The following is a 72,089-nucleotide window of genomic DNA, read 5'->3' on the forward strand; positions in this document are numbered from 1 at the left end:
CAAAAGAGCAGAATAAGCTAATGACTGCTGAGAGGGCTGAAGAGTTTGCTGAAGCAATCTAGGTAAAATATGCTCTAAAAATGCATCCTAAGTGACAGCAGTGAAAAAGCCTGCAACCGTCCTCAGTCTAATAGGCAGTGCAGGAAAATAGGAGCTCCCTTGAATAGTGAGGGCCTGGCCTCATTTTTTACAATGCTTTTTAACTAGACAAAAGAAAAAAAAAAGGAAATAAATCTCGTAACTGGTAAACAAAAAATCTTATTTTGAAACGGGTCAGACTAAATGTGATCATTTAAGTCAATAAGAACTAGGGATGCCAACACATTCCAAGTTGTCTCATGTGTCTTTTAGTTCATTAACTTTTTCAAGGGTTACTGACTTTTAAAGCAGAGATAAACCTCGAAGACTATCTTGCAAACTACTTATTTTTAAAGTGAAAAATACACAGGCATAGAGAGTGGTGGAATGCATATCACTCACTGGATTTTAACAAAAGACTTGGGTGTGGTCTTAACTCTAACCCGATGACCTTTGTTACCTTAAGGAAGTTGCTCACCTTCTCCAGAGCTCTGTCCCCTTCTCTGTAAAGTGAACACTTCAAAATACAATCCGTCCCTGAACTCCCTGACATATTGATACTGTTGTGGATTATTTCTCTTAGGGAAATAGAACATTTTTTGAGCCACAAACAAATAATCACACCCTTCTATTTTATATATGGGCTAACTGACGCCTAGGAGCATTGAACTACTTGTCTGAACTCTGGTAGCAAGAATTTGCATGAAGAGGTTTAGTTCATTTTTTAAATGTTACACATGCTCATTTTTTAAACTAAAATGTAGGAAAAAAAATATTACAAAAAAATCACCAGAAATCTTATCACCTAGGAAAAATACAATAGAAATTTGGGTGAAAAAAACACTGTCTTTCTCCCTCACTCTGTCTGCAACACGCCTTCTCTCCCTTTGGATGACATAGGTGTCAAGCAAAGCTTTAGTTACAATTTTTTCTTTGCCAAACATACTACTAGTACCCAGAGTTTGAACACTGCTGAGATATGCAAAGAACAAATGCTATAAATAGAGCTTCCTGGAGGGGAAATTTCAAAGCTCAACACTTTTTAAGATTGAAAGATAGAAAGATAGAGAAACATTGGGTTGATACAGTCTGGCCAGCAAGACCACTGTAAAGAAATCCCTGCAAGGATAGAGAAAAACAAGACCAGCGGGTGCTTACAGGCACCAGGGATTGAGCCAGAAACTGGTGGACACTGGAACCCACCAAACTTGACTTGCTCCCCAAGTGGCTGTGGGGGCCCAGGTTGAGGAGGTATCCAGAGCTGAGTCAGTGGGAATATTCCTCCTTCACTCACCAGAGGTTCACTTGTGCTTTCTTGAAGGAATCTGCTCTAGGGCCAGGAGCAGTGACCAAAACTAGAGATTTAGTCTTGATCACAACAGACTGAAAGGAATTATGATGTATTCCAGCTGTGTATCTGACAATGTCAACCATCCAGAAAAAAGCTACAGACCTCAAGTCTTTGGCTTGGTAACTGATGGCCCTCTCCAAAGGAATCAGTATTTAGTGGTATTTGTGGTCTCCAGCCTCAAGGGAACATGGCTGTGAGCCAGAAGTAGTCTGAACTGATCCTATGGGTGAGAAAAGCTCACCTGCTGAGGCCATCATGGGAGAGGGAATGAGCCCCAGCAAGGGGAAAAGACCTCCTGGTTAGAGGTCAACTGGAGACTTGGGCATTTTAATTTGAGAATTTATAAGGAAATGTGACATCTTATTTTGAACCACAAGCTCATAAAATGGGTCATATTGGTTACATACATATGTCATACTTTTAAATAAATGGTACCATATTATACATGTCATTGGGCATGCAACTTTGTCATTCAATGCTATATTATGGCTGCCATTCTATGTTATTTAATGTAGGCTGACATCCTTATTAATAGCTGCGTACTACTCTAATATAAACATATGAGGTACATCTAATTTGTTTCTTTATTCACGGACATTGAACTTGAAACTTCTTATTTTTTTGAATAATATTACAAGCATTGCTATAATGATCATTATTAAACATTTATCTTTTAACATTTGGCTCATTATTTTCTTAGGACCATTCCCTAGGAGAATTACTGTTTCAAAAAGGATTCAAGTTTTCTCTTTTTGTTGCCTTCTGACAAACAGCCCTTGAGAAATAGTGTAGTAATTTGTACTCTACTAACAGTGCATGAGAATGTCCATTTCCCTGTATTCTATTTACTTGTTGTGTTATCAATCTTTTTTATATGCAAATCTAACACATGGTGGGGAGAGCTGTTGTTTTTATAGAATATTGAATATATTTTCTAATATTTATTGGCCATTTTTGTCTATCCTGGTGTGAATTACCTGTTTATGTCCTTTGTATATTTTTTTCTAGGAGGATAGTAATTTATTTCTTAACTGCTTTATAAGAATTGTGGGTTTTTTAATATTTTATAAAAATTAATCCTGATCCACATTAAAAATACTTTCCCCACTTCTTCATTCTTCAAACTTTCTTTCATGACATTTTTTCCATATGAGAGTTTATCATCTAAGTAGTCAAATCTATCATCTTTGTCTTTTGTGGTTTATACTTTAAAAGCCTTTCTTCAACCTCAAAATAACCAACATATCCATATTTTCATCTAGTATTTATATGGTGTAATTTTTACATTTAAGTTATTGATTCATCTAGAACTATTTTAGGGCCTCAGCTTTTTTCAATGCCTAGCCACTTATTTCAACATAAATTATTGAATAATTAGTTGCTGAATAATCCATCTTTTCTCTACTCAAAATGCTAAATTCTCAAATATTCTTGGAACCTTTTCTAGATTCTGTGTTTTGTTTCGCTTACCTATCAGTTCATTACTTTTCCATACCACATGGTTTGGTTACCAATAGTATAAATATGATTTAATGTAGATGAATCCTTTAGAAATATTCAAGAGATTTTAACAAATCCTATGAGACTCAGGGGTATGAAATGAAAGTGGAATACTATTGACATGAATTGATGTAGAGAACACCCAACTGAAATCACAGTTCCAAATGACCATGTAAACAAAGCCATTCAGAGATAATTTCTTACTCAGTGAATTTGTAGGGGGTGGGAGGATCTTAAAGAATGTTTGGGTGTCAATAAATGCAGCTGGTGTAAACCCATTCGTGGGATGATAAATCTTTCCTACGATTTATATCAGATCCCTTTTATTTCCTTCATTCTTCACGAGAATTTGTGTCTCTGCCTTATATAACAGAGTTGCTAGAACTTCTAAGAACCCAGACATTCAATATTTTAGGGCACTCAAACCCACATGCTCAATACTGAATAAGAAACATCAGTTTTAAAAGCTACCAAGTGTCTCAGGTGTGGAAACACATGTGAAGGAGATTTCTGGAAATAAATGAAAGTAATTTGAGCCTTGGGCAAAGAGTAGGAAAGAGGTCCTAGGAAGATAGTCTCGACCTTGAATATATGAAAGAAAGAACAGACAGATATCTCAGTGCCTAAGTTCCTAAGTTATAGATACAAACAAGAAAAATGTAATAAGCTAGGGGAGGTGTGTCTGCATGTAGGATGGGGCTATACGTAAGGAGGGGCTGCACCCAACGTGGTGCAGGGACAGAATCTTGGCCATAATTTTCATCCTATCAGTCTGCCAAATAATGTGGGACAATAAACCCTGAATCCAACAGGTGATCATAAGGCCCAATGTGAAGCTTCAAAATCAAAACATATCAGGGGCCCCCTGTTCACAGGATAATTGCTGCCAGGGACAAACCATAACATATTGAGAAGAATTCTTAGTTTATCATTTCATTAAAAACAAACAAATGTTACTGATTTTAACACCGCAAGTTTTCACATCACCTTTTTTTATTTTATAGTTGGCCACTCTAAATTGGATAAAAATGTTTCCCAGTTAAGCATTCAGATCAACATATTGGAGAAGAGTATTCTCTAGTGACATGAGTTACAAATGAGTTGCACTGTACTCAGGTAGAGAAAAAAATCCTCAAGTTTCTAGGAAAAATTTTAGGGCTATTCATTCATTCATTCATTCATTCATTAAAAGATACGCATTGAGAACACAGAGTCCCAGGCACTATTCTAGGAACTGAGGATAGATTAGTGGATAAGAGGGGTAAGGCCTTGCTTTTGCAGAGCCTACAGGTAATGAGAAGTTGGACAATAAATAAATGAATTAATCAAATATCAGATACTAAAAAGTTCTACAAAGAAATATGTTAAGATAGTGTGTGTCAAGGAGATCTCTGAGAGGAGATGGGACTTGAACTGAGAACACAGGGAAAGGAGGGAGCATGAGCATGACCTTCCAAGGTCTAGAACAGGAGCATTCCAGGTAGAGGTAGCAAGGAGGCCAGAAGGGTTGGAGAGAATGCACTAGACAGTGGTAGGGGTCAAGGTGAGGGGGGTAGCAGGGCCAGATCAGGCAGGGCCTGTTAGGATAATAAGGGGTTGGATTTAATTTTTTTGAGTAATAAGAAGCCACTGGGAAGTCTGAAAAGAGGAATCAAAGGATTGGATTTACATCTTTATTTGATCACTTTGGATGCTGAATTGAGAAATGGTTCTAGAAGAACAGTAACTGAGATTATTTCTTACAGTGACTTTAGGAGAGAGAGAATGGTGGTTTGGGTTAGATTAATAGAAGTCAAGTTGCAAACAAGTGGATAGACTGAGGAAACAAATTCAACAGACAAGCTGATGGATTAGATTTCTAGGTCATTAAGGTCTGGATTCTGGTACAGATTTTAGGTGATTCTTTAATCTAACGGGACCACAATTGGATCTTTTGTTTTCAGTCTGTAGAATAAAAATTATATAATAATTTGCTTTATATTAAATTGCAAAATTTATTTATTTATTTTTAAGATTTTTATTTATTTGACAGAGAGAGACACAGAGAGAGAGGGAACACAGCGAGAGAAGGAGGGGGAGAGGGAGAAGCAGGCTTCCAGCTGAGCAGGGAGCCTGATGTGGGGCTCAATCCCAGGACTCTGGGATCATGACCTGAGCCGAAGGCAGATGCTTAATGACTGAGCCACCCAGGCGCCCCCAAAATTTAATATATCCTTTGGCAAGAATATTTTTGCTCAGTTTTTCAGAATCCACCAAGTTCTTTTCTTTCTTCAAGTATACATTTTTTTTCCTAAGTACTCAAAATAATCTTTTCAGATAACTGATTTCAGAGATAATTCTCATTCCATGCATATTGGCCAGTATACACAAATCCTCGGTTTAAAAAAAAAAATGGATAGGGGCGCCTGGGTGGCTCAGATGGTTAAGCATCTGCCTTTGGCTCAGGTCATGATCCCAGGGTCCTGGGATCGAGCCCCACATCGGGCTCCTGGCTCAGCAGGAAGCCTGCTTCTCCCTCTCCCTCTGCCTCTCTCCCTGCTCATGCTCTCTCTCTCTGTATCTCTGTGTCTCAAATGAATAAATAAAATCTTTTTAAAAAATGGATAAAATATCAAGAGCCTTCTTTTGAAGCCATATTTGCAACATATATAGATGTAATTTTAATAACCAAATCATCTGCTGTTATCACTGATGTAACAAATATAAAAAACATGTAAAATCTATGCCTCTGCCAGGATGTCTCCAGGGAATGTCATGAGCATCAGGCAAGTCAACTGAATAGGAGAGGTCTATCAAAAGATGATGGGTATTTTTGAATTTTTAGTTCTATCATAAAGCTTTCCCACTTATACACACACACACACACACACACACAAACTAGTGATAAATTCTATAAACAATTGCTGTAAACTAATGGACTTTATCAGATATACTGTGACATTATGGAGTATGCCACCCATTTGCAAATTCAGATTTGACATTATTTTATTGACTTTAGTGAAAATGATGGCCTATCTAAAGGGAAAATAGGCCATTTTCCATCTCCAAAGATATCAAGCACTGAAATTAGCAGTCTGTGATTTATCTTTGGGCCCTATATACCTCACACCAATGAGGAAGATCCATTATTATCTTTGTTCAGAAGCTCCTGCACTAGGCAATAAAGCAGTATCATTTCATTGAGAAAGCACATTCTCCAGGCAGCTGTTGCTTATTTGTGTTTCCTGCCTTAAATGAGCCAGGGGACAAGGAAGAGCACAAAAGCAGGGTCACTGAGAGCCAAGTCAGAGTAAACTTAATTGTACCTCAACCCCGTGATACGCAAAACGCAATATTCTCTGAAGATGAAAATTCTTGACTAACCTCATGTTTAAAAAAAAAATTACCCTAATAAATTTATGCCATCATAAAATCATCTGAGCTCAGCTAAAATGGTTTTATGGATATAGTTAGAGGGCATTATTTTAAAGTTATGCTGGAGGCAAGATGACAGCGGCGAAGGCCGCGCATACAAAAAATTATGTCCTGATCTCTTCATGCTGATACTGGTTCTAGTATCTTTATTTTCTTGATGATCACATTCAGATACTAAATCCATTTTCAATTATTTCATTAAGAAAAGAACAAAATCCCATTTCATGTATATTTTTTCCTTTGAGTGTTTTACCCCCCAGAAGGCAATAATATTGTAAAATATTTATTCCATTAGTTTTAGGTAATTGAAATGCCAAGAGCTAAGCATTTAATCTCTGCCGGCAGGGAGAACTGCCTGCTGTCACTTTTTATTAAGTCTTTTTCTGCAGCTTTTTGCATAGTCAATAGCAGTGTCTGAACCCAAGAAAAGATATAGAGTAACATTTAAACAGCAGTCTATAATAAGGTAATGTTTACATTCAGGATAATATGAAAATGTCCACCCTAGAGTGGCAAAGACTTTTCTCCAGGTTAACTAATTAGAATGTTTACTCGCTGCATTCATTATTCTGACAAGCTCAGGAATTTCTAAACATTACTAACTTCTTAAGCACCATATTCCCTAAAGAGCTTGTGTCTGCTGGAATCTGGACAGGTGGATTTCAGAGGCACTTGGTATTTATCTTCCCACACCTACAATAGTACAAAAGCAGAATACAGAGTATTCATCCTTAGTATCTTCAGGGCATGGAGAGGGCCTTCAGTAACTTCCCTCATCATATTTACGGCACCCTTCACAACTCTAGCTGGTTAATGTACATCCTTCCCAGCTGGACTCGGATCAGTGACTTACCGTAGTAAATGGACAGCAAACAAATCTGTCCTTAGGGCCCTAGCTGGGGCGGGAAGGGTGTATTTCTGCCACAAGGGGTGGTAAGCACACAAGCAGGGCTTACAGCCTTCTTATTACCTGAGACACCACGTGGCAAGAGGTGAACCCCTAGGAAATTTGGATCCTGAGTCATAAAACCTGACGATCCTGGACCTCTGATTTGAACTGCTGTTTAGCTTCTGTTTTCAGCCACAGAGGAGTGTTTATTATTCTCAACAGCATCATATCCTGAGGCTAAAATGTATAACCATACTAATTTTCAAAGCCTCCCACCAATACTCCATGGGGAAAAGGGCATGGACTTTAGAGTCAAAGTTATCTGAGTTAAGACCTGACTTGCCCATTTATCAGCTGTGTGCCCCAAGTCAGATTCTTGACCCCTCTAGGATTCAACTTTCTCATCTATAAAGTAAGGGCAATACCTGTCTCACAGAGTTATCATTGTCAGGATTGAGAGAGATGGGAGGCAGTGTAGACAAGTGGTTCAACCATGGATTCAAAAATCAAACATGACTTTGATTCTTGATGCTACTATTTACTAAGTGCATGGCCTTATACAAAGTACATGAACTACCTAAACCTCTATTTTCTCATGTGTAACATACACATAATCACAGTATTCACTGTGTCACATGAGACACTTACTCAGGCAACTTTCCAGTGATTCCTATGATCTAGGAACTAGGGATAGGGCAGGAAATCAAAAAGACAATAATGACTGCCCTCATTGAGCTTACACTCTAGTAGGGGAGGACCAACAACAAACAAAATAAATGAAAAACCTTTTACAGTATTACTTGAGAAAGCAATAAATTCGATGGAGAAAACTAAAACAGGAAAGGAGAAATTAAATGTAAAGAGTTTAGCTCATTGCCTGGCACTTGGTAAGCACCAAATATAGGCTGTTGTTTCTCAGTCTCTAGTAAAGACCTTCCAAAATGCTGTAATGTATTCTTTTTTTCATTCCTATATCTGAGTTCCCCTAAATTTCTCATGTTTCAAGAAGAAGTTGAAGCCAAAAATTACATCAACAGAGAATGAGTCTTTTCAGGGTTTTCTGGCAAGCAGCTATACCCATGGGCTACTTACAAACATAACAACAAGAAATGGTCTCTCATTTCAGTTCATGATGAGGATTAATACAAATGCCTTGTTGAGATAATATCCGTAGTGAGAGTGAGTTGCTGTAGAAGTTTTAAACAAATCAACACACTTAAGCCTCATTAGTTGTTTCCTATTTTGAAAGTAGGATGACAAGAGAAGTTAACTATAAAAGAGTATCTCATCCAAACCTAAAGAGTAAGTCTTTTTAGAAACTGGTGGGCTGTGAGCTCTCCAGGTCTATATGACAAGTACAGCATGTGTCCATTAGGGATTTGGTTGAGGGGAGCAGAGTAGAAGTAACAGAAGAGGAAAGTCCATGGGGAGCTTTCATAAAAGACAGGTAGCTTCTGGAAGTAAAAGAATAGCTTTCATTAAAAAAACAAACAAAAAAACAAACAAAACCTCTAGGAAACCTACAAAAGAAAGGCTTCCTCAGGGCCAAGAAGACAAAGTTCAGGGCAAGCATTGCACTTATCCTGTGGAGAACCCAGCACTGTGGGGCACTCATGGATGGCACCCTTGGCCCAGGTCTTGGGATCTGCACAGAGGAATTCAGCCACAGATCCACAGTAAAGGAGGCAGAAATATACCAGGCTTCCATCAAAAACCAGAGATAACTGGGGAAGATATTTCAGGGGAAAGCTGTGTTTTGAGAAATGAAACTGATTTGGGATAAAAGGATAAACCTACCATGACTACTTTTGTAAGTAGAAGTTCATGTACTTTTTTCCAAAATCAATCTCAGTATCCTAAAGCTAAGCCTTATTTAAAACAAAAACAAAAACAAAAACAAAACTCCTTAAAAATTATGGAGGTCCCTCTGTGTGACAATGACTTACAAAGATGTCAGCTGAATTCAGATAAAATTCTCTGCAGTTGTCTTCTACAAACTTTGACTAACTTCACATGTTTCTTAAAGGACAATCCCTCTCCCTCAACACACATGAGTTTTTATTTCATGAGATACATAAAGACAAGTGTGAGGTTCCCCCATGTCCATGGAAATGGAAAATAGGACTGCCCACTCAATGCTAATGGGTTAAGTTAGCATTGGTGGGGAGAATACAGCTTCCCCCACTACTCCCATGTAGTAGCAGCTGCATTATCGTCCTTTCCTGCTCTCTCTTCAACCCTTCACCCATTCTTCATTCCCCCAGGTGATAAGTGATTAGCAAGTTTGGGGGAAATGGCAGAAACACACATAGCTGGAGCTCTTTCTGTCTCACTGTCTCCTTGGTGTAAGATGCATTCCTCTCTGCTCTGTCTGACCGATTGCTCAGGTGAAAATCTGCCTAATTCTAGGGTTTGGTTTTAGAAGTCCATTTGATTTACACACCAACCTTTCCTCTCCCTCTCTTTCTTTCTTAGGAGCCTGCCTACCCATGCAGAGCATGTGCTCACAATTATTCTCCTCCAGGTAATAAATCAGAAGACCACGCCTTGTCTGTCTAGGCTTGCAACAGGAGAGGAGTTCAAACTCTAGCTTCTGGGACGTTGAGCGGGAGTCTGGGAAATGAACAAAAAAGACCAAAGACAAGAAGATTCTAAAATTATGTAGGAAAACAAAGGATCTAGAAGAGTCTAAACTCTTTTGAAGGAGATGGACAAATTTAAAGAACTCATACTACTTGATTTCAATATTTACTATAAAGCTACAGTAGTCGCAAGAGTGAGGTGTTGGCCTAAGGATGGATATATAGATCAATGTAACAGAGTAGCATGCCCAGAAGTAGAACCACGCATATATTGATTTTGACAAAAGTACAAAGTAAATCAATAAGGAAAAAATGGTCTTTTTAACAAATGGTGCTGGAATAACTGAACATCCAAAAGCAAGTAAGAAAAGAAAAGAAGAGAAAAAAGAAAAATCTAGGAGAAAATACAGAAGTGTTTGTTACCTTGGTTTAGGCAAAGTTTTATTAGGCCACAAAAACCATGAACTATACACACAAAAATACATTCACCACAATTAAAAATGCCTGCTGTTCAAATAACTCTCTTAAGAAAATGGAAAAAACACAAAACAAAACAAAAACATCAAACAAACAAACAAGCTATAGGCCAGGAGAAAGTATTTGCAAAACATATGTCTGAAAAAAGAACTTGTATCCAAAATATATAATGAACTCTCAAAATTCAATAATAAGAGAACAAACAATCCAATAAAAAATAAGCAAATGATTTGAACAAAGATTTCAACAGAGATATGGACGACAAATAAACCTATGAAAAGTTGCCTAAGATTTACAAACATTAGAGAAGTGTAACCTTTCAATCTTGTGGTAAACCTAAAACTCCTCTCAAAAATTATCTTTAAAAAACTGGAAAGAACACTTCAGGGGAAAGAAAAAGGACCCCAGTTGTTGGTTATACCACCATGGTAAATTTCTAAGCTGAATAAAGTGAGAGGACACAGAGTAAAGAGGTAGATTTCTTCCCTTGAATATGATAGCAGAATATCACCCAAGTTAAGCTCCTGCTTCAAGACTTTTCTCCCAATTGAGCTTAATTAACAGGTGGTAGATTCCAGAAAACTGGCATAAACTGAGTGACTTCCAGATAAAGTTAAAATCTAGATTTCCTTCATCAATAGGATGGCTGTATAATTTATTTTCCAAAGAGGGTGATGTGAGAATAGAAGTGTTCTGTTGATCATGACTTTGGCAAAATGGGGTCTGCCAGGGAAATTGGGACATACGGTTGTCCTTCTCAGCAACCACTGAGTCTCTGCCATGGACTTGGATAGCACCAATGATTGTGCTCTAGAAACAAAGCTTTGCCTGTAATCACTGCCTCACTTTCTAAATATGGTGAGATGAGACAAGTGCTAATAATCATCAGTGTCTTAGTAGCAGCCTGGAGTCTTTAAAAAAGGTGAGGTTCATCACAAATTTGGCATTGTACTAATTCATCTTCTGAGCTCCTGAAGAGATCATAATCATTCTAGTGAAATCTGATGAAAGAACCTCAATGCTACCCAAAAGACCATCTTTGGCTAAAAGTGAACAAAATAAGAAATGGAGAAGAACTTTGATTTCATTAAGGCTTTTAATTCACAAGGGCAAGCAAATTTGATTTCTGACTTTAATTCCTTTGCACTTGAACTTGCAAAGCAGTTTAATTTTTAGACTAATTTCTCCCCAGGAATTTGACAGTGGGAGAGTGTGTTTATATTCAGTTTGGGGCATTTCTATGTTCTTGACATTTTATTATTGGGAATATCTTAATGTTGTCATTTAATTTTATAGTACTATCTCTGGTGGGCCATATTGGAAAATATGGCTAGATATAATTTGGAATGGGAAATAGAACTGGGAATCAATGAATATTCAGCCTTAAGCACTGAGTGGGCTCAGAGTTCATTTAATTAATATACTCTTCTGCCTCCTTTCAGAGTCTTCTAGGGGCATAATCTGCACTGCTCAGCAGGGATCCCAGGAAAATACCCAAAAGAATAGCGGTTAGAAGGGGCGGAATGACTTTGAAGCCAGAAGCAGACTTTCTTTTAGGCAACCACCATCTCCCTGGGGAGTGTGTCCACACCCCTGGTCTTTTGCTTCCACAGGAAGCACAAACAAACAAAAAATGTTAGCATCACATACCCCGTTTCTCTCCACCCCGTCCCTCGCTCTTATTCGGGAGAGACAGAACATGTCACGTAAAGGGAATTTTTCATCTGTGGATCTCAACTGAGAGGAACTACTGCACAGTCCTGCACATGCGCGATCTGGACTCTCCTTTCCTCCACCCAGACAGTGGGAGGCAGTGAGCTGAGAATGCATGCTTGCTCTTCGGGTTCCAGCTACCCTCAGCTCAGCTGTCCGTGGCTAAGAAGTTAGCAAACACGTTTTGTTTCTCCATCTGCTCTCTCTCTTTTGTTTTATTTCTCAGTTGGTTCAGAAACCTCGTGGAGAAAGAGCGGCGTTATTTAACAGATCCCTCTAGAACATCCAGCAAACAGCTCATACCAAGCATCTAGCAGAAAACCTGGATGCTCAGTCAATATTTGTTAAATAAATGAATGATGAGAGCTGAGATGTACAAGTCACATCAAAGAGACGTTGGTTCCCAAGTCAGAGCAATTCTTGACTAAAGATATTGACATATGTAAAGAAATGTGTCAATCATAGAGAGATGGGGTTTAATTCACCAAAGAATGTAGATTAAAAAAAAAAAAAAAAAACACCCACACAGAAAAAGACTGACAAGTAAGTTCTTACCTAAGCGCTGTCAGGAGAGAGGGAGTAGGCCTGTAGGATTTGACAAAGGATTGTGGTGTGCAAGAGAAGCCCTCAAGCAATCTGTTTCTTCCTAATATCAGGAATTAATGTTTGTTATAGAATTATGAGAAAACCCAGATAATAAAAACAAAAAATCAAGAGCTTGAAACCTGAAGATCCATAGAGAATTATTACTGATATTTTAGTATATATCTTTGTACTTTCTATTTTACACTTAAATACATATGATTATATACAGAATTTTTACCAAAATAAGAGCATAAATTCTGTATTTGTCCTTTCACAAGATGTATCGTGACAATCTTCATATTATCATGGATGTACTACCATATCATATTTTTAAATGAATGTAAATATTACATGATTTAGATGTAAAATAATATATTTCATTGATCCTCTATTTTTGATGTATAGTTGTTTCTAGGTCTTCTCTATTAAGGCAAAAGCACAAAGAACATACTTATGCATACCCCTTTTGCATACGTATTTGTGCAGTTGATAAGCTTTGCCAGTATAGTTCTGGAATTTTCTCAATAATAATCTATGTGCCAGCATTCTATTGAGCATATTTGGGTGCATTGTCTCATTTGACCTTCATAAAACCCCCGTGAGATATTCTACCGGTTTTACACAAGAGGATGCAATTGGGGCCAGTTAACTGGTCACATCACGAGTAAGGGGAAGAACTAAAGTTGGACCTGATCTTTTTCCAAAGCTGGACACAACCACATAGTAGAATTCCACTTTGGCTTCAGGACATATTAAACTTTTTCTCAGATAATTTGTTAAATTTTTGATGCTACTATAAATGAGATTTGCTTTCCAATTTATTTTCTAGTTAATGATTGTTGTTATATAGTAAAACAATTATTTAAAAAAAAACACAATTATTGAAATCTTTTGAACTCATTACTTCCAATACCTGGTTTCAGTGGATTGTATTAGTTTTTCAGTCAGATCTCATTATATTTCCCATAAATAATGACTTCCTCCTTTCCAATTCTCATACTTATTTTATTTGCTGTTATTTTCATTTCTATTTACATAAACAAGCATTTCCAAAACTATGCTAAATAGGAAGAATGACATTAGGTATTGTTTTACTTGACCCGACTCCATCTAATCCAGTGTGTCTTTGGTAAACTGGGGACTAGTATTTGCTGGAGATCAACCCCCCAACCTCTTTCATGTTCAAGATACATACATCTATTCCTAAAGTCTAAGATTTTGTTTTTTTAAATCATAATGTTAAATTTCATCAAATGCAGATTTGACAACTATGAAAACAATGTTTTCTCCTTTACCTACTAATATCACGAATTATATTAATAGATTTCCTAATGTTGTACCATACTTACTTTCCTAGAATAAATTCTACTTAGTCATGGTGAATTATTCATTGAATATACTGCTGGATTTGTATTTCTAATATATTATTTAAGATCTTTGCTTTATGCATAAAATAGAATTCAGTTTTTTGTTTGTTTTTATCCTGTGCCATCTCTTTCAAGTTTTGCCTATTAGGCTTACACTATCCATATAAAAATAAATAAAATTACTGCAAGGGTCTTCTTGCTCCTGTGTTCTGTAGAGTTTAAATAATATCAGCATCATTTATCTCTTAAAGGACCATAAAACACTGGTGAAACCATTCAGGCTGACATCTTTCCCGGGGCTCATTCTTCAGACAATCTCTTGATTTAGAGTTACTGTTATTGATACATTCTATCTTCTTATGTGCCAATTTGGTAATTTGTCACAAAATTGTATATTTTAATGAGACTTGAAGTTTAATAGCCTAGTATCTTACAAAGTATTTTTGTATAATTGGTTTAATTTGCTTATACTTGTCATTGCTAAATTTGCACATGTTTTTTATCTAATTAGATTACATAATCTTTTGTCTATACTCTTGTTTTTTGCAAAATAAGCTCTCAGAATTTAAAGTATACTCTGTTTTTTTTTTTTTTACGATCAGGGTATCTTTTTTTTTTAGATTTTATTTACTTATTTATTGGAGGGAGGGACACAGGCAAAAGGTTAGAGACAAGCAGACTCCACACTGAGTGCAGAACCTGAGGTGGGGCTCAATCCCATGACCCTGAGAATGTCAGACATTCAACCTACAGAGCCACCCAGGCTCCCCTACTCTGTTTTCTAACTTATAAAATTGTCTTTTAATCTTTGTTAGTTGTTCTTATTCCTTTGTATTTGTTTTGCTGTTCTTTTCCATTTATCCTGACTAGTTCATTTATTTTCTTCCTTCTCAAAGAATTTTTGTTTGTTTGTTTTTAAATGTGCATAAGTACGATAGGCTTGAATTCTTGCATGCTTTCAAATGAATGACAACTTGGTGAGAGATAGAATTGGGGGGCATAACTTTTCCATGGAACTGCTCTAATCATTGCTTCGTTATCTTCTGACATCTAACATTACAAAGAAATCTGAGAGCCATTCAGATTTTCCTTTTCCTTTTTAAATACCTGTTTTAATTATTGGTTAGTTGATTGTTATTGTTTTGATGCCATGATATAATTAGAATTTTTTCTTGATTCTTGAAATTCGACACTTTCATTTTTAATTAAGTTTCCCTTGTACCCATGAATCCTTTCCACAAAAAGTCCATTAATCATTATCTACCAGGTTGGTTCTTGTTATTCTACCCACTTCTCGTGTGGAGACAAAGGCTGCCTTCTGAGCCTGTGGAAGGCTGGAAGTTAGATCATAAGCACTGGTGAAGTCCCCTGAATAAATGTCATTCTGTAGATAACCTGACTCACCAGCCAGCCAGCCAGGATCACATTTTAAGGACAAATTTGCCATAACAATTCTAAAAGTATAACAGTTAATTACATCCACACATCAGTCCTTCTAAAAAAACTGAAATAAGAAAGGAAACAAGAGGAAGACAATTGTGAGATAATTCTAGACTCAGCTTCATGGTTGATCTTTACCCAGATTCTGAGTACCAGAGAGGCACTGACAGCATTTTTGTTTCCTTTATTCATGTTCACATCATCATCATCATCAGGGTAGGGGATTGGTTTTAGGAAACCAACTTCATGATTTCTTGTCCTTCTAGCTGAGTTTCAATTTCATTCATGGCACTTGACTTTTATTTTCTTCTTCTACATTTTTGGGGGAGATCAGAGGATAGAGCCTTTATGTGTACATACATGTGTGTGCCAGTACAAAGAGTGCGTGGAGAAAGAAAGCATTTTCCATGGAGAAAAAAAAAAGAGTACCCCTTGAATAAAGGAAATAAATACATCATTTCTAAACATCTAGTTGTCCATGCCTTAATCACAGAAAAGAACTAAAGGCAACAGGACTCAGGAAATTGAGAAGAGAAACAACATGGAAGCAATCTTGGGGGTGCAGGGGCAGTGGGGCATGGGTGGGGGGGAGAGAGCCAATTTGATCTGACTGTAACCAAATCAACATCGAGAAATAAGAAAAAACAGTTAAGTCTGATAGCATCAACATTTTTCAGGGACTAGGTATGCAATACCAAAAAAAACAGTAATGAGGATTGGTGGTACCATGCAGAGAAACTACCATCTTTAGGAGTTAATTAATTAACATTCACTTTGCTCCTACTAGGAATTGCTTTAAATACTCCAATGAATAAACACTCACTGTTTTGCCCTTTTGATAACAACCTCCATTAATACCATTTGCTTCCCAGGAAAGGGATTCTGGATAACTTCAAGGGCATATAATTTAGGTGGGGATTAAGGGGATCAGTGGTTCTCTGAAATTATTTTGTATTGCTGCATAACATCTGAGAAACAGGAAAAGTTCTAGTAGGGGTAAAAAGCTATGATAAGTATCTGGAGACTGAAAAACGAGACTAATCTTGGTTGAGTCATTACCTGTGCAGGCTGGTACATTTCACACACACTGATATTCACATGATAGCTCATTGAAACTCCTTATCAATCCCATGAGTGCATGCCATTATCTCAATATTACAGAGGTAGAAATTGGGACTCAGAAAAATTATATATAGCCACAGAATAAATAGCAGAGATCTTCTCTTCAAAATATGTTGAAATAAACAAAGAGATCATAATCTCAGACTCAAGGGATTAACTGCCAGAATTATTGGGATTCAAATTATAAAATTAAGCTGTATGACTCACAAATCTATTTCTAGATTACATGTTGGCAATATATCCATTCAATAACTTTAAAAAAAATCTTTAAAAACCAAAACATCACTCTATTTTATAATCCCAACAAAGATTACACACACACACACACATTCCTATTTTATGTGAATTTAATCTGTTTAAAATTATAACACATGGGGGCACCTGGGTGATTCAGTCAGTTAAGCATCTGACTCTTGGTTTTGGCTCAGGTCCTGATCTCAGGGTCCTGGGATTGAGCCCCGCATTGGTCTTTGTGCTCAGTGCAGGATCTCCTTGGGATTCTCTCTCTCCCTCTCCCTCTGCCCGTGTGCTCGATCTCTCTCTCCCTCTCTTCCCCCCTCCTCCCTCTCTCTCTCTCTCTTTCAAATAAATAAACAAATCTTTTTAAAAAATAAAGTACAACATATGATTTAAAGTTTTGTAAAGAAATGGGCCGAGGCTTTCTGATACTCACTAGTGACTCTAAGTTCTGGTCTTACATATCCAATGAGCAGGCTTCATGCACAGTTTGTGCTTTGACGTCTGAGACCACCACCATCTGAAGTTTTTGGAAATTAGATGAAACTAAGACATTACGACAACCATGTGATTAAGCCGGAAAGTGAATCCTGCAGCCTGTCGTGCCTTCAGATGACCACAGCCCCAGCAAACATGCTGACAGCAACAGTATGAGAGCCTGAGCTACCATCATACAGCCAAGTCTCTTCCAGATCCAGCCCTATGTGCTAAAGAATATTTTGTTATTATTTAAGCCACCTCGTTTTGAAGGAAATTGGTTGCACAGCAATAGATGTCTAGTAATGTTGGTTGAAAACTGGGCTTTGCAGATAATACACTGTAACAGCTCTGGATTTGGCCATGTTCTTCTGAAAATTATTGGATTTCTATTGTTAGGAAGTTATTTTGCCTAGAATGATACTGCATACATCATCTTCTCCCACTATATTCAGCTGTTTATATCTACTTCCTGTTCTTATGTCCTCCCACTGCTGCTTTTTGAGCCTGAATCCCATGGGTAGCCCCTTGCCTATGAAATTTGACAGTCAGACAAGGATTTGAATAGAAATAGAGTTCACCCTTCTGTAGTTCCCTTGCTTCTAAGGATTCCCTGCATTTCTAGCTGCTTTGTCAGCCTTTGGCTCTGTATTCTGACCTTTTAATATGTCTGCCTCTCAAGCTGTGCATGGTTGGGAAATGTAGTCAGTTAAGAAAATCAAGGAACTCACAGATCTGGCTTCACATAGGTTTATCTTTCAAGGGTAGATTTCTCTCTACTTTCTGCCTGCTTTTCTGCCATGTTTCCTGGAAGTCTCCCCCCAAGGCATGTTTAGTTAACTGCCAGCCACAGATTTAGGCATTTTATGCTCTAAATCTGGGCCTCATTTCTTCAGCATTCTTGTGCTGCCAGGATTTCTCCTTAAAATTCCCAGTTTTATTCCTTTCGTGTTTAAGTATAACTCAGGAGGCTATGGAGGAAACCCACCACCGTTTTCCACAGCCACAGTCATGGGGGATGATGGGTTGTGCTCTTGGTCGATAAAGTCATGAACTCAATTCTCAGCCCTTCCTATCCTTTCTGTCACACAACTTTTGTTTTCTTCTTTTTTGAGACCAAATTCTGCTCCAGTTGTCTCTGCTTTGGATGACTCTCAGCATTTCCTTTTTATTTTATTCAGTTGTAATCACTGTTACCCATCAGGGGTTTGCACAAACACTTTGATATTCCATTATTAACAGATATGATCCCAAAAGCCCATTTTTAAAGACTTCCTTTTTATTTTGAATGTGGCACCTTTAGACATTGCAAGAGATTTTATGCTGAGTGATTGGAGATATCTCAGGAAGACAGCAATCAGTAATTTTCCCTGCAAAATGGTAAGGAATATATTGCAACCCTTCAATAACTAAGAGCAGAGATCAGATGAATAATAATTTTGATATAGATGTTATATCTGTAAGAATTTATGCTGCTAAGAATCTGCTTCACTGGGCTGAACATTAAAGTAACTACTTTTATTAGTTATCTATTGCTGCTTAACAAGTTATCACAAAATGAGCAACTTAAAACAGCACCTGTTTAGGAGGGTTCCCCTTTCTCCACATCCTCACCAACATTTGTTGTTTCCTGCCTTGTTAATTTTTGCCATTCTAATGGTGTAAGGTGGTATCTCAGTGTGGTTTTGATTGGAATCTCCCTGATGGCTAATGATGTTGAACATTTTTTCAAGTGTCTGTTAGCCATTTGTATGTCTCCTTTGGAGAAGTGTCTGTTCATGTCTTCTGCCCATATGCTGGTGCAGCCACTTTGGAAAACAGTATGGAGGGTCCTCAAAAAGTTAAAAATAGAGCTACCCTATGACCCAGCAATTGCGCTCCTGGGTATTTACCCCAAAGATATAGATGTAGTGAAAAGAAGGGGCACGTGCACCCCAGTGTTCATAGCAGCAATGTCCACAATAGCCAAACTGTGGAAGGAGATGAGATGCCCTTCAACAGATGAATGGATAAAGAAGATGTGGTCCATATATACAATGGAATATTACTCAGCCTTCAGAAAGGATGAATACCTACCATTTGCATCAACATGGATGGGACTGAAAGAGATTATCCTAAGTGAAATAAGTCAAGCAGAGAAAGACAATTATCCTATGGTTTCACTCAGATGTGGAACATAAGGAATAGCACGGAGCAAATTAGGGGAAGGAAGGGAAGACTGAAGCGGGGGAAATCAGAGGGGGAGACAAACCATGAGAGACTGTGGACTCCAGGAAACAATCTGAGGGTTTCAGAGGGGAGGGGATGGGGGGATGGAGTAGCCCAATGATGGGTATCAAGGAGGGCATGTGTTGTAATGAGTACTGGGTGTTATACGCAAACAATGAATCATGGAACACTACATCAAAAACTAATGATGTACTGTATGGTGACTAACATAACAATAAAAAACAGCATCTGTTTACTTGCTTACAGTTCTAAGGGTCACAAATGCAGCATTGCATGACTGGGGGTCTCTGTTCAACATATCATAGGCTGAAATCATGTCGTTGGCCTGGCTAGGCCTTCATCTAGAGGTTCTGGAGAAAAATTGCTTCCAAGCTCATTCAAAGTATTGGCCTAATTCAATTCCTTGCAGTTGTAGGATTAAGTTCCCTATCTCCTTGCTGGCTATCAGTCAGAGGACTTTCCTTCTCACATGACCCCTCCATTTTTAAGCCAGTACCAACACATCAAATGCACCTTGTGCCTCAAATCTTTCTGATTTCCTCTTCTGCCACCAACCAGAGAAAATTTTTGCTGATACTAGGTCAGGTCCACCTGGCTAATCTCCCTGTCTCAAAGTCAGCTGTATCATGTAACATATCATAATCTTGGTAGTAATAACTCATTATATTTACAGGTTCTAGAGATTAAACTATGGAATCTTAGAATCCATTTTCAGAATTATGCCTACTATCATCTCATCATAAAAACATCTCTTTTTCTGCCCCTAGATGCACCCACGCACTTGGGGGTCACCAGGAAAACACAGAACATTTTCACAAATTATCCACTTTGGCCCTTACCTGTCAAATCTTATTATTAATCAATAGCCAGTGTGCCCTATATTAAAATCAGCAAACCAAGAGAATACAATGAGACCACCTCCTTCCATCAAAATATATATATATATATATATAGTGTATATATATGTGTGTATATATATACACACACATAGAGAGAGAGAGAGAAATTTGCCTATGTTTTAACACTTATAGGAATGGCATAGTATTCATGGGTGGCTACTCATACATACATTGCATTTTGGAACCTGGAGGATTAATTTGCATTCCAAACTGTAAAAAGAAGTAACCAATTTATACATGGAAAGTGATTCATATACCATGTTCACTGCAGCTTCATTTATAATAATGAAAAAAGTGTTTAACAATAGAGTGCAAAGTAAATTATAGCACATCCACAAGATACAGTCATTTATTTATTCTTTCAGCCTTTCACCAAATATTTATTGTTTCTCTGCCAAGTGCCTGGTACTGTTAGGTTCTAAGGATACAACAATGATGCAAAAGAGACCTGGTTCCTATTTTTGTGGAATTTATACTCCAGCTGGGAAGGAGAGACATTAATCAAATAATCACAGAAACTCATGTAAAATTGCAACCTCTGAAGGGTACAGCCATTTAAAATGATGGTTTTAATTTAAAAGTTGTCAAAAAAGGAGAGAATTGCCTATGATCTAATGTTAAGATAAATAAGAAGAATATGTAATTGTATACATGGAAAGATACTAATAATATAACATAAACTTTTCAAGGAGAAAAGACTGGAAGGAAACAAACCAAATGTTAATATCATTTGTCTTCTTTATATTTATATGTAGCCCCCAAATTATACAATTTGCATATATTACTTTTATAAATAGAAAAATTAAACTCTGTTACAAAAATAAAATCATTTCATTCTATCTACCCCTGTAATCAATGCTTAAACTTTACATGGTCCGGGCCAGATTTTCACATCCTCTTTGTTTGAATTTTGTGGTTTAGGCTGAACTAATTGAAAACATAAAAATAAATGTAAAACTACCCAGTTATCACTTGGCAAATTCCCACTCTTTACATAGACTTGCAGATGTTGCTCAATATTCCAAGTGCCTTTGAAAATTTTTTCAGCAATGATTAAGCCCATAACATATCAGCATTACTGCTCCTCCACTCTTTCCCCCTCCCTTACCTCCTTGGCCAAGACCAGCATCTTCCCTTCCTATCATAATATCACTGCTTATAGAGGACTCACTCTATTAGATCTTTACAAGCATTGCCTCAAATCTCTACAGTATGACTACAGTATGACTACAGTATGACAGCACTGATATCTTCCTGTGACAGGTGAGGTATCAGAATGTTAGTATTACTTAATAGATAATAAACACCAAGGTTAGGATATGAACCCAGGACCGTCTGACTCCCAGGATCATGCTCTTTTCACTATGGTAAGCAGAATTCTAAGCCAGCCCCCAAGAGTCTGCTGGTTCCTCTCCCTCTGTTCCTCCCCCAGCCCTCACTCTTTCTCTCTGTTTCTCTCTCCCAAATAAATAAATAAATAAAATCTTTAAAAAAATCTACATCAAATTAAGGATTTCTCTTCCTAATCCTCCCTGCCTTCCTTTGTACCCTTTTTTATTTTTTTTTATTTTTTTATTATTTTTTTTAATTTAATTTTATTTATTTATTTGAGAGAGAGAATGAGAGACAGAGAGCATGAGAGGGGGGAGGGTCAGAGGGAGAAGCAGACTCCCTGCCGAGCAGGGAGCCCGATGCAGGACTCGATCCCGGGACTCCAGGATCATGACCTGAGCCGAAGGCAGTCGCTTAACTAACTGAGCCACCCAGGCACCCTGTACCTTTTTTAAAAAGATTTATTTATTTGAGAGAGAGAGAGAGCATGTGAGTGGGGGGAGAGGTAGAGGGAGAGAATCTTCAAGCAGACTCCCCGCTGAGTGTGGAGCACTTCACAGGGCTTGATCTCACAACCTATGAGATCATGACCTGAGCAGAAACCAACAGTTGGGCACCCAACCCACTGAGCTGCCCAGGTACCCCTCCTTTCCACCATTTTTAATGTCCCTAATCTGAGGGATCCAAGTATGGGCCAGCAGGAAGGACACCCAGTCCCTCCACCCCAGCATGGACTCCTATGAGATCAAGCTGGGTTCAAACATAAACACCAGGTTCCAATGTTGGGGACCTCTCCCGATTTCAGTTCCAACCATTGGGCATGGTGAGAATGAGAATGAGAGAATTATGGTGGCCATTTCCCAAAAGATCCATTTCAAAGCTAATTCTTGACTATAGAGGTTGATGTCATGGAGATACTTAATATAAACTCATGTGAAATATATTTTGATGTCAGTGAGGGCTTTAATCAAGATGGCTGTGACTCGTGATGTTCCAAACCATTCTGTTAGGGTGAATGATTCCCCACATTCCAGGAGATTTCAGGAGAGCCAACAATGTCTAATGATTCCAAAATGTCTTGGGCCTCACTAGCCAACACTTAAAATTCATTTGCTTAGCTCTAATTCTTTGGTTTACAGGTCTGTGTTTGTTAAAACAGAGGCACTCCTGGAGGCAATTCCTCAGTTTAAACTTTCATCAATCAACAGCCAGAAGCAAACTTCATACCCTCTCTTATGAACCATGTGATCATCAAAGGAATAAGAAATGAGAAAATGCTAGGGTGCTGAAGAGTAAACACAGGACAGCCAACATATACAGACTGGATATTCCTGGTACTGGACTCCAAAGGTACATACTCCCTTTGTTAGAAGCATCTGGGGACCCAAGCAGTTTATGCCTTACAAATAATGTTCATTCTGCTGCAGGAAAAAAAAGCCTTTCTTTTAGTCCCATTGAAATGAGATAATCATATTTTAATAAGAATTTCCAACTGTCTTGGGCGCCTGGGTGGCTCAGTTGGTTAAGCGACTGCCTTCGGCTCAGGTCATGATCCTGGAGTCCTGGGATCGAGTCCCGCATCGGGCTCCCTGCTTGGCAGGGAGTCTGCTTCTCCCTCTGACCCTCCCCCCTCTCATGTGCTTGCTCTCTCTCATTCTCTCTCTCTCAAATAAATAAATAAAATCTTTAAAAAAAAAGAATTTCCAACTGTCTTATCTCTCTCCAGTTCAAACTTTACCATTGTCACTAACTTCACCCACAGAATAGGAGGCATAAACCCCAGTCCCAAAGCCACATATGAACGATGAAATTGGTGGGAAGTATCTTCAAATAAATGATGAGAGCCTTGATAAAGCAGAACTCACAACTTGGTAACTAGGGGGGATTTACACGTGTCTGCACCAAGCCTCAGACATGTACGAAGTGACCGGAAGATGAGCAGGCACCTTCTTCAAAGCACAGACACAGATGACGCTCCACGCAGGCTAGGGGAGCTATTCCCCGAACACAGCATGGGGCGGGGGCCTCTGCTTCACTGAGGCATGGGCACCATCGCGATGCTGTGGCCGTGGTATTGCCCCTCTCCATATCACTCGGTGGCTTACAAAGCAGGCTCAGAAAGCAAGTGGCCTCAGGAATCTGCCATCCTAAGGAGCACAGTTCTAGAGGTGCCTGGGTGGCTCAGTCAGTTAAGCATCTGCCTTCAGCTCATATCATGATCTCAGGGTCCTGGGATCGAGCTCCACATCAGACTCCTTGCTCAGTGGGGAGTGTGCTTCTCCCTCTCCCTCTGCTGCTCCCCCTGCTTGTGCTCTCTCTCTCTCTCTCAAATAAACAAAATCTTAAAAAAAAAAAAAAAAAAGAGCACAGCTCTAATTGCCCTCTGTTCTCCCTCCTTCTCAGGATCCATTCACTACTCCCTTTAGCCCTAAAACCCAAAACAATGCAGGCCATCCTCTTTTGTGAACAGCAAAACTTGATTTCTCCAAGGGAGAATAAAATCTCAAACAGACACTTGTTTACCTTGAGCTGGAGAGGAGGAAAGAATGGGTGTGCTAAAGTAATCCTACCTAAAGGCAGCCCAGGAAAATCCCTGGCACCTCTTTCTAGAAAAGACATCTCCAACGGGGATGATGCTGTGCTAGAATTTTACAGGATTCCGCACAGTGAGTATTAGCTCAGAACTGGGTAAAAGTGGACCTTGCAGAGTACTTTGGCTTGCATTCCCTCCATCAACCATCCAGTCACAGGGGTTGCATATGCCATGCACTGTGCTAGTTGCTAAACAACCAAAGAGAAATAGGAGTTGTCTCTATAGGGAAGGGAACCAACCACCAGCAAATTTCACACTGTGTGAAGATACTCCAAAAGACACAAAGTACAGTATCTATGTAACAAGGGATGCAAAGTAGCAAATAGTCCCCTTTTTTCCCTGGGACTCTGGGGCCCCAATTTAAACCTCTAGGGTTGCATGTACTGGAATGCAAACCATTCTCAGAAGCAGCCAAAGACCACGCCCCATATGCCTCCTACTCAGTGGCTTAGAGCCCAGTCCTATCAGCAGCTAAATGAGTATTTTTGATTGATTGGTTGATTGATGTAAAATCCTTATCAGTGAGGTTGTTAACTCATACCACTGAAATGTGCAAGTTTGAGTTAAATATACACAGACATCAGATCCCCAATGTAACAGCAGCGTTGCCTCATAACAGAGAGGAAGAAAAGATACGTTTCAATGGAGCCTTGGCAGGAGCTAAAGAAGCAGTTCAGGGGGAGCAATAAGAGGGCTGTCATGTTCTCAATGGCAGCAACCTCAAAAGAGAAGGCTTTTACATTTATGTGGATTTGATTATCCGGAGAGATAAGATAAAAACTGGTAAGGGAAATCAAAGAGAAATAAAACTCTTGAGATAGCTTGAGAAATCAGGTTATTTGGGAAAAGGAGGAGATCATTCAGTCAGTTGTTTTCTATTAAAAATAAACTCAAAACCAAGATTTCCAAGTTGATGTAATCTGCATCCTTCATAACAAAGACGAAGAATTTAAAAAGCAAGAGTACTGGACTAAACCCTATTTAGAAAGAAAAAAAAACCTAAAGCATTGATCCAAGCTACAGAAGAGTAACTTTACAAATATAGGATTGTTTGGGGAGAAGCTTGTAAAATGATGTAAGACTTATTGCAGGCCAGACTTTATCATTTAAAAAAATAATATAAATTTTCCAATTGTTTAAGGTGGAATCAGTTGACACTGCATTTTCCTCTCGGAAATTCCAACCCTGCTATCTTAATGATAATGAATAAATCTAAAATGAATGTCAAAACAAGTAACAGGATGATAGGGAAAGAGTTTTCCTTCCTTTTAACTGACTGAGCAATAGTACACCCCTTCAGACTATGAACATCACAGCCACGCACACACACATGCGTGCACACACAGGTACACACACATTCGAAAATCCATAAAGTAAACAGAGGAAGGGTCTTGGTCATTCAGTCCACCAACTGCTTTAGCCGAAGTGTTTATATGGAGAGAGAAAGAGATCAAGAGTGAGAGAGAGCAGAGGACCTCATAACCAGAGCGATGGTGATTATTCTGGGATTCCCTGGCTGGTACGAGGCTCACTTGGGTTGTAGCTCTTTATAGACAGACCCCACATCACAGTCTGATTAAAACAGACAGCTGCCCAAGCTACTGATGAGAGTCCTACCTACTTGGAGAAACTGTTCTCCCTTGCCTGCTTGGGAAAATAAACCTTAGAATAAGTGAGGCCATTCTTCATCTCATTTTCCCAGCACACATCTAGTTCATAGCTGACCTAATCTATAAATGTGAGTCATCCAGCCTCTAACTCAGGGAAAGAAAGTAGGGAAGCCAAAGGATTAGGCAGGTCCCATTCATCACCCAGAAAATAAACAGGGTCCCGCTCCTGTAGTGGTGAGGAGAGAGTGGCTGTGTTACAACTAAGCACCCCAGCAGCGGGTGTCAACCAGGACCCAGCCAATAAAAACTTGACCTTGAGGAGCAGAGAGTCAGAAGACAGACGATCAGGCCAGAGAGATGAGTCTTGCTCTCTGTAAAATGAGAAGAGGCTATATAATTCCTTGTATCTTTCTAGTTTTGCACTTTACAAGGCACATTACCAAACACATCGCATTTGACCCTCACAGCTTATTAGTGAGAAAGAGACAGGTCTCCAAAACCCAGATGACTTCAAAGGCTGGTATCCAACTCTATCATTTTATCTTTGCACAGGATGCATGTATTCACCTTTGTTCCTGAACTAGTCCTGTTTGCAATCAGGCCTGTCTCTAGTGAAGTCGCAAACAGACTGCTTAATGCAACTTGTAGTTGCATTGCTAAGGGGAATTTTTTTTTAAAGGGAAAATACCACAGTAACAATCACCAAGCATTTAAAGTGTGACTTTAAGGTGTTGAAACTGGTATTTTTCAACTTCTACTGCCAACTAGCACGCCGCTTTCATATAGTCTGCTTATCCTGAGAATGCTTCCCGGTTGCCAGTATTTCTGGAGCCTTTTTATTGAACCAGATATCCAGCATTAGGTCAAGGGCCTTGCAAGAAAATCAAGCTTCCTTCTTTAGAGTCACATTTTGTTTTGAACAGAAGGCTTCATTACTAATTACCCAGACTGTTCTCTCAAGTTATTGACAAAGTCTGTAGCAATGTGAGTTTGGCTACTTCAAGAAATCTTATCCCTCAGAAAGATAAGATTTGTCACCCCTGAGGAGAGTCAAAAGGACATGATGTGGACTCTATAGGCAATTCCAAAAGAGAAACTCCCCCACGGCCCCCATAACTAGAAGTGCCCCAAGCAGAAGGATGCTGTCTTGTTCCTATTCATATCTACAGAGCCTGGCACATTACCCACCACAGTGGTAGCTCTACAGACAGGCAAGCAGCCCAGTCCCACGGGGTCCCATGCAGGACTCTATACTCAGTATCATGCTTTGCTGCCACCATCTTGAAATTCTTAACAGTTTAACCGAGGGCCCTGGATTTCCTTTTTAGAATGGGCCCCACACAAAAGAGAACCATTATTATCCCCCAATAATTCCTTGTTAAGCTACACTGAACCACTATGGGTCTGGGATCTGCTTATAGTATAAGAAATAAGGTAGAGAAAAAAATCTGGGTTTGAATGCTCTTCCCAGTATTTACTGATTTTCTGGTCGGGGTTAAGTGAAATAATCCTCCAAAATATATATATACTGTGTTGTCTATCTTGTGATGTTTGAGGATTCTAATTATGTCTATAGAGCAAAGGGTACAAACTAGGCCTCCAGGTTGGATATTTTTATTATTATCATTATTTTTATGGACCTGGCCAGGGCTGGGAATATTAAATACAACATACAAAGAAGAAAGAGAGAGAGAGAGAGAGAGAGAGAGAAACATGCCTCATAATACTCCATAATAAACAACAGAGGAAATAAATTATCCACAATTTTTATAGCCTCAGAACTCAGTATTCCAAAACACAACACTTTGGTAAAAATATAAGACCCGTGCATTTATAACACCATTGTAGTGTTCAAAGAGGATCAGGGACCTAAAAGTGCTTAAAACCTGAAAAGCATTAAATATAAATATGTCACAGTATCTTAGTTAAATCACAGTTCAATCACTTTTGTATTACCTTGTTTAATTAATGCATACTTTAAAAACCTGCATGCCAAAAAAGCCTTATGCTATATAATTATTTTTTGTATACTGTTAATTATAGTTATGATCATTTCTCCAAAATGTTGACTATCAGACCCTTGTTCCAAAAGGGAAAAGTCTTTCAGTAACTACAAAAAAAGAAGTAGAACATATTTTCTTAGGATAGAATTTCTCTATAAGACTAATACCATTTGGATGGGTGATTACTTTGAAAAGCCACTTGGAGTACAAGGTAAAAAGAACCCTCTGTCCATTATCTGCCCACCTTCCTGGCAAAAGGCCATGCTTGTGAGACAGTTGATAGTGACAGTTCTCCTACCTATCCAGGTTTGTTTTGCTGAATGGTGTGAATAGGTAAGCTGAGCATGTTAAGTACACTCCCTGACATGAGGCAGATGACTTCTCAGACTCCCAGGGAAGGGAGGAAGGAGGCTGGGAAGAGCGCCCTCATGGGAAGACAGAAGCATCCAACAAGCAATGTTATGGTAGGATGTACCAACAATCTTCTTCCCCAGCTTACAACTGAATCTTCAGTAAAATCTTCATAGCTCACTAATTGTTGACTTAAACGTTTGGGGCGAAGGGCAGCAAAGGCATGTGAGAAGCATAGCTGAGGCCAAGCAAAAGAAGTCCAGTGTGCCCAGGATGTCATGGAACTGGAAACCAAGGATGGCTGTTACATTTAGTAGTGGTTTTTATAAAAATACAATCAGATATGAATACAAGAGCTCTCATATTTATAATAATGATGATGATGATGATGATGCCTTCAATATCTCTTTTTCTATAGCATTTCCACATAAAGGTCTTTCTCTTTAACTGCCATAAAGGAAGATAGAGGAGACGCGAGGGAGTCAGAAAAATAAATAGGATCATTGGACCGAGTATGGTCAGTTAGTGCCTGGCAGTGATGGCCATGCCCTTCTGTTTGCCCTAAATCACAAGCACTGGAAGACTACAATCTACATTTCCTAGACCCCCTTAGATCTACGCACGTGGATAAGATAGAGGCTCTGAGGGTGAGCTTTGAAGGTAAGCAGAAGTGGAGGCATTCTTCAGAGGCTGCAAGGGTCTGAACTCCAGGGTGCACCTTTTGTCACCTGCCTGTGTCATGGGGAAGGGTGTGGCAGCTTGGGAGTTTCCCTGACTTCTGGATCACAGCTATCACAATGGCCCCAGATTTCTGCTTTGGCAGCCATTTGAATAATTTTATAAGCATCTAATTTCCTCTATTAAATCTTGTGTTGCCTGAAGTAACTACCTATCAGAGATCTCTTTCCCACACTGAATCTAGAATGGTATCATGACCTATTAGATGAACCCCACTCATAACTCTCTAGATTTAAACAGTCAATGGTGTAATTTGTAATCAGCATGATCTCTCTCCAAACTGTTCTGTCAAAGGAAGAACAGCAACTTTCTTCTTGCTATCTTAATTTATTCAATTCTGTTAGTGTTTAGAAAACACCCACAAGGCAATAGGACTACTTATTCAATTTATGAAAAACTTTACCACCATGGGGTAGGCAATCGCATATTTGAAAACATTCGATCACCATCAATAAAACAGGGCAGCAGCCATTTAAGAAGGGGAAATTGAATAGAACTTCCTCCGAAAGCAACTGAAATGAGCTTTGTGCTGTGTCCTAAAGGTCAGTGTGTAGACACCTTAACAAAGCAGCTCATTTGGGTCAATTTCTTTACCCATCTCCAGCAAGGCATGCCCAAAGCATGTTGCTTCTGACATTCCCTTTTTCACATCATTTATCTGTTTTGAAGTCCCCATCCAACCCCCAGGCACCTTTACCTACATGCCTAATACCCTTAAGAGGCCAGATGAAATGCTACTTCCTCCAGGAAGATTTCCCTGACCCACTTGGTTTTTCCTTCACTTATTTGTAATTCTCACACCTATCCCATATCCCATTCTTTCTGATACAGGACATTTGTTCCTTTGATATTTTTCTGGATATAGAAACACATTGTACTTCCCTGAAATCTATCCAGACTATAAACTCAAGATGGTAAGGGCTGGATTTTTTGGATTGGGGTTTTTTGTTTGTTTGCTTGGTCATTTTGTCATTGCTCGCTCTCTAGCACCTAGCACAGTACTTGGTATTTGGTAGGGTCTTGATAAATATTTGCTAAAAAATAAATTGTGTTAGCAATAGATATTGGTCCATCAAAAATCTGTGCACCCCTGTCCATAATACAGAGCTGTTCAGGGGACACCCCTTGCATTTGCAGTGGCCACAAGTCTATTTTTTACCAGTAGAATATAAGCAGAAGTGAGCTATGTCCTCCAATAGGGCTGGAGCAGTAGAAACAGGTCCCTTTCCCCTTTCCACAGCTAGAGATGCAAACGTCCAAGGCCCTAGGTATTGAGGTAGCCACAGGACAAAGCCTAGATCCTCAACTTACCATTCAGGAAAAAAAAAAAAGACTGTTTTTCCATTGGGAAAACACATCCTGAAAACTCACTTAAGTGAGAAATTAAAATGTATTGTATTATCCCCACGTAGAAGTTCTATTCATAATAGCTAAACACTGGAAACAACCCAAATGTTTATTAACTAGCAAGTGGATAAATACGCATCTAATGGACTATTACTCAGCAATACAAAGGAATGGCACATGCAACAACATGGATGAATCTCAAAAAGCATCATGCTAAGTAGAAGGCAGACACAAAAAAGTATATATACCAAATGAGCCCATGAGCACATTAATTAGTATAATATTAACTTTAATACAATATTAATATAGTGCTCTGGAAAAGACAAAACTATAGGAACAGAAGCCAAAGCACTAGCTGTCAGTCTCTGGGGGTGAAGAGGATTCACTTTAAAGGATCACAAGGAAACTTCGTGGAGTGACAGACATGTTCTATATCTTAATGGTAATAGTGAGTACACAGCTGTAAACATTTGTCAACCTTCATTGAACTGTACACTTTAAAAGGGTGAATTTCACTATATCTAAATTATTCCTCAATAAACCTGATTTTTAAAAAAATCTCCTGTGTTAAAGACAGAATTTTGGAGTTTATGTGATACACCGTCAAATATGTTGGTGTCATCCTAACTAATACACGGATGGAAGAAGAATGAAGTCCAGTGCCCTACCAGGGCCTACTTTAGCATGCTCCAGGAAGCCCTGTCTGTTGCTGAGCTCATAATAAGTGCTCAGGAAAAACATGTCAAAGTAAATTTAATTTTCCTCCCACAATTTTTACATCCTGTGGTTTGCCTAAAATCATTTATATATACATTCACCCATTGCCTCCTTTCACTGCACACCATAAAACAAAAGCTGCCAAGCCCGGAACTCTGCAAACACATTTTTCAAATACTTTCCATGCAAGCAATCAGGCATTGGCCTGTTTTATTCATAAGACGATTTTTCTTTCTAGCTGCTGGAGCACTTAAATATTTAATATCCATAAAACTGCTCTAATTTTTTAAGAACACAAATGGGGATTCCATTGCACTGAATATGGAATTATTTGGTGTCATAGCAACAAGCCTCATTGTGCTAGTCAGAATTCTCTCACTGAGGGTAGTTCTCAAACAAACAGTCTGACCTTCTTGGTCATCCTTCTTCCTCACAGATTTAGAATCCTAGGCTTCTAAGACTCACTGCCCTTCCACCTTGAAATTTTCTTTTTTCTACCTTGAGAGGAGTTAATACCCCTAGCATTTTATTAAATCTTTTCCCTGAAGTTAACCAAAACAAATGAAAGTGCCCTGGGAAAAAAGAATTTAAGAAGCAGATTCTCTATTTAGTATGATTTTCTAGAAAGATTTGCCCACCAATATGCAGCTAAAATATTAAAGGAGCTTAAAGAGGAGATGGTGAAGGCTTTAGAGTCAGTCAGATGTGCACTGGAATTGCAACTGGTATACTTGCTAGTTCTGGGAAATGGACATATAATTTAAGCTCTCTGAGTCTCAGTTTTTTCATCCATAATAATGATATGAGGAGCTCCTGGGTGGCATAGTTGGTTGAACATCAGACTCTTGATTTTGGCTCAGGTGGTGATCTCAGGGTCATGAGATCAATCAAACCCCACATCAGGCTCTGCACTTAGCTCAAAGCCTGCTTAAGGCTCTCTCTCCCTCTCCCTCTGCCCCTCTCTCCATGCTCACTCTCTCCATCTCCCTCTCTTTCTCTCTTAATAAATATTTTTTTAAAAATGGTATGAGAAACCAACTGACAACAAGGGATTAAAGGATTAAACTGCATTGACAAATAAGATGAGGCAGAAGAATTTAAGGAAGTGAGTTTTTCAAGGGAAGAATATCAAAGGGCAAAAAACATTAGGCCTCTCTTGCACCTCAGAGTTAAGAATGGTCTAGAAGCGAAACCATTTAAGAATGGTCTAGAAGTGAAACCATTTCCAAATTTGAAACAATTTGTTGTGATTTAAGGAGAAGTGAATGAAAGAGTAAGCATGAGCCCCATGTGGTCAGGAACACTATTCTTTTTATGGTTAGCCTCAGCCTGGCACATGGTAGGTGATCAAAGTCACTGAATGTTGAATGAAAACCTGGATTCTGGACTCAACCTCTTTATAACAGTTGTTACTGCCCCGGTGGGATTTGGTTTCCTCATATATAAAGAGATTATCTGAAATGGTACTTCTAGCTCTGAAATGTAATAGTTTATAGCTCCTAAAAGTGAACAGGGCCTTAAGGGTCGTCTGGTTAATACTGCTTCTGCTGTCTCTATTTCCACCCCTGGCAGAAGGGCACTGAAACCTTCCATGATGGATTGTTGCCCATCATTTTGATGGAATAGATGTAAATGACATTGGGTGATATTTCTGTGTCTCCTCTTACATACCATTAATAATTCCCTACGTTATAAAAAATGTGCAGTGCCTACTAACTAAAATGTCAAAATTGACATGCCGAGATTACAGTTACTCTAAGAACAGAGTCAAATACCTCAGAAAGAACATTTGTATTCTCTAGGGTCGGCTGCAGTCTTCGAGATGCTGCACAGTGCCTTGACATTATCAGAGGCATGTGGAAGTAAAATCTGTCTCTCAAGACATACTTTTCCTCTGATCAGACAATTAATGAGAGAGGCTATTAAAGCTAATCTCAGGTTGTTAGCATTTGAAAAGGTGCTCCCTGAAAAATAGGCTAAGAAAGAAGACATTAAAATAGACGAACCAAATTTGGTGATGGCGCATTTCCCCACTTTGGGCGGATGATGGACGGATAATGTGAACAGATGATGGATGAGTCAGTAATATAGACAAATGGCAGGGAGAGAAAGCATAGTGACATTCCTGGGGACTTGGACTGACACACCAGAGTACAATTGCTTTGTAGACAAATTAAGCACTCAGTCATTCATAGGACCAGAGAAATGTAATCTGTAATCTGTAATTTTTAAAGAGGTATTTAGTACTAATTAAACAAAAGGTGCCCTTCTCACCTTCCCCCATAACAAAATCCCTTTCTTAAATCCTTATGACAAAAGGGTTAATGGAAAGTTTAGTTAAAATCACTAAAATTTGGCAGGTGAGTGATTGTAAGATAGCATGGTTTAAGAGGGTGACGTGGGGGATAGAGGACAGGGAACAGGACAGACAGAGCAAAATACATATTTTAGTCAGGCTAGGATGGACTCTTCTGGGTAACAAACTGCATAATCACACATGAAACTTTTTTTTTCTTGCAAACATCTGTTTCAGGACTGAGGGCTTTTCCAGGGCATCTGGATCTCTATGCAGCAACTTTGTGCTCCAGGATTCTTGGATCTGATGGCTCTGTCATCTCAAAGTAGAGATTTCTCAGTCCTTGGAACAGAAAAAGAGATTATAGAGAACTAGCCATTGCTCAGCACCACACAGTACAACTTTGGAGAGACCAAGACACCCTGGCCCCCAAACCATCTAACTGAGAAGCTATCCCCTCCCTGGATTCAACTCCATCACCACATAGGATCCTGTGGCCCTAACTCCTCCTGCAATATAGAAAATTAGATCAGCCTATATGAAGATTTTATATGCGGACACTTGAATTTTAATTGAAGGGAAAAGACGCAGCCCACTCATGGAGCTTAGCATGAGGGTAAAGAGGGAAGAGACAATTGATACTGGGGACCAATGTAACAGGTATGAATTATTACACTAATTCCTAGAATAGTTGAGGTCCTGGAAAGAGCCAGACCTCTATTCATCTGGAGAACAACCCCATCCAGTGAGCTGCTGCCCTGACATGTGCTCTTTCCCCTTCAGCCAGGCCTCACAGCTGATACTCTCAATCCTTATGTCAGGCTCCAGTGCAGATGTGGCCCCTAGGGGAAGGATGCCTGAAGACCCCAAATCCTCCGTGCTGGCTCAGGAGCCAGGCAAAGCCAGCATTGGAGTTTAACTGGTAAATGCTTAGCACAGAGCTGGCAGATGCTGTTCCCAAAACGAGAGTTCACGTGGAAAGCTCTCATTTTACATGAACTAACCCTTCATCCTCTTAAAAATATAAGATGTGCAACCAGCAGCCAAACTCACTATACTATTGTTCCAGAACATTCAGGCCCCCCGGCAAGTGTCCTAAATCTTCTCCCAATGTGGTCTCACTTGTCCCCCAAAGACTCCCAGTGACTGCAGAGCTGCTGCTGAGCCCCATCTCTGACTGGGGTGCCTGTCTCTTGCTGAAAAAGCTCCTTACTGTTGACCATTTAATTTTCATTAAAAAAACCTATAACCTCTTTTCTGTGTTGGGGGTCCCTAAGGCCACCCCCAGGTTCAGTGATTTACAAGGAGAACTTCTCACATTCTCAGAATAAAGTCATACTCATGACTCTGATTTACTACAGTGGAAGGATACAAAGCCAAACCAGCAAAGGGAAAATGTGCATGGGGTGAAGTCCAGAGGAAACCAGGCACAAGCTTCCAAGAATCTTCTACTTGTAGAGTCACACAGGACAGTTTAATTCTTCCAGCATGGAATTACAACAACACATGTGAAATGCTATTTACCAGGGAAATCATTAGAGACCCGATGTCCAGGGCTTTGACTGGGGGCTGTCACACAGGTACACTGTACCTCGTATGTATCAGAACCAAGTCTCCCAGAAGGAAAACAGGGGTTCAGCATAAATCACATGGGTTGTAAAAATGGTTGAGGCCCAGTGAGCCACTCTGATCAGTTCTGGAAATGATGGGACCCCTCTTAAAACCCAAGTTTCCAGATACCAGCCAACGGCCAATCCTGCAAGCAGACCTTTCTAAGGATAGCAGTCAGACTTGGATGCTCTATCGTTTCTACACACTTGCCTGTCTACCAGGCACAATACTAAAGCATGAGTTACAGATATTTATTTTTCAAGTATCTACTATGTGCCAGCCTTAGTTCCAAACACTGGATACGCAGAAGAAAAGGGGGAAAAGGCAGACAGAAGTCCTTCCCTCACAGAGGTTTCACTATCTAGTAAGGGAAATAGACTTAAAGGAAACTAATAAATACATAATAAAAAGTGTCTTGTCAGGGAGACGAAAATGTTCTGAAGCAAACTAAAGCAGGGTGAGGAAATGAAGATGACAGAAAAGGCGTTCCAGAGGAAGTAGTCAGGAAAAGCCTTGGTTCCCGGGGCACATTTGAGCAGAGACCTGAGTGAAAAGAGGGGGCGAGTCATGTGACTCTTGGCGGAAGAGCTTTCCAGGCAGTGGAAAGGGAGTGCCAACTCCTTGAGATGGGGATGTGTTTGGTGTGTATGGAGTAGCAGCAGAGAGACCAGGATGGCTGAAACTTATGAAACTGAACACCCAAAGAACAAATAATCTACTCAAGAAATGGCAGAAGACATGAACAGATATTTCTCCAAAGAAGACAAACAAATAGCCAATAGACACATGAAAAAATGCTCAACATCACTCGGCATCAGGGAAATAGAAATCAAAACCACAATGAGATACCACCTCACACCAGTCAGAATGGCTAAAATTAACAAGACAGAAAACAACAAATGTTGCCGAGGATGCAGAGAAAGGAGAACCCTCTTACACTGTTGGTGGGAATGCAAACTAGTGCAGCCACTCTGGAAAATGGTATGGAGGTTCTTCAAGAAGTTGAAAATAGAACTACCCTATGACCCAGCAATTGTACTACTAGGTATTTACTCCAAAGATCCAAATGTAGTGATCCAAAGGGGCACCTGCACCCCAATGTTTATAGCAGCAATGTCCACAATAGCCAAACTGTGGAAAGAGCCCAGATGTCCACTGACAGATGAATGGATAAAGAAGATGTGGTATATGTATACAATGGAATATTACTCAGCCATCAGAAGGGATGAATGCTTAACATTTGCATCAAAGTGGATGGAACTAGAGGGTATGATGCTGAGTGAAATAAGTTAATCAGAAAGACAATTATCATATGATTTCACTCACATGTGAAACAGCACTGTAGCGGAAGGGAGGGGAAAACAGAAAGGGAAGTCATCAGAGAGGGAGACAAACCATGAGAGACTCTTAACTATAGGAAACAAACTGAGGGTTGCTGGAGGGGAGGTGAGTGGGGGGATGGGGTAATTGGGTGATGGGCATTAAGGAGGGCACATGATGTGATGAGCACTGGGTGTTATATGAAACTGATGAATTATTAACAATGCATCTGAAACTAATGGTGTACTATAGGTTGGCTAATTGAATTTAAATTTTAAAAAGGGGGAGGCGGAGCAAGATGGCGGAGAAGTAGGAGACCTGGATTTCGTCTCCTCTCAGGAATTCAGCTGGATAGGGATCAAACCATTCTGAACACCTACAAACTCAACAGGAGATCGAAGGAAAGAATAGCAACAACTCTCTCATCGGAAAAGCGACCACTTTCTGGAAGGTAGGACGTGCGGAGAAGTGAATCCGAGGCGATATTCGGGAGGATAGATGGCGGGGGAGGGTGCTTCTGTCAGCCGCTTCTGGCAAGTGATAGAACCACGGAGCACAAAATCGGAACTTTTTTTTTTTTTTTTAGATTTTATTTATTTATTTGAGACAGAGAGAATGAGAGACAGAAAGCATGAGAGGGAGGAGGGTCAGAGGGAGAAGCAGACTCCCTGCAAAAAATCGGAACTTTTAAAAGTCTGCTCTGCTGAGGGACGTCACTCTGGTGGCTAAGCGGGGGGTGGAACCCTCCGGGACAGTGTGGTCTCAGGACCCTCGGGGTCACAGGAAGACCGGGGGTGCCTGAGTGTGGCAGAGCTCCCAGGTAACGGAGCCGGGAAGCCGGCTGCAGAGGCAGAGCCCAGGCGCGGGCTCTCAGCTCGGGGTTTCCATAAACTGTGATCCGTGGCCCAGTCGGGCCCCTGCTCCTCCAGCAGGGACCCAACAAGCGGCAGATCCGGGGAGACTCCCCTTCCTCCCCCGGGAGGAGCCGCACAGGAGTGCACCGCAGGGATCTGCTGGGTTTGGAAGCTCCACCCGGGGTCGGGTGCCAGAGATAGAAACGCATGGTCATAGGCCGGGTGAGCACGGAGTGCGGCCGGAGACCGGGGAGACGGGAGTGACTGGCGGCTTTTCTCTGGGGGCTCACTGAGGAGCGGGGCCCCGAGTTCTCGGCTCCTCCGGGGCGGAGATTGGGAGGCCGCCATTTTCACTCTCCACCTCCAAAGCTGTAGGGAAAGCTTGCAGGGAACAAGAGCCCCGGAGAGCAAACCAGGGCAGATTACTTAGCCAGGAGGGAGCAAGGGCGGGGCAATTCCGCCTCCGGCAGAGACATTTGGAAACCACGGCAACAGGCCCCTCCCCAGAAGATCAGCGAGAACAGCCAGCCAAGACCAAGTTTACCGATCAATGAGAACGGCAGAACTCTAGCGCTAGGGGACTACTGCACATAGAATTCATGGCTTTTTTACCATGATTCTTTAGTCTTTCAAAGTTAATTTTTTTTAACTGTCTTTTTATCTTTTTTTTTCTTTTTGAATTTTTCTTTTTCCCTTTTTCAACCAACATCTTATCAATCCCCTTTTTTAAAAAACATTTTTATTTTTCATTTTTAGAGTCATATTCTATCCCTTCATAGTAGTTACCTGTATTTTTGGCATATATATATAAGTTGTTCTCTCTTTAAAATTTTGAGATAGTTTCTTCTAACAGATTAAAATATACCCTAAATCTCTAGTATATGGTTTTTTCTACTCCCCTGCCTGATCACATTCTCTCCCTTTTTTTTTCTTTTTTCTTTTTTTAAATCCTCTTCTTTCTTTTTTCAAACAACTTCTTATCAATTCCTTTTATAAAATTTTTTATAATTTCCATCTTTACAGTCATATTCCATCCCTTCATCATATCAACCCTTATTTTTGTACATATATAAGTTTTTCTTTCTTTAAAATTTTGGGAGGCACTTTCTTTTAACAGACCAAAATACACCTCAAATCTAGTGTGTGGCACTGATCTATATACCAGCCTGATCATATTTGATCACATTCTGGTTTTTTGTTGTTGTTGTTTTGTTTTGTTTGTTTTTATCTTTATCTTTATCTTTTTCTTTTTTTCTTTTTCTTTTTTCTCTCTTTCCGTTTCTTTTTCCACTGCCTCAGGTCTTTTCTGATTTGTTTAGAGTATATTTTCTGGGGACATTGTTACTCTGCTAGCATTTTGTTCTCTCATTAATCTATTCTCCTCTGCACAAAATGACAAGATGGAAAAAATCACCTCAACAAAAAGAACAAGAGGTAGTACCGACTGCCAGGGACCTACTCAATACAGACATTAGTATGATGTCAGATCTAGAGTTCAGAATCATCACTTTAAAGATACTAGCTGGGCTTGAAAAAAATATGGAAGTTATTAGAGAAACCCTTTCTGGAGAAGTAAAAGAACTAAAATCTAACCAAGTTGAAATCAAAAAGGCTGTTAATGAGGTACAATCAAAAATGGGGGTGCTAACTGCTAGGATAAATGAGACAGAAGAGAGAATCAGTAATATAGAAGACCAAATGATGGAAAATAAAGAAGCTGAGAAAAAGAGAGATAAACAACTACTGGATCACAAGGGCAGAATTCGAGAAATAAGCGATACCATAAGATGAAACAAGATTAGAATAATTGGGATCCCAGAAGAAGAAGAAAGAGAGAGAGGGGCAGAAGGTATAATGGAGCAAATTCTAGCAGAGACCCTCCCTAATTTGGGGAAGGAAACAGGCATCAAAATCCAGGAAGCACAGAGAACCCCTCTCAAAATCAATACAAATAGGTCAAAACCCCAACATCTAATAGTAAAACTTATGAGTCTCATAAACAAAGAGAAAATCCTGAAAGCAGCTCGGGAGAAGAGATATGTAACCTACAATGGTAGAAACATTAGATTGGCAACAGACCTATCCACAGAGACCTGGCAGGCCAGAAAGGACTGGCAGGATCTATTCAGAGCACTAAATGAGAAAAATATGCAGCCAAGAATACTATATCCAGCTAGGCTGGATTCAATTGAAAATTGAAGGAGAGATAAAAAACTTCCAGGACAAACAGAAACTAAAGGAATTTGCAAACACAAAACCAGCCCTACAGGAAATCTTGAAAGGGGTCCTCTAAGCAAAGAGAGACCCTAAAAGCAACATAGACCAGAAAGGAATACAGACAATATACGGTAACAGTCACCTTACAGGCAATACAATGGCACTAAATTCCTATCTTTCAATAGCTACCCTGAATGTAAATGGGCTAAATGCCCCAATCAAAAGACACAGGCTATCAGACTGGATTAAAAAACAAGACCCATTGATATGCTGTCTGCAAGAGACTCATTTTAGAACCAAAAACACCCCCAGATTGAAAGTGAGGGGGTGGAAAACCATTTACTATGCTAATGGACACCAAAAGAAAGCTGGGGTGGCAATCATTATATCAGACAAATTAGATTTTAAACCAAAGACTGTAATAAGAGATGAGGAAGGACATTATATCCTACTTAAAGGGTCTATCCAACAAGAAGATCTAACAATTGTAAATATCTATGCCCCTAACATGGGAGCAGCCAATTAGTTAAGGCAATTAATAACAAAAGCAAAGAAACACATCGACAACAATACAATAATAGTGGGGGACTTTAACACCCCCCCTCACTGAAATGGACAGATCATCTAAGCAAAAGATCAACAAGGAAATAAAGACTTTAAATGACACACTGGACCAAATGGACTTCATAGACATATTCAGAACATTCCATCCCAAAGCAACAGAATACACATTCTTCTCTAGTGCCCATGGAACATTCTCCAGAATAGATCACATCCTAGGTCATAAATCAGGTCTCAACCGGTACCAAAAGATTGAGATCATTCCCTGCCTATTTTCAGACCACAATGCTTTGAAACTAGAACTCAATCACAAGAGGAAAGTCGGAAAGAATTCAAATACATGGAGGCTAAAGAGCATCCTACTAAAGAATGAATGGGTCAACCAGGAAATTAAAGAAGAATTAAAAAAATACATGGAAACCAATGAAAATGAAAACACAACTATTGAAAATCTTTGGGATGCAGCAAAGGCAGTCCTAAGAGGAAAGTATATAGCAATACAAGCCTTTCTCAAGAAACAAGAAAGGTCTCAAGTACACAACCTAACCCTACACCTAAAGGAGCTGGAGAAAGAACAGCAAATCAAGCCTAAACCCAGCAGGAGAAGAGAAATCATAAAGATCAGAGCAGAAATCAATGAAATAGAAACTAAAAGAACAGTAGAACAGATCAATGAAACTAGGAGCTGGTTCTTTGAAAGAATTAACAAGATTGATAAACCCCTGGCCAGACTGATCAAAAAGAAAAGAGAAATGACCCAAATCAACAAAATCATGAATGAAAGAGGAGAGATCACAACTAACACCAAAGAAATACAAACAATTATAAGAACATATTAGGAGCAACTCTATGCCAGCAAATTAGATAACCTGGAAGAAATGGATGCATTCCTAGAGATGTATCAACTACCAAAACTGAACCAGGAAGAAATAGAAAACCTGAACAGACCTATAACCACTAAGGAAATTGAAGCAGTCATCAAAAATCTCCCAAAAAACAAAAGCCCAGGGCCAGATGGCTTCCCAGGGGAATTCTACCAAACATTTCAAGAAGAATTAATACCTATTCTTCTGAAACTGTTCCAAAAAATAGAAATGGAAGGAAAACTTCCAAACTCATTTTATGAGGCCACCATTACCTTGATCCCAAAACCAGGCAAAGACTCCATCAAAAAGGAGAATTACAGACCAATATCCCTGATGAACATGGATGCAAAAAGTCTCACCAAAATACTAGCCAATAGGATCCAACAGTACATTAAAAGGATTATTCACCACAACCAAGGGGGATTTATCCCTGGGCTGCAAGGTTGGTTCAACATCCGCAAATCAATCAATGTGATACAATACTTTAACAAAAAAAAGAACAAGAATCATATGATCCTCTCAATAGATGCAGAAAAAGCTTTTGACAAAGTACAGCATCCTTTCTTGATCAAAACTCTTCAGAGTATAGGCATAGAGGGTACATACCTCCATATCATAAAAGCCATCTATGAAATACCTACAGCAAATATCATTCTCAGTGGGGAAAAACTGAGAGCTTTCCCCCTAAGGTCAGGAACGCGGCAGGGATGTCCACTATCACCACTGCTATTCAACATAGTATTGGAAGTCCTAGCCACAGCAATCAGACAACAAAAAGAAATCAAAGGCATCCAAATCAGCAAAGAAGAAGTCAAACTCTCACTCTTTGCAGATGATATGATACTTTATGTGGAAAACCCAAAAGACTCCACCCCAAAACTGCTAGAACTCATACAGGAATTCAGTAAAGTGGCAGGATATAAAATCAATGCACAGAAATCAGTGGTATTCCTATACACCAACAACAAGACAGAAGAAAGAGAAATTAAGGAGTTGATCCCATTTACAATTGCACCCAAAACTATAAGTTACCTAGGAATAAATCTAACCAAAGAGACAAAGGATCTGTACTCAGAAAACTATAAAATACTTATGAAAGAAATTGAGGAAGACACAAAGAAATGGAAAAACGTTTCCATGCTCATGCTCATGGATTGGAAGAACAAATATTGTGAAGATGTCAATGCTATCTAGAGCAATCTACACATTCAATGCAATCCCCATCAAAATACCATCCACTTTTTTCAAAGAAATGGAACAAATCATCCTAAAATTTGTATGGAACCAGAAAAGACCCCAAATAGCCAGAGGAATGTTGAAAAAAAAACTGGCAAGGAGGTAGGGCAACAGGATCTCTCTTCCATTGCTGGTGGAAATGCAAAATGGTATAGCCAATTTGGAAGATAGATTTTTAGTTTCTTACAAAGCTAAACATAGTCTTACCATACGATCCAACATTTGCACCACTTGGTATTTACCCAACTGATTTGAAAACTTAGATCCACACAAAAAACAGCATACAAATGTTTATAGCAGCTTTATTCATAATTTTCCAAAACTGGAAGCAACCAAGATGTCCATGAGTAGGTGAATGGATAAACAAACTATGGTACATTCATACAAAAGAATGCTATTCAGCAATCAGAAAGAATGAGTTATGAAGCCACACAAGTACATGGATGAATCTTAAATGCATACTAAGTGAAAAAAGCCAGTTTGAAAGGCTGTATATTGTATAATTCTATTTATATGACATTCTAGAAAAAGCAAAACTATAGAGGTGATAAACACATCAGCCATTGCCAGGGGTTTAGGGGCAGTGGGGAGGATATGGTTGAATAGGTGAATCACAGGGCATTTTTTTAGGATGGTCAGACTACTTTGTATGATATTGTACAATGCATTCATCAAAACTCATAGAACTTTAAGGCGCAAAGAGTTAACTTTAATGGGGGCAACTGGGTGGCTCAGTCATTAAACATCTGTCTTCGGCTCAGGTCATGATCCCAGGGTACTGGGATCGAGTCCCACATCAGGCTCCCTGCTTGGTGGGAAGCCTGCTTCTCCCTCTCCCACTCCCCCTGCTTGTGTTCCTGCTCTCACTATCTCTCTCTCTGTCAAATAAATAACTAAAATCTTAAAAAACAAAAGAGTTAACTTTAATGTATGCAAATAAAAGAATAATAATGTAAGATACCAACAGATATGTGGATAGAATGCAGATGTGACCAAAAAAAACTAATTATATTACAAATGGGTGAAAAAATTTCACTGAAGGAGATGGAGGGAAAGGTGCTGACCTAAGTACCTTTGGAAACGATGGAGTATGTAAGACTAAAGGCAAAAAGAACTGCACAAAGCAATGTACTCTCACTGGTAAATGTGTTCCCACAGAGGTACAAGATGAGCACTGAGTAATGTAAAGAATTGATAATTCACTCTATTTGTACACCTGAAACTAATACACACTGTATGTTAATTATACTGGAATTTAAAATATATATATTTTAAAATATTAACAATTCTGAATCCACTATACGTTGTCTGCTGGAATTGAACCAATAAGGAAATGAATGAAGGGTGGTGGGAGCCCAGTACCTCCCTGTTGGAGTGGGAGGTTACAGATAAGCCGAGAGAGAAGGCTAGAATGATCCATATGGTAATAGATTAGCAGGAGACATTAGTGCAAATTCATATTTAGATTAATATAGATGGTTACATACCATCTATAGATGGTTACATACAAAATATTTATAGATATGTGTTTATAAACAGGTTAGTATACACACATATATGCCATTGCTTTGTCAGCTGAGCTGACCTAGAAGCCACACAACCCTGGTAGCAATGAGCACACCCAACATCCAGATCTTGGTTCCTAGGATCAGTGTCCAATAAAAGGATCTGGACTTCCTGGAGAAATAGTTGATTCTAGGTCTGGGTCAGAAAATATAGAAGATGAGTATCTTGTAGTGCCAGAAAGTAAGTAAATACTTAAAAAAGAAAAGAGAAGGGAAGAGAAGAGAAAGGAAGGAAGGAAAGGGAAGGGAAGGGAAGGAAAGGGAAGGAAAAAGAAGCCCACAATGATGAAAATATGTCAAAATAGCACATGAGCCAGCAGGGAGAACAATAAAATAAATAAAGCAGTATTCAGTTATAATCCAAAATATGAAAGAAATGTCTATGCATCCATAGGATATAAACACAAGATTAAATAAATTAATAAATGTAGAGAGTAGACAAATCTCCCATGCAGACTCATTCCAAATAATTTATATACATACTTTGCTCACAAGAAGGTAGAAGGTAACTCCCACTCTTGAAGTATGGGAGTTTTTTTCTTTAAAAGTAGTGACTTCCTTTCAAAGAATATAGTACAGAAAGGAAGGAGAAAATAGAGTAACTCTACAGTGAAACCTAACAAACCCTATTTCCTCCACATGATCAAGGTCAACATTGACATTAATAAATCGTGTTGATAACATGTACCCTTGATATGAGGTGACAAGAATGCCATCTTACCTCTGTGGTCTGCCTCCCAAAGACCCAAAATCCCAATCTAATCATGAGAAAAACATCAGAAAAATCCCAGTTGAGGGACATTCTACAATATATATGACCAGTACTCTTCAAAACTTTTAAGCTCATCAAAAACAAGAAAATTCTGAGAAAATATCACAGCTGAGAAGAGCCTAAAGAGACACAATAGTGTTCTGGGTGAGATCCCGGAACAAACAAACAAACAAACAAAAATATTAGGTAAAACTAGGGAAATTTGAATAAATACGGGCCTTATGATAATTTATCAATATTTCTTCATTAATTGTGAAAAACACACTCTAATGAGTAAAGTGATAACAACAGAGGAAACTGAGCATGGGGCATATACAAACTCTCTGTACTAGCTTCCCAATTTTTCTGATATTCTCAAACTACTATAAAAAATGTACTCTAGCAAATCGTGTGACTCTGGAGTCGGATAGAGTTGGGTTGAATGTCACATCTGTGAGACCTTAGGCAAAATACTTAACATCTCTGCACCTCAGCTTCCCCAATGTTGTGGAATGTATGAATGCAACCACATCCTCTCTATAAGCATCTCCATAGAGCTGATACCCCCATATATACCCTTTCCCTCCCTTTTCTATGCAAAATAACAATTACAGAGAGCCTGGCAGGGAGTTTGAAGGCCATACTCATCTGGCTCACTTCCAGTTAGCTTCTGGCCTCTTTCTGGAACTCAGACAGGATGGGTGTCTTCTTTATATGTGAAAGCCTAACAATAGTGAAGCAAAGAACATCAGAAATGTGTTTACTGGATTTTCCTGGACTGGGTCCTACACTTTGGGTAAAGGATTCCTTACAAGTAGGTCCATGGTCCCCTAACGCCTCCAGAAAATGGCCAGGTGGTTTCCCCTAACCTAACACCCTCAGTCCCCTCTCTGGCCTCTGGAATTCCTGGCCATGTATGTCCCATCCAGCTCTTCCATCTTGACCTAAAAGTCTGTATCTAAAAGCCCACTGTGTAATGAGTTTATCTCTAACATGTCAGATAACTCGAGACATGGTATGATGAAGGCCACAGCTGGCCAATCTTTTGCTTTTTCTTTTTGTTCTTTTCCTCCCCTTTATCACCCCACCAATATTTAGCCACAGCTAGCATCCAAAGAGAACCCAATGTGGAATTTTCATTTGAAAGAACTGCAACAAGGAGAGACAACGAAATAAAGTCAATGGAGTGATGGTTTCTTTAATTTGTCTTACTGTTTGTATTTAACAAATACTAATATAATGTTTACTACATACATTATAAATATTAATTCATTTTCATTATTACCTTATAAACAATGTTAAGGCTTCATAAAAATTAATTCAATAATCTTCACTATGATTACTTGCAATTTGACAGGTGAGGCAACTGAAACACAGAAAGTTTCAATAACTGTCCCCAGGATCAGAGCTAAGGAGTGGCCAAGAAGAGCTGAGGGTTCAAACCTGGGCAATCTATCCCCCTGGTCCAGAGGCTATGTGACAACAGAGACAGACACTTCACACAGTTTTTATTTTATTAGATTTAATACTCACAGAAACCCTTTAAGTTTACTATTCACACACACACACACACACACACACACACGCACACGCACACACCCTAATAGATGGACCTTGACCAAATTCAATGTTTGCCTAGGAAGGAATGGGATAGACAGGGAGACAGAGTTGCAGGGATATTGGATGCATCAAAGATGCATCAAGGAAAGGGCAGAGTCTCCTAAACATTGTCCTCCCACCAGCCCCCTGACAGTGTCAGCCCCCATCCTGACAGCTCCACCAGGCCATACTCCCCTGTAGCAGGAGGCCACCTATGTCACCCTGTTCCTTTCAAGTACATCAAAAAGGACTGAAACACCCTGTCATGTTGTCCCTGGATAAAATCTAGACTTTTTCTGTAGTTTCCAGGTTCTTTGAGCCACACCAACACCTCCCAGGCCTCATGCCAGCCACCCACAAATTCCCTGTTTAAATAGTTAGGCTCCCCACTTCTACCCACAGAGAAGGTTTCCACCCCTAAGGAAATGACTGGCATTTCTAATCTAGCAATCCAAGGAAGACCAATCGTTAAGAAAACCAAACAGAGCAATGCATCACAGAAGCCATACTGCTACCCTCCTATCATTTAGTATTGATGAGGGTCACTCAATTTGCATTTTTAAAGGTGTTTCTAACTCAAATTTGGCATGTTCCATTTTTCTCAGACCTTGGGGGAATCTTAGTAACAAGAAAGTTTCCTATAGGTGGTGTTTTCCTTGGTTGTAAGATTTTGCATCCTCACATGCCCTCCATCCTCTGGGCCTCACTCCTTGATTTCTGCTCCCATCTCTCCATCCTGTTGATGATTCCTGGTCAAGCATGAGCACCCCTGAGTGGACCATGGTGTGGGCTAGGTTGGTAACAAATCCACTGTCTGATGCAAACAGCATAAGACCAGTGATTCCAGTGCTGCTAACAGCCCTGTCTGTGGCTTTAGGCCAGTTAACTGACCTTTCATGGGGCAAAAGGTTTCTCATCAGGCAAATCAGCATAACCCAGCCCCACTCTACTTCCTTCCCTCTAAGATCACAATGCAGTTCTCAACTGGGCAACGCTGCCTCCATACAGGGCATCTGAAATTGTTGAGTAGGCATTTTGGGGGTTATCACAACAGCTAGGGAGCATTTTAGTGGAAGGAAACCAAGGATGTCAAATGGTCTGCAGTGCCTGGAACTGTCCCTCATGATGAGAATTTCCCCACAAACACTGCTAATATTCTCTAAAAATCTCTGTTGGAGCCCCTAAAGATGGAAAGCTTCAAAGAGCTTTATAAATTCAAACATGGTAGCACTAAGTAGCTAAACTTTTGTTCAATTTTCTATTTCATTAAAAGAAATTCTATAACTGGAAAACCTCTCTTTGTGCGTGTGTGCGTGTGAGAGAGAGAGAGAAAGAGAGTGCACTTAGACAAACTAGAAAAAGCACTCACTAAATTGTGCATCTGCAGAGCCAGGCACTAACTCTAATTCTACCACGGACCCACTGCACAACCTTGAGCAGCACTTGCCCTTCTCTTGGGTCACTCAGAATCCCCTGATCCCTGGATGAAATGTTTGTTCTGGTTAATTTCTAAGGGACTATGAAGCTCAACATTTCCATGACTCTAAGACCCATGAAAACCTCATCACTCTTTCTATACTTTAATAAGCAAATGTGACCAGTGTGAGTACATTAAATAAAGGAGTTCAAGATTGATGGGGGTTACCCTGTGTTTTTGCTATAAAGGTTAAGCCCAGTAGAATGACAGCAGTGATGGAGAGATGTCACCTGGAGTTGAGGAAGGCAGATGGCAAGGTAGCTATGTGCTGCTACTGGGGGTATTTTCAGATAACTCAGAGGCAGAGCTAAGAACATGCTGACACATATCCTCTCAGCTGAGTGAACTATCTGGAATCTGAGCAGGGATGTAATTGGTTGGGAAGAAAATTTGAATGCAGCCATTAATTTATTCTATAAACATTTATGAAGCACACAGTGTAGCAAGTCCTGAACTAAAAGAGTAATAGCCCCTGCCCTCAAGGTGCTCACAAGTTCCAGGAAGGACACATAAACAGTTTTTAAAAACATGACAAATGCTGTCAAATACAAGGTTCCGTAGAAGAGAGGAAGCCTTACCTCAAGACAAAAGACCTTCTTAGGCCCTTGATGGACATGGGGTCACCTGGCAGGGAGGTGGTGTGGTAGCTGGAAAGAAAGGTGGGAGCGCCCTTTGAGGCAAGTGTGACAACACTAAGAGAGAGCAAGGCATGTCTGGGAGAGGACCATAAGGTAACAAGCAAGACGATGAAATGACAATGAATCAAACCCAACAAAATTGGAAACTAGAAGCAGATAGGGTTATTTTTAGATTGTCTAACTGCTGAATGAGACAGAACAGCCTATGTTCAATCTTCTTTTGAAGTGAGATAATAAATATCTAAATCGTTGAGGCCACTTTGGTTGGGTTTTCTATAACTTGGAGATAAACACATCCTAACCAATAGATAGAAGTAATATCAGACTGAAAAGAAGAAATGGCTAAAAGGAATGTTCTCTGGGAGGTGACACTTTGTAGAGACAGAAGACACAGGGTTTTTTTAATGTAGCCCTCTGCACTGTTTTTAAATCATAGATATGTATTACTTTGATTTTTAAAAAAAGCAGGGATGCCTGGGTCACTCAGTTGGTTAAACATCTGACTCTTGGTTTTGATTCAGGTCATGATCTCCCCTTCATGAGATCAAGCTCCACATTGGGCTCCACTCTCAGCACAGAGTCAGCTTCAGATTCTTGCTCCCTCTGCCCCTACCCCCACTCTCTCTCTCTCTCTCTCTCTCAAATAAATAAATAAATTCTTTTAAAAAAAAGCAAATTAGGGACAAATGCTTACATGTATATAAGACCTTCTATTTGTTATGTTAAATACATTAATTTTTTAAAACCTTGTTTTTTTAATTATCTCATTTTAAACTACTTGCTAATGTTATGTATTAAAATAGAAGCCAGAATTTTGTCCATAGGATTTCATCACACATCTCATATGCTGTGACTCCCAGCTGAAGGATATTATAGCTGTATGCTCACTCTCTAGCCTCATTTGGTGGCAGCAAGTGTAGAAAATGTTATTTTTACATAGAGATGGGAAATAAAGCCACATACACTAGGACAGTGGTTGTCAATCTTAACGTGTGTGAGGATTGCCTGGGAACTTGCTAAGGCAAGAAACGCACGGTTTGGAGGCCCAGCTTTGGAGATTCTGTTTCAGGCAAAATACACATTTTTAGAAAGTCCCGAAAGGACTCAGATGCAGGTGTCCCATGGACCACACTAACCACCGCATGATTTGAGAAACACTGTGCTAAAGGGTCTGTGGGGAAAACAGTTGCCATCATATGGCCTGGAATGACCATTCTCCCACCTGCCCCCAGCAATGCACTCATCTGTGCATGCAGTAAATGTTTGTTGTGCACATACAGTATGCTCATCACTGAAAACACAGAGCTGATTAAGACAGCACTCTGGCCCTTAGAGACTTAACAGCACAGCTGGAAAGAAAACTCATGAATGGAATTTTTCTTGATTCTTTTTTTTTTTTTTTAGCTCTCCTAAGGTATAATTGACAAGTAACACTGTAAGATATTTGAAGTATACACTGTGATGATTTGACATATGTATACACCATAAGAAGATTCCCCCCATCCAGTTAATGGGGTGAGGGTGAGAACATTTCATTTCTATTCTCTTAGCAAATTTCAATTATACAAAACAGTGTTATCAACTATGGTCAACATCCTCAGACCTTAGCTATCTTATAGCTGAAAGTCTGTACCATTTTACCAACCTCTCCCTCGTTCCCCCACACCCAAGTGCCTGGCAACCACTTTTATAATCTCTAAAATTCACTGTGAATTGTGTAAGACTGGTGAATCACAGACCTGTACCTCTGAAACAAATAATACATTATATGTTAAAAAAAAAAAAAAAGAAGAAGATAGCAGGAGGGGAAGAATGAAGGGGGGGAAATCGGAGGGGGAGACGAACCATGAGAGACTATGGACTCTGAAAACAAACTGAGGGTTCTAGAGGAGAGAGGGGTCAGGGGATGAGTTGGCCTGGTGGTGGGTATTAAGGAGGGCACATTCTACATGGAGCACTGGGTGTTATGTGCAAACAATGAATCATGGAACACTACATCAAAAACTAATGATGTAATGTATGGTGACTAACATAACATAATAATAAAAAATAAATAAAAAGGGGAAAATTAAAAAAAAATTCTAAAAGCTTTTCTACATTTCTAAAATTCTGCTGTTCAGAGCAGAACTCCTCAGAGATGTCACTTCAGAAAAATTCTTCTACCACTAGGGAGACTGACATCAAGTTAGACCCATGGAGAAAGCCTGGACCTTGTCTCTGCTAGTAGAGAGGATCTTGCCTCTTGAGCTGTATCCTTCATTTATCCTACACACACACACACACACACACACACACACACACACTTTTTCTGGGGTTGGTTCTCTCTTTTTTTTTTAAAGATGTTTTTATTTATTTGAGAGTGAGCGAGAAAGAGAGCATGAGTGGGGGGAGGGGCAAAGGGAGAGGGAGAAGCAAACTCCCTGCCGAGCAAGGCGTCCAATGCAGGACTAGTTCCCAGGGACGACTGAGCCTCCCAGGTACCCCTAGGGTTGGTTCTCTTTATATAACTTCTGTGTATAAGCATTTTTCCTGGGACCCAGATAGTGTCTAAACATGGACAATGAGCAAGCACTCAAATAAATCCCAGTGTGTTTTGACATTTTAAACATTTTGGAGAATTCGACCAGACAAGATTTGCTGCAACCTTACCAAGACATCCTGTGATATTAGATGAGTGCTCCTTTGGGTTCTAGTGGTCTTCATATCATATGTATGGACCAAGTCAGCTGGAGATGTTCCCACCCTAGCCAGGCATCTGGATGTGCATGTGTCATGCCAGCAGACAAGCAGACAGGTTGGCATTATGCAGCAACAGGCTTGCTTTCTTCATAAGCAGAAACCAAGTTTATATTTGGTTCCAGAAAGACACAAATATGTTTATGCTCCTGGTTACACTTTAAAATTAATTTTCCTTCTAATTCTTCCAACCCAAGTCTCACATTTAAGGATTTATTCATCCCCCGCTCTCCATTAATCAGATGCATGAAGCAATAAACAAAGTTCAGATGATGAAGCATCATTGCTTTAATTAAAACCACCTTTCTCAGTACACATCAAGGCTGTCCTCGTGGAACTGGCAGTTTCTAAAATGTACTTCCCCAATTTAAGAAAGGGCCCTCTTGACTACAAGAAGAGTCCTACTGGTTCCTTACAACATATTAATTTTTTCGGGCACTAAACATTTTATTGAGTGTCAACTATGCCCAACACTTTGCTCATTTCACTATTCTCATCTCACCTGTACTGTGAGAGATTTAAAATGTCAACAACCATCCATTGTTACAGGTAACTGTTAAAAACAGTGGAAACTGACAAATGCAAAGCTAATGTGGCATGATCTTTTCATACTGTGCTTTGTGATGGCAGAACCCGTCAAACCATCATCTCCAGTGCCAACCCCCACCCCCGGGCCACAGCATAACTTTATGAAATACCACCTCGTGGACAGAATTGGTATCATGACTCTCCAACGTTAATATTATAATAAGGCTTTGTTTTTTCAGATTCCAGACAATTCTACTAAGGCACACTTTTATTATCTTTTGATCTTGTCTTTCAGATCTATTGCACATATTCTGGCAAATAAGTGTACAATCTCATCTTTAAAATAAGTTACAACGTGGGAGTGAGTCTCTTGAGTATGAAAATATTATCATTGACAAGATCATTTTTTTCAAAGGAAATATGAGACTGATGTATCACCACATTAAATTAAGTGAAGTCAACCAGACCTCATGCAAAAAGTAGATCCTAAAAGCAGTTACTGCATTTGGGCTAGTGGGAAATGATGAGTCTTTCTGGGAATGATATTAGAAGAGTAGTAGAGAAAATCATTTTCAAGGTATTTATCCCTCCAACTCTGTTTGAGGCATCGGCTTAGAGAATCAGGTCAGAGGGGGAAAAAATCATTTCCCTTGAAGATGTTTGAAAATCAGCATTTCATAAACTAATCTCTCTGCAATAATAATCCTAAGAGATATTCGGTGATTTCAAAAAGTTCCCTGACCAAGTATAATTGAGGAGTCTTTATACCACAGTCTCCTCTTAGAAATTCCCAGTAAATCTCAGAATCACCAGGGTTTAGAAGTCCTGTTGTGGACAGCCTTTGAATTTTGCCTAAACTACAGTTCCCCAGGTAGCATGCTAGGTTATGCAAGGAGGATGGTTAAAACCTTGGAAAGTATTCTGTTCTCCATCCAGATGCTCCAAACATCTAGATAATGGGCTGAATTTTTCACTTTTGGATGATGTTTTATCCTTGTGCAAATAAGTCAGGGCAATGGTATAAATAAACAGGAAGACCAATATATGCTATTGTTGGTAAAACATTCTATACATGGTTCTTTAGTAAAATATTATTGGTTTTTACGAAATGCCTTTGAAGAGAACACAAAATTTTGTTTTCAAATACAAGTGTTTCCTATTACTTTTCATGCACTTCCCCAAGATTTCATCCTTACCTGGTTCCATCACTCTTCTTCTTGGAAACTCTCAGAAAGAGAAAATTGAAGGCGCCTGGGTGGCTCAGTTGGTTAAGCGACTGCCTTCGGCTCAGGTCATGATCCTGGAGTCCCTGGATCGAGTCCCGCATCGGGCTCCCTGCTCAGCAGGGAGTCTGCTTCTCCCTTTGACCCTCCCCCCTCTCATGCTCTCTATCTCATTCTCTCTCTCAAATAAATAAATAAAATCTTTAAAAAAAAAAAAAAAAAGAAAGAGAAAATTGACAGCCTGGAGAAGGCAGCCGTGGAAATCCTGCTAAAACAAAATGGGAGTAAAACCTCCCAAGAAGCAATTCATCTCTGCTAGAGAGTTCCATGTTCAGTGGAAGGAGACCAGAATAATTAATGTGGGGGCCCCAACGGACTTCTGGACTGCTTAAAATTCTTTGTCAGTGTGATGAGGAGGGTTTTCTAGAGTGCCTAAGCTTTCAAACCTGAATATAGTTTTAAGATCAAGTAAGAAAGACCATGCCTTTCAGCCAAAAATAAAAAATTTACAAATTTCCTCAAGCTAAAATCAGTGTTGTCACCCAGCCTACAAATCGAATTCAGTCAGTTATAGCCTCACACTTTCTGCCAGACTATTCAGTAAAGACCTTCACAAAAGGATATCCATGTGGGAATATTCATGACCTCAGAGACTAGAAAAATCTGTTCTAAAAGTCAGAGTTGCTTCCAAGTCACTATGTCTTTAGGCAGTCACTATAACTCTTGAGGCCTTAATTTCCTCGTCTGTGTGAGGGGTGAGAGGAAATTGCTATTGAATGATTATGCACTTATTATACAGTAAAAGCGTTCTTAACTGTCTTGCTTGTAATCCGCTTGTGGGTATAAATTGATACTTTCTATTAGCTCTAGAAAAAGTGTGGATGGATTCCTACAGCAAGCCATAGCATACCAAGAATATTTGAGTACTCCAGCCTCACGCTTGGCTATATACTGAGCTCTGCTTGTTTAAAAACCTATTTATCCCAATTGCGATTATGATTACAATTACAGCGTTTAATTTTCACCTTATACTAGAAAGTGGAAAAAGAGAGCTGTTTCTCAGAATTTACATTAAATGCTTAGATACGTCTCTGTAGTAAAATAAAGGTGAGGTTCTAAAACCTGTTGTTGACATAGATGTAGGACAACTATAAAAGTTGTGGTGTGAAACATAAAAACTCAGAAGAATACTTCATTCAAATGTCTTCACATGGGCCTTCAAGTTCTATTTGAAATGGCTGATTCATAAGACGTTGCAAAAGTAGTGCAGAGTATTTCCATGTACCCTGCACCCAACTCCCCAATGATAATAACACACATAATTGCGGTCTATTGTCAAGACCAGGGAATTGATGTTGGCACAATATTATTAATTCTAGACCCACTTTTTAATCCAAATTGTAAATAATAAAAGATGCATTGTGGGTATGATAAATGCAATAAAGATGAAGTGCAACTCCAGTCAACAAATCCATGTCCATGTAATTAAAAGACTGTCCATATGTCAAAAAAATGGTCAGGACTAAAAGTTTTATAGCAAGTGATAAGTGGCTTTTATGTTGAAAAAAAAAGTAATATATCTATTTATTCAACACAAGCAGGGAGAAATTTTAGAGTAGTCCACCTGATATGTGACATACTTAAGGAAGATAACAAACAACAAATGATTAATGGAGACTAAAAATTAGAAAGTGAAATTATGGATGATACAAAAATTATACTTTCCATGACAGAAACAAATGGATCTAAAGATGAGGAAGATGGAGGAGGATAAGATATATAGGATCAATATTACAGCCAAAAATTATTAATACAGTAAATGAAGATACACAGGAAATAATTTTTATGTTGAACAACCTGAGTTAACATTATTATTTTTTAATGTATTGGACCATACTATAAAAATCAGGTTACTTCTTCCAGACAATGAAAATTCTGTATTTCATTATATTAACATGCATTTATATGTTTTATCTTAAGGTTATGTATGTGTATGTATATATATAATTTTTATAATCTGTCTTTTTTGAACTACAACTATTAGTCCCACCCAGTTGTATCAAAATACTGTTCTATAGTATTATAATGTAGACTTTTCTATTGGGGGATGGGGAAGAAAGAAGAGAAAAAAATAGAGTATATTATCTCAGATTTCTCCAGAAGGAACTATGCTTATCACCTGGATTAGGAAAAATAAAATAATTCACTTTGAACTCACACGTGTCAATTAATGATAACCTAGACAGATTTCTCCCATAGAACTCAGTGGGATGTCCTTAGTTGGGAAAAACTATTTGAAAGAGAAAAAAAGGATTAGTTTGGGGAGGTTGGGATTTGACTGTGAATAGGGTGATATATCAAAGAACAAGAGCATCTACTCTTAGAAAAACAAGATGGTTCCCACAGGTCTCATCCATGAAACAGACAGAAGCTCAAGAGGAAAAGAGTGTGGCAAGCATCCCTGACATTATCCCTGATAATCTGATTATCTTGATATAAAGAACTCTTAGCTGTTTTTACTGAAAATATTTCTTTGGAAATAGTGCTATTATTTTCCCACTTTAATTTCCCTAAAGTTCCTTTTGAAATGCTAACCCATCTAAGCTGTGCTTTAAAAAAAAAAAAAGGTTTTTTAAAGGTAGAAATCTTAACCTCCACTACCAGTGAATGTGACCCTACTTGGAAATAGGGTCTTTGCAGATGTAATCATGTTAAGATGAGGCCATTAGGATGGGCCCTAATTCAACAGGACAGGTGTCCTGATAAGAAGAGAGAGACACACAGAAAACTGGCCATGTGAAGACAGAGGCAAAGATTGGAGTGATGTTGCCACAAGCCAAGGAATGCCTGGGGTTACCAGATGCTAGAGGAGGCAGAAAAGATCTTTCCCTAAAGGCTGTGAATGGAGCATGGCCCTGCCAACAGCTTGAGTTTAGACTTCTAACCTCCAGAGCTATGTGAGACAATAAATTTCTGTCATTTTAAGCCACCCAGTTTGTGGCACTTTATTAAGATAGCTCTAGGAAACTAATTCAGGTCGTCTGGACAAAATTGCCATAACAGGCATCAGAGTTGAAAATTCTGGGAAAAACAAGAAGCCTCCTTCAGGACCTTTCCTCAGTATTCTTTGGTAAATCATACTTCTCATTTGATTAAGGATAACTTTTCTCTCACATGGGGTATGACAATGGATTCTCCACAGTTAGTCCTAGGTAGGGTAACCATAAAATCCCATTTGCCAGAGATATTTTGGGTTTATATCTCAGTCCAATGTGATTATTAATGGTGCTACCTTTTACTTTCAAGAGTATCCCACACTGAACAATAATATTTTTGGTCTTCTACTTGGAAGTCTAACATACTAACATTCTAGTAATCTAGTTATCTAATAATCAGAGTTAACAGTGTCCAAGCTTTGTTATCTTCCTTCTACTTCAGGGGTGGGTGGGAGAATAAAATGGCAACAAAGGAAAATTGAAAATATTGGTATTAAACAAAAGAAACTCCACAAAATGTTTGGGGTCCATGTATCTTCAACCAGTCTCCAACACATTCTTTTTCTCCATCCTTCATCTTGTACAAAAAGCATGAATATGTGGAATAGTGACCCTGAAACCATGCAAGATCTTCCATTATGCACTGAATGCATACATATGCAGACACATGAATATATACACTTAAAGGCAATCACTAGCTTCTCTTTTAGGAAAGTGAGCATACCAAACGTGAAGAGGAGGACATAGAACATATACATAGGGCTTAAAGACTATGAATATACAAAGTGCATACCCAGATAGCCACAAAACAGGCACATTGCCAGTTTCCAGAGGCCATCTGTCATGTCCCTCCATAATCAAAATCAATCCCTCTGCCTAGAGGTAATCAAAATCCTAACTTCTATAATAATTATTTCCTGGCTTTTATTTATGATTTTATGACCTCTGTATGCTTTGTGTCTCTAAGAAATATAATTTATTTTGCCTTGTCCCTCAAACTCTCAATATAAGGAATATCTTACTTTTTTGCTCAACACTGTGTCTATGAGATCCTTGCATGTTCATGCATGTAACTACAGTTCATGTATTTTCATAATTTGATAGATTAATCTATCCTATGACTAGAGCTTACTTTATCTGTTCATTCACCTAATAAAGGACATTCTATTATTGGTAGAGATTTCTCTTCCCATTTATAGATATTAAGAACAGTCTGCCGCTATGAACATTTTTATACATATAGCCTTGTGTTCATTTGCAGGAATTTTTGGGGAGTGAAATTAGTCATAGGGCATGCATATTTTCAACTTTACTAAATAATTTCAATGGCAGTACTAATTTACACTTCCACCAGCAGTGTATGAGAGTTACTCTTGTTCAAGTGTCACCAATACTTGGTATTAAACTTTTTAGTATTTGCAAATGAGGTAGTTGTGTAGTGCCTTGTTTTACAGACAAGGTTAATGCCAGCCCCATTTCTTTTAAAGAACCCATTGCCAGGGCGCCTGGGTGGCTCAGTTGGTTAAGCACCTGCCTTTGGCACAGGTCATGATCTCAGGGTCTTGGGATCGAGCCCCGCATTGGGCTCTCCGCTCAGTGGCAAGTCTTCTTCTTCCTCTCCTACTCCCTTTGTGATCTCTCTTGCACTCTCTCTCTCAAATAAGTAAATAAAATCTTTAAAAAAAAAAAAAGAACTCATTGCCATGCCAATAGCTTTCAGAATGCCACATATCCATCACAATCAAGTTCCACCTCAACTTGGGAAAATTCTGATCTTAATTCCATTTGAACCCCTTCAATTACTGTTTCCATCCAATTTTTCTCTTTCCCTTTCTCTCTTCCTCTGTCTCTCCTTATGTCTCAACTTTCATGATATGCATGCTGTTTCTGAATTATTTTTTTAGCTCCAACTATGCACTTCCTCATGATAACCTCTTCCCAGAATTGCCCCTCCACTCACCCAGATGCACCATGCTCCAGGTCCTTGCATCCTCTCTAGGCCCACAGGACAGGCTAAGGCAACAGAAATTCCAGAACCACCACTTGCTAAGGGAAGAAATGACCTCACAGAAATCAAGGCTCAAAGCAGGTAAGTGCTTCTTTTGAGAGTCACAGAGTTTCAGAAGCCAAATAAGATTCCAGATCTCCCAGTTGCCAAGCCGGGGCTTTTTCTACTATATGACATTGGTGAAAATGATAGAAATCTATAGATTTGGTGCCACCTATGTCTCACTAAATTCCAGACCATTGCTAAAATTATCAGAGCAAGGATGTGTTTCGAGAACCGAATTGAGTCTTTAAATATCACCAGACATCAAGGTCACTTGCTTCCATTGTTAGAGTGAACACTGATGGTGGCATTCTTATAGAAGTGTTCATCTCAAGCTGTCCTTTTCGAGGGCACTGTGCATCCTTCTGCACTGAAGCTTCATTTCAAAAGCTCTAGTTGGCATTTCCATGCACATGTTTAAACTTCTAATTAAAATTTTGTTATTTTCCCTTTAGTGACTAATGTAAGAGTTGTCATTTTTATGCCATAAAACCATTCCTTTATAGACCACAAAATCAAGAAAAAAGAAAAGTAATCATCAGGAAAAAAGTTCCTTAAACAATGAACTTATGATTAGCATTATTTCAGTTAAAAACAAAACAAGCAAGTAAAAAGGAAACAATTAAAAGAAAGAAAAGAAACAGAAACCAAAGCCTGGAAATAGAAAGAACACTAGGTTTGGGCACCTGGGTGGTTCAGTTGGTTAAGCGTCTCACTCTTGATTTCAGCTCAGGTCATGATCTCAGGGTCCTGGGACTGAGCCCTGTGTTGGGCTCCACAGTCATCAGGGAGTCTGCTTCTCCCTCTGCTTCTGCCCTTTCCGCCCCCCTCTAAAAAAAAGAAAAGAAAGAGCACTAGGTTTGTAGACATAAAACAGGGGTAAGTACCAGGCATTAATTCACTGTGCATCCTGAACAAGTCACTTGACCTCTTCTGTCTCTGGGTTCCACATCTGTGAAATGGGCTAATGGGCACAAAGAACTCTTCTCTACAAGGAACTATTCCGTGGATTAAAGCAATAGGGCAGGTGAAGCACCTTTGGAGCTATGGGTCCTACACCCATCAGGTTTGAAGGTGGCCTTACTTTCACCATCTACCTGCTCCATATCTGGAGCATCAGATCCCAAATTCCAAGAGAATGAAACAAGAAAAAAGTCTGTAGTAAGTAAAAATTATTTTGGTCAGAAAATAAGAAGCTAGTAACAAAAGAAAAGAAGTGAAGGAAAAATTCGGAAAAGAATCACCAAAAAAGATGGAGCATCTCTGGAACTTCAGCTGAACAGACAGTGTACACATGGGCTGTATAGACAGGTGTTTCTTGCTGGCAAAGTGACTATCACAATAATCTTTTGTTGTCACTTCTAGCTCAAGACTTCTGTCATCTACCATTTTGTAAAACATTTTCACACGTATCTTTGAGTTTATCACAAATGTATTTTTTTCAGATATTGTGGAGGCTGGCCAGAGTTCTGGAGCCAGCTTTTCCCACGGGAGCCTGTGGGCCGGGGTAAGTCCTTTTACTTGAGTCTCTGGGTCTTCATCAGCCCAATGGAGATGGTGCCTGTGTAGCCTAACGCACAGGGTTTTTGTGAGAATCCAGAGATCATGTATACAGAAGAGCTCTGTAAAAATGCAAAGCCATGCATAGTGTGATGATGGGCAGGGGGAGGGGTGTGGATTTTATTTTTGCGTGTTTGCAAAAGGATCCAACTCCTAAGACTTACATTCCCCGAAAGATTCCATGTGAAACATGAAATGTCCTCTCTCTGTTCTGATGATGAGGAAAACATTGCCTTCCATTACTGTTAGAATTCCAAGGCCTTTCTTATGATGAAAAACATCATTGTAGATTGCATTTGAGTAGCTTTATACTGTTGTATTTCTGCACCAAATAACTCTCAGGCTTTTATTAACTGTTCTACTGAGTCCTATTTATCAGAGAGGCAGGTGTATTACCTGATAATACAATAAGCTCTGGTGGATGTATGAGTTGTTTTATCTTTTTATACCCATAATCAGTTCCCAGAGCATAATAAAACAAATGGCTTATCTCTCCCCCCAACCCCCTTTAGTTAGTTCCTAGTCGTGAAGCTATAAATTATCAACCTTCAGAAATAACTGTTGCCATTTAATAAGAAATATAAAATATACTCTCATCTAACAAGGGACATGATAGATAAAAACAAACAAAGTATTCTTTAAATTTGATGACATGATGAAAGATGGGTGCACGCATGCAATGTGTATTAAAGTTAGCAGTGGGCACGACCCAGGGAAACAGTTAAAAGGACCTCATTTAGACGTCATAAAGTGGATATTATACATCATTTTTCTAAAATGCAGTTGCAGGCATCTTATCTTACCTCCTCCTGAGCTTTGCAATTCCCCAAATTGTCAAAGCCAAGAAAAGAAGCATCTTATCATCCGGATATAGAGGTATAAAAGCAGAAATGAGGGCAAACGTGTGTCATGTTGAGGACACAGAGCCCTGGTGGAGCTGCAGGGGCAGCCAGAGCTCCACCTCCACCCAGGCTGCCCTCCTGTGCTCCTCCTGCTGCTTGCACTCTGAGCCTCTCACCATGCCTCTCCCAGGGCTCTCATGCTTCTCACAGGCTGAACCCACCCTGTTCCCTGCACAACTTCTACTCAACACAGACTCTGGTTTTGAATATTCAATATTAAAAGTTAAAAATCATTTGATACATCCTCTTTGACAAATACCACTCATGGTTAAGTCACTGGTTAAATGTCATTAAGTCCAAAATTCTGCCCTAAATCCTTGAGTGCCATACTTTAAAGATGCAAATGTGGTCGGCACAACTGAGATCTTATTAGAAGTGAAGAATCTCTATTGAGAAAGCAAATGAAGCTAGACATCAGAGAACAGCTAGTGTATATAATTCCATTTAAGTGAAATTCTAGAACAGGAAAGATTCATCTATAGTGACAGAAAGTGGATTAGTGATTGCCTGGGGCTGGGAGTGAGGAATGGGGGAATTGGCTATTAAGGGGCATGGGGAAGCTTTTTAGAGTAACGGAAATGTTCTATACCCTTGATTGTGGTAGCACTGACACAGGTGTGCACATTTGTCAAAACTCATCAAACTGTTCACTTAAAAATAGTGTATGTTCTTGTATGTAAATTATACCTCAAGAAATAAAAAAAGAAATGCCCAATGTCAGCTCCACCTCAGACCTACTGAATCAGAATCTGCATCTTAACTAAATGCCTAGGTGATCTGAATACTCAATTGAAGTTTGGGGATCAGAGGATTAGAGAACCGGTGTTCACTTTGGGGGTACCCTGGAATCACTTGGGAAGCTTTAAGCATTACTGATGTCTGCTTCCCTCCCCCAGAGGTTGTGATAGATTTGGCAGAGGATATAGTCTCAGCATTGAGATCTTTAAAAGCTAACCAAATTACTCCCAAATGCAGCAAAATGTGAGAGCCATCATGTAGAACAGTACTTCTCAAAGTGGGGTCCCCAGACTAGCAACAGTTGCATCATCCCCTGGGAACCTGTCAGAAATGCAAAATCACAGACTTCACCCCATCCATACCTACTGGATCAGAACCCTGGAGGTGAAGCCCAGCAATCTGTTTCCAAAAACCCATCAGATGATTCTGACACACACCAAAGTTTGAGAATTCATTGATCTAGACCTAGGAAGATGTTTTTAGGAAGCCAATTCCTTGATCTCCAGTCCCTCTCCCTGAATCTGACTCAGCATCTCCTAGGGTGTCTCTAAAAACTGTCTGCATTTGAAAATCACTGCTGTGGGTCTCATAGAAGATGGAAGCTTGCTAAAGACTTTAGAATATGATAGCTAAATTATCCCCATGTCTACATTCCCTCCTAATCACCAGCCCAGTGCTAAAAGAGGATAAAGATAAATAGGCAAAATACTATTTTGATATATTAACCAAGCCATCTTTAAATTCATTATTTCCAAGCACACTGGCTCCCTTTCCCCAATTGAGGCACTTTGAATTAATACCCCAGAAGGTAGACAATACCACAGAAAGTGGAGGAAGGAAAGGAGAGTTGGTTCTTGAGAGTTTCAAAAGCAAAGTCCTTAAATGTAAATAAAGAGAACCCAGAGCACAAATATTAGATTTCTGAATCAGACACATGATGAATCAGAGAAGGGCTTAGAATCCCAAAGACATAAAGAAAGATTCTCCCAGTAAGGACAGAAAAGAGGCAAAAACAAAATATGGGGTGCTTACCAGTTATGGGTCCCTGTCTTAATTATCATCACTGGGCAGAGCTACATGCTTGATAGAAACCCACAGAGATTTGGAGGATCCATAAAAGAGAGGGTCTGTGCCCCTTTCTCTGTGTTGGCTTCAGGGAGATAGGCAAGACACCAGAGCACAGTAACTATGTGCTGGGTCTGGGCAGCTGTGACTTACAGAGTTTCACTGAGTTTCAAAAAACCCAGGATCATGAGAGACAGCAGCTTGAATCCTATGTCCCATTCAAGGGCAGTTGCTAGACATGAGGGGTCTTAAAGAAGGATATGGAAGAAGCAGTAGCAACAACCTATGTGAATTGACAAACTCAAGACCAAATAGGATAAGTGGACATCTCAGAAGATGCCAGTCTGGGAAAAGGCCAACAAGGAACCAATGATCTCCTCTAGATGTTAGATGTAGGGACATCTCCAAGTTGACTGACATTGTCTCTGCTACCTGATGGAACAGGGGCTTATAATATAAACTGTAACACTACAGAAAAATTCAGAAAGTTCTAGAAAACTTCCTCTGAGTTGAGCACCCAAAATTGGTTCCTTTTATATAATGAATGACCCTGACTTCAAGGATAGTTGATTTGTGCAGCTCTGAATAGAAGATAATGTGTGAAAAGCCAGTAACAAGAAAACTTTGAAAAATAAAATCAAGGAAATGAAGGAAGAGATATTACCAGGTGGTGGGAAATTGTCAAATGAGTGGCAAGTTAACTAGTGAATACTGGAAGGATTTTGTGACCTCTAAAGCAAAATAGAAGTATTGACTAGTATCACAGGTAGAGTGATAAAGAAGAAAACTTCTAGGAACTAGCAAGTACACCAGCCTAGAAGAGGGTGCTGAAATACTATTCTTCAGGGCAAAGTCTAAAATGAAATGGTTGCAATATTGAGCAGATTTAAACATGTAATTAAAACATGTTGAGCTCCTGTAAGTACTCAGCATATTTATGTGTTTTTTTGTGTGGTTTTTTTTTTTGTCACATGGAAGACCTTTACTCATTATATTTTGCAAGTCCAGTTGAATTCTACCCAAGTGTATAGAGTAGTGACCGGTGATTCTTGTTTTGTGTCTCTCCTACTGAGTTATACACTCTGGAAGAATAGTGATGTCATCAATTTCCCTTCTTGCTGTTCTTGCTGCATTGCCTCATTCTTAAATACTGGATGTGGTGCTTAGGTTTTGTACTTGGCTGAACTGGAAGTGTTGAAATTTACTAAACACAGAATATTATCTTTCCCTCTACTGACAGGTATTAAGCACCTATTCTGGGTCAAGCACTGGGCAAGTTGTTTAACCACAGCCAGTCTTGTGAGTACATATTTTTCAATAGGCTGGCCTTCTAGAAGCTTTATATGTCACAGATTCCCCATGTTTGTTCAGTGTATAACCAGTTGTCCAAGGTAGAATCCTGAGTCATCTTATCCTTCTCCTTCTACCTTTCACCCAGGTAAAGTTTGTCATCAAATCCCATCAATTCTGCTTCCTAAATATCTCTGCTTTGCATCACTGCCATTTAGGTCTTTGCCATGTCTTGTGTGGGCATTTTCAGTGGCCTTCTAGCCAATGAGGCTGTCACTGGCTGCCCCTCCATCAGAGTGGTCTTTCAAATGCTTTTCTAAGCATGTCATTCCGTCCCTTAAAACACTTCCATCAGTCCACATAATCTGCAAAATGCAATCCAAACTGCTTAGCCTGCTAATCAAGGACCTTCAAATTCCATAAGGTCAGTGAAAACAAGAGGTTGTGACCACCTTATTTACCGAGGCAGTGCCTGACACACAGCTGGTGTTCAATTATCTGGTAGTGTTTTTATTCCTGCACCTGCCCCAGTCTACTTTCCAGTTTCTCTCCTGCCCTCCTCTGAGTCTGTTAGTCTGTGCTCCAACCACACAGAAGTCCTTGCCATCCCCAAACAAGCCACACTTCAACATCTTCACACATTCAGTTCCTTTTCCTAGAATGCTCGTCCCTCTAGGAGAAAGCTTGAATTCTGTGAATTAATCTGAAGGCTGAATTGTTATCACCTGGTTTCCAAGGAGGGTTGGCTTTGCTCTAATACATTCAGGAAAAATTGACAACCTCCTTCACCTGTTGCTGCCGAATGGCCTCTAGATGGTTGGCCCTACAGCTTGCTCTTCATTTGGAGCCCTGTGTGTCTCTCCTCAGCCATCTCAACAGATCATGGCCCACCAGGGTGGCAGAGAGCACTATAGTCCACCCACTTTAAGGTGGGAAGACTCCCTCTCACATTTGGGTGTAGGTTACACAATGGTGAGTGGACAGCTTAATCCCCAGAGCATGAGAAAACAACTGTGCACCATGCCCAACCGGCATCACCCACAGGAAGTAGGGAACCAAGGGTGAGGTTAGAAAAGCAGTTCTTCACTTCGTTCAGAGAATTTCAATAAAAATGTAAGCCACTTTTGTAATCAAGATCTTCGTGTATAATAAAAAGGGTAGTGTAATTATAAAAAGCATCATAAGGAAATACATATTCACTCTTCCTTATCTATATGCGTGTGTATTTTACAGCAATGCACTCCCTAGTTGTTTTCCAAATAAACAGATGCAATCATAAGGATATACTTACTAACATTTATTGAGCACTTACTATGTACGAGAAGCTTCTCTAAAGACTTCTCACCTATCAAATTACTTAATCCTCTGAACAGTTTTAAAAATTACCTACAACTGTTATATTCATTTAGCAGAACAGTTAAGAAACTTGCCCAAGATCACACAGCTAACAAATGGCAGTGTCCATATTTGAACTCAGTTCATCTGGCTCCAGGACCTGAGAAAACATGTAATAGGTCACAGATACAGGAGAGGCTACTCCAATTTGTTATCTTATCTTATTCACATTATCCTAACAGCAACTTAAAACCTATTTACATGGTTCAAGTATGTGGCATGATTTCACTATTATGAGTTTCTAATGCATTTACCCATACAGCAATCAGGATTTTAATAAAAATTATTCCCATTCAGTGTAATAGGACGTATTGTTAACCATGACATGTCACCAACACAGCATTTTCCTAAATGAATGCTTTTGGCGCAATAGTAAAAAGTAGTAGTAAGAAGTATGTCACTTGTGCCTATATGTGGGGAAGACATTAAAATATTTAAAAACTGACAGGCATGGGCAGTGACTAGACGAAATAAACTCCTGCAGTCATCCAGAATGACCATTCTGAAACACGCCAGCCAAATGTCACTTTGAAAGGTTGTATCAACACTCAAACTTCATATATGTTGTTGATCAGAGTGGAACCCTTTTGAAGATAAACGTAGCTTGTTTCTGAATTTGGCCATAAAGGGAGATGTTTCTGGATTATTGAAAGTTTTTGCAAATAGATGGATAAATGAGCAGAATCGTCTGAGTCTAAAATGTAAGAACAAAAAATATGTGCCTGTCATCTGTCTGAGCCCTAACAACCCACCCTTAAACTAGCCAGCTTATCTAGGCAACAATTTCCTTAAAAAATTTTTTTAAATTAAAAAGAACAATAAACATAGTCACTTCTTTTTGGTTATAGCAAAACCATGAATGGGAAAGCACTAAATTGCAAAGTTTCTGTTCTGACATGTGTTATTCTCTCCCAGTCTTCACCTCCCCTCCCCCGCATTCATCTGTGTCCCAGCCATACTGGCCTCTGCATCCCTTGATATTCCAGTACCTGGAATATTCATTCATTCATTCATTCATTCATTCATTCATTCATTCATTCATTCATTCATTCAGACTTTCCTACGTGCTAGCACTTTTTTTTCCAAATTCACTTATCAAAAATTCTATCCATTCTTCAAGAGTCTTTCTAAATCTGAACTTTTCCAAGAACACCCTCATGATTCGATGTCAGAAATGCTCTCTCCCTCATTTGAGCATTGTTTCCCTCTTAAGTCATTCATTTCCATTGCCTTATAATTACTTGTAAACTGAATGAGAAATCTCTCCAGGCAGACTGTAGGCACCAAGAGGTCAAAGACAATATTATCTATGCCCTTTTGTCACACAGAAGGGTCTTACTCACTATATTGTAAAAGACTGAATAAAATTCTAGTGAAGTAAATAGAGCAGTGACTATCGATTCTCATGCAACTTGCAAGAGGGTATATTCTGTCTCCTCAGCTAGACTGTGCATTCTCCAAGAATAGTGACCATATCTTCAATTTCTCTTCTAGCCCTTATTCCCCACACATAAACAAGTGCCTAGTTTAGGACTCTATATAAAAGAAGTGAATTATGGCACTCAACTGGCCTTGAACAAAAAACAAGAAATCTGTTTCATGACTTTGTCACAGGGGAAAAAAATGCCTTCAGAGATTATACGTGGTGAGAAACATTGAAAATGCACCCATTCTTCTGTGATGTTAATTTCTAAGTTTCAGACATCACATCTCTGCAATGTTGACCATTGCAGAAAGTGCAATTGGTGACTTTTTTGATAACTATAAAAGTTTTCCACTATCCACCATGAATATAAAAAGTGCTGTGCAATTTTTCAATTTCTTAGGAGCCTGAGTGAAAACAACAAAGTGGGAAACAATCAAAAAATGTAAAATTGGAATACATGCATGGATTCAGCATAACTGCAAAGAAGTTTACAAAAAGGATCAGTTCAGGGTAGTCGAAAACCAACCAAAAAATCAGGGTTAGAACTAATAATAACTCTTGCAATTCTGAAAATTTCATTGGCTCTAGACTGAAAATTTTACTTAGAATAGTACTATAAAGACAGTAATATATTAGCTGGTTTTACCTTTCCAGCATTCTTCAGGAAAACAGAGGATAAGAACCAAAGAATAAAATACCAATTAAAAAGATTAACCAAGTAAGTTGAGAAAAAAGAGCCCTCAGCTTGAACTCAGAGGGTCTGTATTCACATCCCGCTGTTTTCACTCAGTCATATACCTATGAACAAAGCAGTTAACCTCACTGAATCTGTCTCTTCATCTCTAAAACAGGAATATTAATAATATTCTACCTTCCTTACAGTTTGCTTTTATGATCAAGATAATTTTTGAGAAATCACACTCCAACTATAAAATCTCACAGAAATGGAAAACATTAGAATTTAAAAAAATCATAAAAGCAAATAATGAGGACTGCAACCATATTCTCTAAATGAGAGAAAATGTCCTATTTGTTCTGACAGAGCATTTTCTTCTTTCGAACGTATATGGAAAGTCTTAAGTGGTATTAAAAACTAAATCACATTTGGGTGGGCAATAAATTACATAATTTAATGAAATGAAATTTAGTTGAAACTAGAACTGCTCTGGAAAATCATGAACATAGGTAGGTATGTGTAGACATAGAGATGACAGAGTCTGGAGAGAGAAGCCAAGGGTGGGTGGGGCCACCCTAGTACTCTCTTCACATGTTTGTCATTAGATACCACTCAAGTCCCATTTCTTTCATGAAGGTTCCCCAGCTGCCTCCAGTAGCACCACACTGATCTTCCCCTTTGCAGTAACCGACCCTCTCATTAACATACTCTTCCTTGTTATTGCTCAAGTGCACCTCCCTGAAATACACTGTACCATCCTTTCAAGCCAGGGCCATGGTTTGACCTTCTCCATGAAGCACCTGACAGAGGGCTAGGAACAGAGTCCATGCTCAGTAGATGCTTGCTGATTAATATATCATTTTATAAAAGGCAGTATCTATTCCCTTCACAACCTGGCCCTCTAGCTCCACGGAGAAGCAATCAAGAGTTTAAAAAAAGGCTTGATTTGTGAAAGGATCAAACAAAGAAAACTGCCTGTATAATCTGCTTCCCCCGTGTTCCCTTTTCTGTGAAAGTCTCTAACAATCAATCAGACATTAATCCGTCGTCAATTCTCAGAGCACAATCTGACCAGGAAACCCAGCCAAGACTGGGCTGGTGGCCAGAGAGCCAAGTCCCCACCTCTGTCACCACTGGCTATGGGCAAGTGGGAGAAGCTCACCTCTTCCAGACCCCAGAGCTTCACCTATAAAATAAACCAGTTGGAGTACATGGTTTCCTGGAACTCCTTGCCACTCTAAACTCAATAAAAGTAGGGCATTGAAAGAGGCGGCTTACTGGATCCTGGCTGGTGATTCAGTAAATATACCTGGATCATGAGACAACTGATTAAGTAGTAAATGGTGGCAAATCTTGGTGGAAAACCAAACAAGAGATTTTACTTCCAACTGTGGCCATTTTTTCTTTCCAGGAACATGACTGTGGTTGGGAATCAAGCAGTCAGAGAGGCACAGGGTGACTGTACACTTCTCTCATTACAGAAGGAGAAAACAGCCCTGGATGCTTGCAAATTATGAGCACATAGAAACAGGTTTCATGAAAAACAAAAATTACATCAAATTGCTCTTCAAAAAGAAATTCACCTTTATGAACAAATACAGCCTGGGGTGTTCTCAGAGTTCAGTGAAGGGCAGAACCGAGGTTACATTTGCAAAATCTCCCGGCAATGCATAAATGAGTTAGCTATAAATGAATACCAGATTTGCTTCAACCCTAAGAGCATCTATAAAGCATAAAAGCTTTTAACTCCCTGTGAATAATACTTTCCCATAAAAATCTGTCTTCCTGAGCTCTATTTCTATAATTTCTGTATCTATAATTTGGGTCCCTGTTGTTATTTTAAGATACAGTGAAAAGTGTTTTCAAAGAAATAGCTCTTACGAGCACATCTGCATGCCGAGATGGTTAGCTACCATTGTGTTTTCTCAGCAAAATCTCCGATTATCCATTTATCCATCACAGATTCAACTTACTTCCTGCTTGTCACTCCTGCCTCCCTTCTATGTCCAATTTCCAGCAATTGTTCAAGGCCCCTATCTGGGAAACATGCTCTGTTTCCTCCAGGCCACAGTGATCTCCCCGCCTTCTCTAGCTCATTCAGACAGGCTGTTCCAGATAACTTAGCACTTGACTATAAATGTGGAATTCTATTGCTCTCAAATAATTCTATAAAACTCAAAAGAAGTTGCTTCAACTACATTATGATTTTTTTGAGACTTTGAAAACATGACTTCGTATATATGAATCCATGCAGAAGAAAAGGAGAGAAAGGGGGAGGGAGAGAGGGAATCATCAAATACTTGTTGCTTGACCGGTTATATTGAAGAATGTCTCATAGGACATCTGGTAGGACAAGAGCAGTGCCCAAATAAAGAAACTCTTTTGATAAAATAACAGTGGACCTTGAAGAGATCTAATGTATAGAGATTTTAAATGTAAGGGCTCTTAAGGTCAGAATCCCTGAGTTTGACTTCTGGCCACCCACCTTCCTAACAGTGTTATAGAAGCTTTGTGCTTCCATTTCTATAAAGTTTGTAAAGTCAGGATAATAGCTATACTTACTTCACAGGGTGTTGTGAAAATTAAATAAGCTGACATGTGGAAAGTACTTGGGTAGCATATGCCTATTATGTAGTAAATGTTCCATAATGCTATTAGTATTATAATTTTAGCTTAGATTAATAGCAGTTCTCCTAGTGACATGAGATTCACTTTCAGTTGTTTTTGCTGTAGACAGATCAATTGACAATTAAGAAACAAAAGGGAGATAGGCTAGGTTTGTAGCTAATAAGGAAAAACAATTAAACCAGTGGGTTTTGGAATTAACACAAAAACTGCTTAAAGAATGAGATTGAGGCATTAGAAAGAGAACCTTAGAGGGTGTGGGGGGAGGAAAAAGATAGATAAACAGACTTAGTGTCCAGAGACTGTGTGAAAAGGAAGGGTCTGAGGAAGTCATCATAGGTGACCGAGATTGAGCTAAGAAGAGAAACCAATTATCTTCCAAGCAAACAGGGCTACACCCTACATCCGTATTGATGAACTGTACCAAAGATGCATTAGTCAATACATACTAGGTTATGTTACAGTAACAAACATCCCTCAAATCTCAATGACTTAAAAAACAAAGGTTTATATCTCTTTCATACTACACGTCTACACTGGTCAGCAGGGACTGAAGAGGACTCTACTCATCGTAATTACTCAGAAACTCAGGCACCCAGAAGAAGCTCCAACACCATCTAATACCACTGTCTCACACAATCCTTCATTGTGTTCCACAGCATCATTTAAAGCCTGCCATACAGAAGTAGCACATTATCCTCACTCACATTGCACGGGCCATTGCAAGTCACATGCTCAGGCCTAATTTCAAGGAGTTATATACTCAGGGGGAAGGAAGTAGAAATTTAGATGAGACTTAGAAAATGCTAGCATTAGTGAAGTATATACATATTGCAGATCCCTCACACTCTGAATAGCTGAATGGCAATATAATATCATAATATATATAATAGAACACAACATAATATGCCACTTTTATTGAGCACCAGCACATACCATACGCTGATACCTTGGTGCTCAAGAAATGGTAGCTATGGGGCACCTGGGTGGCTCAGTCGGTTAAGTATCTCCCTTCTGCTCAGGTCATGATCCCAGGGTCCTGGGATCAAGCTCCACATTGGTCTCTCTGCTCAGCGGGAAGCCTGTTTCTCCCTCTTCCTCTGCCTGCTGTTCCCCCTGCTTGTTCTCTCTCTCTCTCTAATAAATAAATAAAATCTTAAAAAAAATAAATGGTAGCTGTATTATAGTCATAGTTCTCATCATCATCATTATTCTAATTCTAGGGACAATCCTGCAAGATAATATTATCTCCACTCTATAGATTTGAGAACAAAAAACAAAAAACAAAAACAAGACCCTGAGACTCAGAGATTAAGAAAGTTACACAAGGGCAAATAGACTACACGGCATTGGTCCCCTGTCTCTGAAGTAGTGCATTCTATCTCCTCTAGAAATCTTTAGCAAGGGGGTACCTGGGTGGCTCAGCCATTAAGCGTCTGCCTTCGGCTCAGGTCATGATCCTGGGGTCCTGAGATCGAGCCTCGCATTGGGCTCCCTGCTCAGCGGGAAGCCTGCTTCTCCCTCTCCCACTCCTGCTGCTTGTGTTCCTGCTCTCACTGTCTCTCTCTATCAAATAAATAAAAGAAAAAGAAATCTTTAGCAAGTCCCTAGCTTAACTTTCCAAAGATATTTCCCATCCATTCCCTGTTGCAACTCACAATTTAACCAAACTACTCTTTTGTTCTTCACAGTGCCCTTTATGCTCCTGTTCACATTATTTCCTGCACTTGGAAAGTCCTCTTCCTCATTTTCATACATCATAGTTGTATCAATTCTTCAAAGTATATTCAAAAAACTATTTCTTCCATGAAACTTTTCTTCATCCCCTCCAACAAATTTTATTCCTGTCTTCTGAATTCTAGACTTCTTGATCACTGCCTATAACAGCATCGGGTTTATGTCTGACTTTTCCTATCTCACTGTGAGCTCCATAACGGCAGGGCTTGCATCTGCATCTTCTGCATGTGTATGAATCTCACTGCATAGACAGGTGTGCAGGGTGTGCTGCGGAACCTTATTATCTTGAAATTACAACAGATCTGATTCTAACTCTCACCCCACTCTCATGGCCAGTGTGGTATGAAATTCATTAGTGGTCATTATTCAGACCCAACCTCCCTAGAGCCCTGTGAATGTTCCTGGCATGAGGAAAACATTCCCTAAGACCTTTGGTCGGGGATCTCAGGAGTCACTGCTGATATACACATAGTCCCTTAAAGTCCAACTCTGCCCAGGAGAGGCGTCTGGGAGTCCTGAGCCTGTTCTTATGGAAGACAGACCACGCAGTCATGCCCTTCCTGTCCCTGTCTCCAAGGAGTATCCAAGCTCCTGTCTCCCCTCCAGGTTACTGAGGAGAAGGTGACCATAGGGACCAAAGGCCATGCCAACCTCCCTCCATCTTGGTGAAATCACCTCCACTCTGTTGAACTGCTTTGCTCTCTCATAACCACCCCCACAGTGATTGCCAACATAATTCCCTTGCTCCAGCTTTCAGAATATGAAACCCGAGAAACAATGTTACAGGCAATGTCTGCCCTGCAACCAACCCTCCCTAAGGCATAGGAGGTCGAAACACTGTCTACTCCTTTGAATGTGGACAGTAAAAAAACTTAAAAGTAAATTTCAATAAATTATCCAACTACACAAACTAATGGAACGAGTGCTGATTTATACAAAGGAGACGTTCTCCACTTGATTAAAGGCAGGGATGATGGGATAAAACAGGATGATTCAATTAAATGAACCAGTAGGAAAGCTGTTACTGTACTTACTAATGGAGCTGACAGTGTTATCATGTGCAATTCTGTGGGTGCAACAGCACTGATGACTGGCCTGTA

Source organism: Mirounga angustirostris, unplaced genomic scaffold, assembly GCF_029215605.1.
Source record: "Mirounga angustirostris isolate CCGP_5_RB_7025 unplaced genomic scaffold, mMirAng1.0.hap1 SCAF_3, whole genome shotgun sequence".
Taxonomy (NCBI): Eukaryota; Metazoa; Chordata; class Mammalia; order Carnivora; family Phocidae; genus Mirounga; species Mirounga angustirostris.